This window comes from Cryptomeria japonica, chromosome 11 (assembly GCF_030272615.1).
Source record: "Cryptomeria japonica chromosome 11, Sugi_1.0, whole genome shotgun sequence".
In the NCBI taxonomy this organism is placed as follows: Eukaryota; Viridiplantae; Streptophyta; class Pinopsida; order Cupressales; family Cupressaceae; genus Cryptomeria; species Cryptomeria japonica.
Window position 1 is genome coordinate 79,818,390 of NC_081415.1, and position 72,089 is coordinate 79,890,478.

Consider the following 72,089-nt stretch of genomic DNA (forward strand, 5'->3'; position numbering starts at 1 on the left):
CCTGGTTAAGGGTTAAAACCTATTAAAGGTTACCTTGTTAGAGGATTTCAAGAACTCAATGGTTTTGAGTCACCCTGTTAAAGGATTTACAGTAAGCCGGTTAAGGCTACCTTGTTAAGGGATTTCCCAACTGTTGAAGTGGTTAGAGATCAACAAGTATTACAGTGATTTGGTAATAGCACTCAATGTCAATTTAGATACTCTTTAGCTCCTCTTCACCTTATATACTTACACTCTACAGGTATCACTTCTCTCCTCTAGTCTGGCAAGAATCACGTATCTCTTCTCTTGGATACACACACAAAACTTTTGCCAACAACCTCAGAAAGAAACACAACGTCGACCTTATACGAAATAGACAGGTCGGTAGCATAAACCCTAAACCCTAAACCTATTAGGTTAAGAAATTCAAATGGCTCAATCCTGACCATTGAGCACATTGCATTAAATGCAACATTCTTGAACCAATCTCAAGATGTTCTCCATCATTAGTTTTCCACTGCTTTCATGGTGGCTGATAACCCATCACATGTTTTCACCGTTTACAGACTTCGCACTTTCTCGAGGTAGATAGGAACAATCTCCTTCATGCAAGATCCTTCATGTGCACAAGGTTGACATGGAAACATGATTTGTTCTTTGTTACAATGCTAACTCATCACACAAAGTCACCAGTTGAGTCACATAGGCTTGACGCACTTCAATCGAAAACCCTGAAGTTGAGACTACCAACCAGTAGTCATACAAAGCTTCCATGTATTGGTTCTCATTACTGCATGTCGGTTCACCTTGAACAAACACACCACTTTGCTTTGGCACATATACCAGTTCACAATGTTATACCAGTTCTCACATATACAGGTTCTCACATATACCGGTTCTTGGTAACATACTGGTTCTCTCTTCTTCAGCATATTGACATCAATGAAAACATACAATGTCATCATGTCCTCATATCGGTTCACATAATGCCAACAAAAAGAAATTGACAATATGCTTCACATAAGTTGCCACAACAACCTTGAAAATAGCACCAATCAGCAAAATGATCTTGAATACTTTTAATATGCTAAACAACAATAACCTTGTACTTCCTAAAATGCCAAACACCAAATCATCAAACTTGCACTAGAATCAATAGCGAAGGATAGGATTATGGACTAAACAATTCTAGCCAACAAATCCATTACCTCTTCCATTGCAAATAAAAATGTGCACCTGAAATTGAGTTCTACTCAATGTACTCATACTCTGTCGAACACTGTGTTCCACCTTCCAGACTTGAAAAACTTCTGATAGAATGAATTTTCATATTATGGATCATGCTTTTGATCTGAGTTTCCATCAATGACAACCCATAAACAATCCTCAAGAACTTATCTCTTCTTGAATAGTGTCTCTTGTTAGACAGTTCAAATAATTGGAAGACAACTAAGAGGGTGGGGGGGGTGTTGAATCAATTGTCATAGATTACCGGAACCATGAGCAATTAAAACATAATACCATAATGCTTAAACCAAATACCAAAATAGAAGTCAAACCAATTAAGCATAAAGAATAATCACATAATAAATACCATCCACATGACACCAAGATTTGTACGTGGAAAACCCGATAAAGGGAAAAAACCACAATGGGAATGATGAATACTAAGAGGGGGAGGTGAATTAGTATACAAAAAATTACTGAACTCAAACACTTTATCAAACTAGCCATAAACCAGTATAATAGTTTAACTAACAAACCAGTTAACACAAATGCAAACTAAACAACAAGTAAGGCATTCACCCACAGAAGCACAATCACCATAACACAAGAGATTTTTACGTGGAAACCCAAATGGGAAAAACCATGGTGAGATGAAACTCACAAGTAACTATCTGTAGAATAGTAACCAGACCAGTTAAGGTCATATAATGTTCTTTACTAGAACAAATCCTATTAGGAATCTCAATCTATGTTAGGAGATAAGTCTGATTAAAGACTACCTTGTGAGAGGATTTTAGATCCATAGATGTGAATCACCTTGTTAGAGGATTTACAAGGGCTTTTCTGGGCCTACCTGGTTAAGGGTTTCTAACTTGTTAAAGATGTGAGTAATCAACAAGTGAATGATCTAGAAAATAACACAGTCTGCTTGGTTAGATCCATGATAGCTCATTGCTAATGCATTTCAGCATTACTTCAGTCTTCAGTAAATCCACACTCTATTACAGTGCACAGACTTGATCTTTTCTGTTAAGATCACACATAGAAGAACTCATCAACAACTACACAAACTCTAAAACCCTAGACATGATGTCCTTAAAAGGAATCTAATTTCATGCCAGTCCAATAGGATTACATTGCAAGTTCCTAGGTTCATTGTATCTAGACACATTTGGTAACACGACACAAAATCGCCATCAAAGTGTCGGTGGATCGTAACTCATCACAAAGATATATCGGTTGGTAACTCATCAAAGAGTATTACTAGTTTATACAACTTTATCGATTACCGGTTAGTGACTCAGAGTAATACCGGTTTAACAGATTACCAGTTGACAGAAATGAAGACTGGGAAAATGATAACTGTTGCTTCTAGTTCTTTTTCTCCATTCCATTTGAGATCCTCGAACCGCTTGAGGTCCTCATGCCACTTGAGATTAGTAAACACTTTCTACAAGACACTGATAGTCTAAAGACTATAACATAATATCGGTTTGAAACAACTACCGGTTGAGCATAACTCATACATACAAAAAGTGATCTCATAGCAAGTGTGTGTCCATCAATGACAAGCAGAACATAATCATCAAAAATGACAACAATCTCCCCCTTTGGCATTGATGGCAACACTTAGGAAAAATTTTGACGTCTAAGTGTTTTTACAAAAGAAATATGCCATAATAAAAAATACTCCCCCTAAGCATATACACAATCCCTTTGCAAAAAAAAATATATACTACTTCCTTACAGAGATAAACATGAGTATACATAGCGTGCATTAAAATTTTAAATACCAGAATACTTCTCCCCCTTTGCCAACAATGACAAAATATAACTGAATAACCCCTATTTCTATTAGCTGAATAAATGTTTATGCCAATAAAGAGTGAAACTTGTCAAAAATTGATTTAAAGTCCTGTATAAATTGCTTCATGGATAAGGACCACGACTCAAGTAATGAGGTAGCAACCTCACTCTCCATTTGCATCTAGGATACATGTTCCTCCATGGCATCCAAAGTACTCATCTCTTGAGTAACCATCAAGGCATCTAGATTGAGATAGCACTTCTAAAGTATTTGCAGCCTTGGTAGTAGAACCATTTTTAGTTCCTGCAAATCCTTGGTCTGGTTGTTGATCTCCAAATCAATTCTTACAACTTGAAGTTGAAATCGATGAACGGTTTGCCCATGAGCAGTAAAGGAGTTGTATGGGGTCTTGAAGGTGCTTATGAATGTCTGCAAATCAATTTGCAGTTTGTCTTTCTGGGAAAGAACATCATCATAGAATAGATGGGGTAGACATATCTTACTGAGTAGCAATTTCCCCACATCCATTGTATCTCTGATGTCCTTCTATGCCTTCTGCAGATTGGACTGACGCTCATGTAACTTTTTCACCAAGGCAGTGTTCAAAGCCTTTTGATGCTTCTTCTTGGCATGTGCTTTGGCAACCTCTTCTAGGATTTGTACCTAGTCTTCCACAACCGTGCATAAGAGTTTCAATTGGGCCAAAGAGGAATCGGTATTAGGGAGATTGGTACTAGGTATCAAACTGGTAAGAGTGTCCAGCTTGGATCACATCTTGCTCCTTCTTCCTCCTTATCACCTCTAGGCATTCTTGAGCAAGCTTAATGCTTTGTAGCAGCTCTGATTTGTTATTAGATTGGAGGTTAATGGGACTGGTAATCTCAGCCGATTTGGCTTATCTACCAATTAACTTTGGGGTCTCCACCTGTATGCTTTGTGTCGCTTCCTCCTTCTCTTTGGCCCTTAACTTATCTTCTTCTACCTTCTTTTGCTCCTCTGCTTCTTGCTTTCTTTTCTCTTCTTCCTTCTTCTTCTCTTCTTCTTTCTGCTCCTTTTCTTCTTCATCTTTCTTCCTCTTCTCCTCTTCCTACTTCTTCTTCTCTTCTACCTTTCTATTTTCTTCTTCCTTCTTCTTCTTCTCTTCCTCTTGTTTCTTCTTCTCCTCTTCTTTTCTTTTCTTTTCCTCTTCTCGTTTCCTCTTCTCCTCCTCTTTTTTCTTTTCTTCCTCTTTTCTCTTTTTCTCTTGTTCTGTCTGTTTCTTCTTTTCTACTTCCTATTGCTTCTTCTCTTTTTCCGCTTGCTCCTTCGTAGCCTTTTCTTTGTCCTGTTTTTCCTATCCTGTCGCTTCTGATGGTGTACCCAGAGTGACATTTTCACCGTTCAAGGCATCAACATCAATAGGGTCCATTTGATCAGTGACCTGTTCTCCTTCACTGTCATATACTTCATCAGGTTTATTGGTTGCCGGTTCTTACTTAGCTTTCCTATTGGCTTCAACCACTTGATGCAACCTTAAAGCGTCTTGGGCATGAGAGTGGGTATCTTTTACCACTTTAGGAACTTTTCCTTGTAGCAATAAGAGTCTTCTTATTCTGATGAAGAAGAGGGCCTTATGTCTTTCCACTACTTCATAAATTTCAATTTTAGACACATTAGGAAAGTATTGTGCAAATACTTCCTCTCTTAATTCCTGTTCCTTCTCTATGGCAATGCACCACTTGTTATCTAAAGAATTATACAAAGAATCGGGTGTCTCAGATTTAATTTATGATGGCCACCGGTCATTAATACATAAATAATTAATGACTTCCTATTCAACTTCCTTCTTTTCATCATCATTAAAATCATCAAAGCACTCTTTCAAATCACCGAGTACTTTTCTTCTAATATTCTTAATAGTTCTTTGACAATGTGTCAAAGGTTTGTAGGAGGAAATATCAACATTTACTAGTGCAAATGTTGTCGGTTCATTCTTTGTCTTTTTCCTCCTTTTCCTAGTCTTCTTAGGCTATTCTTCAGACACAGTGTCCTTTGAGTCTGGTGTGGTGTCTTTTGTCTTTTGCTTTCTCTCAAAGACTTTGGTGGGTGCAGCTTCTGGTTTCTTCTTTGCTGGTGACTGCTTGGTCACATTGGGACTTGTTGTGGTAACCAGTGCCGCTACTGAAGGCACTGCCTTTCCCCTCTTTAGTGACGGTTGTTCAACCGGTGTAACCCTTTCCAAAAAGGTGCCGGTTCTCTTTGCCTTTGGATCAAGGGGCGAGGTGAGTAGGGTAGAGGCATACCCATCTAGCATGTCATACATTACCTCATATCCCATCGGTTCCACTTCTTCCTATCTAGGCTCAACCGCCTCCATTATGCACTCATCATCTTCGATGGTGAAGCAGATGTCATCTTCATATTTCTTGACAATATCACCTGATATTCTCACTCTTTGGCTCATTTTGTGTCTGAACTCATCAAAGTATTTGTTCAAAACTTTTGGATAACTGGTTCCAACCACTTGAAGGCTTACCTTGATTTACTTTGTAACTAGTTGGTCGGCAGACCACTGAATATCTCTGACTCCTGGGAAGTAACCTTGGAAGTAGAAGAAAAACCCAACCAATACTTGTCCAAACTTAAATCTCAAGGCATTTTCCTGTTTAATCGACTTTAGGTTCACTAGAAGTTGCCTTTGCATACAGGTGCATAAGTAAAATGATGCATCTTCCATGATCATCCGGTAGGTAGCATTTATTGCTACAGCAGAGACAGAGTTGATTCTGCTAGCATAAAATGTTCAGTAACCTATTACCATGCAGGCATATTTGACTAGATCATCCTTGATGGGATTGATGGTCATTCCCCATTGGTCGCTCACAGAACTGGTGAGCATGGTCATTTCTATCTTGCTAATCTTCCTTAGGGTTGGCACTTCACCAATGTTATAGAAACTAGTGATGGCATGAATCGCTTCCGATGTGATGTCATGCATCCGCTCTAAGTACATTTTATCATCGTGCACTCTGCTCAAAATGATGCGGATGTGATCATCTGAAAACTCTTCAAGGAAATAGACTGCATTGTGAAGCTTCTTCTTTTCCAAGATGATAAATTCTGGTTTAATCTTCTTGTCCTTCCCATAGAACAAACTCAACTGGGAATGGATTACAAGAGATCCTAAGTCTTCAGTTTTACAATCAATGTAATCAGAAATGCCTTCCTCCACTATAACACCATCAGGAATTTGAGATAGGGCATTGTATTTTGCCTTCTGTTGAATGAAGTCTACTAGATCAATGGGTGCACTAGGGCTAGAGTGTGATGCGAAAGCCATGATAAACAAAGAAATTTGAGAAATACTTTCGTAATTCAAAATTTAGGGCTTGCAATTTACACTTCTTCACACACTCCTTCGGTTGCTGAAATACCGCTTTGTGCTCTACACTTGACTGATTGATATTTGCTTCTAATTCTTCTTCAAGATTTTGAGAATTCTTTAAATCGCAATCCAAATCGCTTTTCATCGCTTAGTGCACAAAAAAAAACTTCTTCACTCGAGAACTGATAAGTGAAAAATGACTTGAAAAATCCTTTTAAACAAGTTCTCCACCTACCATAATAAATGCTCCACTATTAGGGCGTAAACCCTAATTTGCCTTTTATTGTTTCCGGTCTTCTGCTAGTTGACAGGTATCACTTCCTAGTTAAGGTATTTTACCAGTGTAAACCGGGGGTTTGAGATATTTCACCATTTGCTCCCCCTAAGCTTTTCTGATGCTTAGTTTGTTGGTTTAGTGACTTCCACACTAGGTGCAGAAACCGGTTCTTCTTGAATCACTTCTTCTGGCTTCTTCTTTCAGGTTTTCTTCATATCCACTTGAATGGTTTTAACATCTACCTTTCCTTCTAGAGTTACCAGTATATCATCTGATATATTCTTTCTCATTCTGTAGAATCTTGCTGTATGACCCGGTTTGTTGCAATGATAGCAAATCATTCTAGGTGCTCTCCAAGGTCCATTGTTCATGTTTCCATTCTTCCTTCTACATGTTGCAGCAGTATGACCATTACCATGATAGATCAAATAGGTTTCTCTCCATCCAGTTGCCGCTTGATAGCCACTACTTGCTGACTGATAATTATAGGTATTAAACTGGTTTGGGTTCCGGTTCCCAGAGGGTTCAAAAAAAGCTCCTTTACTCCTTTGAGGATACCTTCCGGTGTTGTGCATGAAAGACTTGCATTCAAATGCTCTATGCCCAAACTTGTTGCATACATAAAAATTACCATTGAATCTATTGGGTCTAGGCTTATCATTTAGAAAATAAGGAAAGTTATTGTAAGCCTTACTTCTACATACATTAGTAGTGTGTCCTTCCTTGAGACAATTAAAGCAAACAGGTTTGAAATTTTGCTTACCTTTATCCTTTGGTGCCAGTTGTTTCTTTGATGCTCCATCTTTTATTCCAGAGTTCTCACCTTCCTCATATTTAGAGAAACCAAGTCCATTGGTATTCTTTACCAGTTTAGCTGATTCAAGCTTCCGCTCTAGCTTGATAGTGCTCTTATTGAATTTGGCAAGTATTTCCTTTGACTCAGTAAGTTCTTTGGTAATAGTAGCATTGGATTCCTTCAAGGTTGCATTCTCAGAAACAACCATGTGTAGTTCACCTTGCATTTCTTCCTTTTCCATTTTATTTTCATGAAGATGAGTGGTAAGTGCACTGATCTCTTGCTTCAGCTTGAAGATCTCATGATCTTTGTCTTTTACAAGATCTTCAGCTTTGCTCCAGTTCTCAAGTTCTTGACACATTCTGATAGTTAGTCCTTCAAGTTCCCTTCTTAGGTTGGCATTGGACTCATTTAGTTTTTGAACTTCTTGAGCTAGGGCTTCCATGTCCGCTTCATCAGAAGAACTATTTTCAGTTAGCTCCATCAGTTTTTTAGAATGCTCTCTTCTTTTTTCCTGAGAGGCCTTATATTTGACTTTAAGTTCATTATAGGCTTGCTCAGTCTAAGTGAGCCAATGAGTAAGTTCCCTCATATTGTATTCCCCTATATCTCATTCCAAGTGGTTAGATTTATAAAAAGGTTGGCTCTGATACCAATTGATGAATACTAAGGGGGGGGGGGGTGAATTAGTATACCAAAAATAACTGAACTCAAACACTTTATCAGTCTAGCCGTAAACCGGTATAATAGTTTAACTAACAAAATGGTTAACACAAATGCAAACCAAACAACAAGTAAGGCATTCACCTATAGAAGCACAATCACCATAACACAAGAGATTTTGATGTGGAAACCCAAATGGGAAAAACCATGGTGAGATGAAACTCACAAGTAACTATCTGCAGAATAGTAACCAGACCGGTTAAGGTCAGACCGGTCAAGGTCATACAATGTTATTTACTAGAATAGATCCTGTTTTGAATCTCAATCTTTGTTAAGAGATAAGTCTGATTAAAGACTACCTTGTGAGAGGATTTTAGATCCATAGATGTGAATCACCTTGTTAGAGGATTTATAAGGGCTTTTCTGGGCCTACCCGGTTAAGGGTTTCTAACTTGTCAAAGATGTGAGTAATCAACAAGTGAATGATCTAGCAAATAACACAGTCTACTTGGTTAGATCCATGATAGCTCATTACTAATGCATTTCACCATTACTTCAGTCTTCAGTAAATCCACACTCTATTACAGCGCACAAACTTGATCTTTTCTATTAAGATCGCACATACAAGAACTCATCAACCACTACAAACCCTAACAGCTACACACACTCTAAAACCCTAGACATGATGTCCTTAAAAGGAATCTGATTTCATGTTGGTCCAATAGGATTACATTGCAAGTTCCTAGGTTCATTGTATCTAGACACATTTGGTAACACGACACAAAATCACCATCAAAGTGTTGGTGGATGGTAACTCATCACAAAGATATACCAGTTGGCAACTCATCACATAATGTTACTGGTTTATACAACTTTATCGATTACCGGTTGTTGACTCAGAGTAATACCAGTTTAATAGATTACCAGATGACAGAAATGAAGATTGGGAAAATGATAACTTTTGCTTCTAGTTCCTTTGCTCCATTCCACTTGAGATCCTCAAGCCGCTTGAGGTCCTCATGTCGCTTGAGATCAGTAAACACTTTCTGCAAGACACTAATAGTCTAAAGACTATAACATAATACCGGTTGAGAATAACTTATACATACAAAAAGTGATCTCATAGCAAGTGTGTGTCCATCAATGACAATCACAACATAATCATAAAAAATGCCAATAGGGAAACCTACCCACAGTCAGATAATACTTTTGTAATAAGTATGTGAATTAAAATTGAGGGGCCTACACTTGTATGAAGGCCAACACCCTAGAGCACATTGCTCATCGCAAAAGGAGTCTCACTGACTACATAGAAATCCAGACTACAATCCGGAGAAGTGTTGAACTGTAAAACATAGCATCTGCTATGCCTGAGTACAGTTTCGGTTAAGCTCAATACCAGAGGACTAAATCCTCTTACATTAGCCCAATTTGATCTCTAATGATTGACCAAATTCTCTGCCTGAATGATATTACGTTATTCGCACATCACATCCCTTGACCATGACCTTTAATATAACCATGACGATCTACAATGAGATCTTACATCTATATATACAAACCCTCGACCATAAATAATCAGGTCTCCCACCAGATAATAAACTAGTTACATAATTACAAACCATGTCGGCCTTAGACCAAACAAATAATATTCAACACATAGGACATCTCAAAAACACATCGAGAGGTCCAATCCACACGATTCATTAAAGTTGGTCCATAATCTAGATCAATCAGGATCCAATATAGGTCTGCACGCTACAAGTCTCAAACATGATCACCATCAGCATCCTGAAACTCCACCAGAAGCTGCACTAACACCACTTATGCAATTCATCAAAGATCTTCATCAAAAGATCTATCAGTGAAACCCTTGCCAGAATCAGAAACCAAGCTTCTAAGCAATCAGGATAGCATCTGATCATCATACCAAAACCAACTTATTGGATATGATCATGAGTATCATGAACAAGCCAATTCCATCACCAAACTATATTGGAGCATATCGGGTCATGGCGGATCCAAATCAACCAAAAAACACTCAACCTACTAGGGCCAGAAGGGTGTCAGTAAAGCATCCAAATAGCTAGTGTTGGCATCAATGACAAAACATCAATGAAACACATAATCAATTCCACCAAATGGCCAACATCTCTTGCCAACACTATGGTGGCAGTTGTTCAATAATATCAAGATGACAAAGAGTGATATACCTAATCTGTTCTAATATGGTTCCTTGATTTTTTGTTTAGTTTTCTATTTTATGAATGCTTTAATCAGTGTTGATAATGTTGCATGGAGAGATGATATGACTATTGGATGTCAGATTAATGGTTACTTAGATGGACTAGATTATATCTCTAAAATGTGTAGAAATTTCTTTGAGAAGCTAAGAAATGTTTTGATCTTGAGGAACCAGATTCCTCCTAAGGTTTTAGATTGCTATAAGAATGACATTTTATTTTTGGTAGATAAATATAATTGCTTTTTAGAAGTTGTCATTCTAAAAGTTCCTTGGATAACTTTGTTATCCTATAGATGAGTGTATGAGATTAGTAGAAAAAATTCTGAACATGTCTAAGGATCAAATGCAAAGAGGTTTGGAACAAACAAAGAGATTCTTTGAAGGTTCAAAGTGATGAAGCCGAAGAAGAAAGTAAAGAAATTCAGAAGGCTATCTAGACAAGAACATGCCTTCTATTCTAAGGTTCAGAAAAAAGGAAAAATAATCCTAGAGAAGAAGGATATTGAACTAGTGACTATAGACAGTGATGATGAAGAACAGGAGATGATAATAGAACAAAAAAGTTTCTTGGAGTAAGGAAGCGGAAAAGGAGAATAAGGATTCTGAAGAAGTGCCTGATGGTGATGAGCTTATAGAGGAAAAAGTTCTTGAAATGATTAGGAACTCTGGTGGTATGCAGTATGTTGGTGATTCATATCATAACTTTGTTTCTTATGAGAAAGTGTTTGTGAAATATTTGGTTCAAAATAATTTGGTTTCTACTAATGTTACCGATCATCTTTTAGATGAGATTTTAGAAATACTTATAGAAAGAATGGTTGAAGGTGAAAATAGTGGTGCTAAGGAAGGTTTAATAGAAGAAAATTTGAAAGAGAAGATGATAGAGAAATGCAAGAGAGAACATTAAGTGCTAATTCTTAATTTAATGAATTTTAGGAAGTCTATGGAAGTAGCCAAAATGATATACAAATTTTGCTTGAGGTGGCCTACTACCACACATAAGTTCAAAGGTGAAATTGACCAGATTGAGTCTTAGTTGGTAGAAATGATAAATAATTATTAAATCTATGAAGATGTTTATGGCAAGGAAATAGATAAGGCTCGATAATTCCACGCTCAGTTAGGGTTGAGAAGAAGTCAAAGAGATGAGTATATGAGAATGTTTGGAGAAATGAGAGTCGACATTGAATTAAACTTTCCTCTTAAGGATGTTGGTTGATACAGAGAGTGTTGAGAAGGTTGCTAAGGAGATAAATTCTTTTGATGATGTGATAAATAAGTATATTGATTGTGATAGTCAGAGTATGATGTTGGATGTTGCTACTCGTGCTTGGAATTCTTTGATAATCAGATTGAAGGAACAATTCAAAGATATTTGGCTCGTTAATGCTAAATGATTTTGATTTTTACAATGTCTTTTATTTTGCCCTTTCTCTTTGATGACAAAGGGGGAGAAAGATACTAAAAAAAATTTTATTTATGTTTTGGATATTTTTTGTCAGGGGGAGCTATTATTGGATGGCTTATTATGAAAATATTTTTGGTTTTTTTCCATCAATGACAAAGGGGGATATTGTTACAGATGTGTGCTTTGTTGTCATTGATGTCAAACAATATAGTCCGGATGGGTTTTGGTTTGAATGTCAGTTAAGGTGGATACAATGTTGATGTATTTGTAGTTATGATTTTGGACCAAAGGTTGCTTTGACTAGTTGTACAGTTTGGATGTAAATAGGTTGTGTCAGTGGTTGATCTATTAGATATCAACTTGTTTTTTATGGTAAGGGTAGTTGGAAGCTTTATTTGTGTGGTCTAGTTGTTTCTTGTTTTGGTTCAGACTCTTTAATTTGTATAATAACATGAATTGTACATGTATATCACAATTAGATGTATCCTATATTTGTTGATCCAGTGATTGCATGTGAAGTATTCTTTTGGTTCAGTGTTGCATGTTGGATGTTGGTTTAGGTTCAGTTTATGTTCCATGTTTTATATGTTGGTCTATTGGTATTTTGTGGGTCAGAAATGTGCTTACACATTACAATATTCCTTTTGGTCGACTTGGTGAGGATTTTTTTTGGGGTGGTATATTGAAGCAATCACTAGTTAGGAGGGACCTCAAAGAGATCAATCTGAACTGGTCAGCAAGAGTAAACATAATGGAAACACAAAGATATGATGAAGGAAATGCATAATAGATTATTTTATTTCATGAAAATTGATTACAACCAACTGTTAACAATCGGGTTACAGAAACCAGCTCATAGGCCTGCTATGCTCAAAGTACAAAATAAGTCACAACCGGGACCTTAAATCTCAAGATCTATCTTCTATGCTCAATATAACTACTTGATTCTTTTATTATTATATTTTAGTACTCAATTATAATTATATATATGATCCAAGGGGATCTAGTCAGCCCAAAAAGGGATCAAAACCCAAAGAACAAGACCTAACATGTAAAACCAACAAGGTCGGCCTCCGCCAAGAGATTCCTTCAAAAAATCCAAAGGATGAAGTGTAGATCATGGGAAAAGGTTGGTCACATGCCAAGGAACATTGTAATGAATTATCGGGACTCTACAAGATTTGAAAGGGGTTCTATTAGATCACCAAAATAGGTCCAGGCAACTAGTAACAAGAAACTGTCAACTGGTAACAGGAAACTATCAAGGGAACCGATAGCGATATCTTGTCGAGAAATGATCCAAATGTGATGCGGTTTGGAAATAAGAAAGATGATCAAGTCTTCAAGTAGAATCCAAATCCATAAAATCCAGTGAGCCAAAACTGGCACACACATAAAGAAATGTTAAAACTATAAACAAAAAGCAAAACATAAAGGAAAATGCTTTTGGTTGATGCAATATTGCCATGAACTAGGGATGCTCTTGCATCAGACATCTGGGGTTATTAAAAAAGTGAGTCTCTCACTTTGTTGGGGTCAAAGGGAAACTAAGGCGGTCTACCTCTGCTTGAGAAATCCAAGATGAATCTTCAACTAGTCTATCCTTCCACTTCACAAGATACTCCTTGTACTTCTTGTTCATGTCCTCCAAATTTTTCTTAACTTGAATATGTAAGGCTGCCTAGTGATCTACAAAGTCTTTGACTTTTGAACTTTTCTGGTCTTCACTACTAATATCTCTTAATTTTGATATACCTCTAGGGTGCACTTTGGTAAGAATCTCAAAAGGTGTTCTTCTGGTACTCTTGTTTACTGAATTGTTGTAGGAAAACTTTGCTTGTGCAAGAATCAAATCCCAACTTCCGGTTTTATCTCCAACTAAACATGTCAACAAATTTCCCAAGCTCCAGTTAACTACTTTGGTCTATCCATCAGTATGTGGGTGAAAAGTAGAATTGAACTTCAAATTTATCTTCATTTTCATCCAAAGTGTTCTCCCAAAATAGCCAACAAACTTAGTGTCTCCATCTAAAACTATGCTCTTAGGTAATCCATGCAATCTCACTACTTCCTTGAAAAAGGTCTACTACATGTAATGCATTTGATGTCATCTTACAAGGTATGAAATGAGCCATTTCAAGAATCTATCCACTACCACAAATATATAATCATTCCCTCTCAGTGTTTTAGGAAATCCAAGTATGAAATCAATGTTTATATTTTCCCAAGGTCTTACTGGTACTGTCAAAGGAACTTATACCATCCCACATTCTGACTACTACCCTTTGCAACTTGACAAACTCTACAATATTGCACATATTTCTTAACATCCTTATGAATCTAGGGCCAAAAGTACTACTCACTCACCAATGCTACTATTTTGTCAATACCAAAATGTCCAACAAATCCTCTACTATGTTTCTCCTTTATCAAATTCTCCCTCATATAACTCTTAGGTATGCACAATTGAACTCCTTTGAATACATCCCATCCTGAATGAAATAATCCAACCACTTGCTTCTATCTACCATAACTGGTTCTCTACATGATCTCCAACGTTCTGCAAAATTTGGGTCATCATCATACAAGGTCTTTAATTCCTCAAATCCTAATACTGCCACTCTCATCTCTGTTAGCAAATTACTTCTCCTACTCAATGCATTAGCAACTTTGTTAGATTTACCACTTCTATGCTTCAACACAAAGGTGTAACTCTGCAAGAATTCTACCCATCTCATATGTCTCTAATTCAACTTACTCTAAATATTCAAATATAGAAAATCTTGAGGATCTATATACAACCCAAACTCCTTAGGCATCACCAACCATTCATATAGTCCTTCATTTGTCTTGAATGTTGTCTTCCACTCATCACCCTCTCTAATCCTGATCTGATGATATCCACTCTTCAAATCTATCTTTTTAAAGTATTTTTCTCTACTCAAATAATCCATTATGTCATCCATCCTAGGCAAGGGAAACCCGTATCTCATTGTGATCTTGTTTATTGCTCTTGAATCGGTACATATTCTCCATTCTCCATTCTTCTTAGGTGCTAATACTGCTAGTACTGCACAAGGACTCAAAATTTCTCTGATCAAACCTTTCTTCAACAACTCATGCACTTTTCTATTTAGTTCTTTATTCTTTGTCAATGTCATCTGGTGTGCAGTTTTGTTAGGCAAACTAGCTCCGAGAACTAGGCCCATGCAATGACTAATACTTCTCATAGGTGGCAATTCAATGAGCACATTATCTGAAATGATGTCTTCATATTCTGTTAGGAAATCTCTTAACTATTCCCGGTGTTCCTCTTCATGCTCTAGTTTCTCAGTCTTTTTAGGAATTAAGGAAAAACACACATTCTCATGTCTCAATCCATCCAGGAATCTTCTTCCATTCACCAAAAATATTCTAGCATTCATACAAACTTCATTATTCAAAGGTTCCTCTAAGGGAAACAAGGTTTTATTCATCTCATTGGCCACAATAGTGTATGTATTCTTCCTCCCATCATGTACTCCCTGCCTATCAAACTGCCAAGGTCTACCCAACAAAAGATGACAAATATCCATAGGCATAATATCACACAAGACTTCATCATGATAATTCCCAATTTTCAATTTCACCAAACATTGCTCACTTACTAGAAACTTATGTTCATCTTGAATCCATGCTATTTGATAAGTCTTAGGGTGTTTAAGCCTTTCCAAATTCAACTTATTCACCATCTCTTCTGAAACGAAGATTATCTGAACTACCACTATCAATAACAATTTTACAACACTTACTAGACACCTTACATCTAGTCTTGAACAAATTCTTTCTCTGCAAGGGCTTTTCATTTATCTCGATATGACACAAAGCTCTCCCTACCATCAACAGTTCTCCATCTTTTGGTTTATTATCCGATTCAGTGGGGTTTTCTTCCACCACTGCTTCTCCTTCGGTATTCTATGTCTTCTTACACTCGAAAGAATGATGTCCTTCTCCTCCACACTTATAGAAAGTTCCTATAAATGCTCTCTTGTCTTGTCTTCCAAAATTCTCATTCCAATAGCCATTTAGTTCTCTCCTCTAGTAGAAATTTCTATCATCTTTCCAATATGAATTACCTTCTTTTCTTACTTCCTTATCCTTGTTATAATTTGTACAAGTACCTCTACCTCTAGTATATTCTCTTCCTCCTTGAAATCTACCTATGGTAAACCTTCCACCTTTGCCTCTTTGCCTCTACTCATGTCATTTGTTTAACTTCTCTTCTTCCTTTAGGGCATACTAGTAAGACTCTTCAACAATCTCCAATTTGATCAAACTAATTTCATCTTGTATAGACATCCACAATCCATTCAAATATCTTGCAACTTGTTCAACTTTATTATCAACATGTCTGGATCTGATATTCAACTTGTAAAATGCTTCGGTGTACTCCTTCACACTAAATTCCTTCTGTCTCAAATTCTGCAACTTCTGAAATAGATCCACTTGATAATTCGTTGGCATAAATTTTGACTTCAACTTAGCAACCATCTGATCTCATGTCTATCAAATTACAAATGTTCCCACCAAAGCGATGCATGACCTTTCAACTAGGTACAAGCATATTTCACCTTCCTTTCTTTTGTAGTGTTTTCAAAATCAAAATATTTCTCCATCTCTGAGATCCAATCCATTACTTCATTTGAATTCAAAATTCCATCATATTCTGGTGGGGTAAAATGAGGTTTAGTATTCGCCCTACTCAAAACCCTCAAAAAACTTTCCTCATCCAGATCAACTACTGGTGGGTTTACTTGTTCTATCGAGGCTTCTTCTCCTTCATCTTCACTTACATCTACAATATGGCAGCCTCTTCTATGGGCTCTCCACAGCTTCCAATCAGGCTTCTATACCTCACAAAATTTCCATCACAACAAGGTTTGCATTCCCACGTGCTCCACCATTCCTAGTTCCTCTTCATGCCATCTTTTACATTGGTCCTTTGTAGTTGCAAGTCAGATCCTTAATCTACCATCCTACAACAAAATTATTAGGACATTCAAACTGCAGAACAAAGCTCACTCTGATACCACTCAAAGCAGTCACTAGTTAGGAGGGACCTCAAAGAGATAAATCTAGATCGGCCAGCAAGAGTAAACACAATAGATACACAAAGATATGATGGAGGCAATGTAGAACAGATTGTTGTATTTCATGAAAACTTATTACAACCAACCGGTAACAACCGGGTTATAGAAACTAGCTCACAGGCCTTCTAAAACATGCTCAAAGTACAAAATAGGTCACAACGAGGACCTTAAATCTCAATATCTATCTTGTACACTCAGTATAACTACTTGATTCTTTGATTGTTACATTTTAATGCTCAATTATAATTATATATACAATCCAAGGGGATCCAGTCTGCCCAAAAAAGGATCAAAACCCGAAGAACAAGACCTAACGTATAAAACTAACAAGGTCAACCTCCGCCATGATATTCCTCTGAAAAATCCAAAGGATGAAGTGTAGATTGTCGAAAAAGGTAGGCCACATTCCAAGTAACATCAGAATCAATGCTCAAGGTTCCGCAAGATTTGGAAGGGATTCTGGTAGATCAACCAAATAGGTCCAGGCAATCAGTAACAAGAAACTATCAACCGGTAATAGAAAATTGTCAAGGAAACTGATAGCGATATCTTGCCAGAAAGTGACCCAAATGCGGTGTAGTTTGGAAATAAGAAGGATGATCAAGTCTTCAAGTACAATCCAAATCCATAGGATCCAGTGAGCCAAAACCGGTACACACAAAAAGAAATGCTGAAATTGCAAATATAAAGCAAAACAAAAAGGAAATTTTTTTGGTTGATGCAAGATTGCCATAAATCGGGGATGCTCCTACATCATATATATATGTGATTATTTGTTGAAAATAATATATGAGATAGATGTGAGTAAGTTTGATGATAATAAATATGCAATATATGTACGTGGAATTTGATAGTGAGGATGTACGACTTGATGTAAGGATGACAATGTGATATGAGTTACAGTGTCAGATGGTATTGCAGTGCAAAAGTAAGAATGGATATAGATTCAATGATCTAGAAGATCTAGTGGTCCAGATATTTCAGTAAGGTCAAAGATTGTGCTATAATAGTGATTGTAATTAGCATACTAAAATGCTCTTATTCATACAGTTCTTTTCTTGAAAGATGTGAATCTATATCTTGTCCTAATGTGATTATCTTCAAGTTAGCAAGTACTCTTTTATATCTTGCCCCAAGATTAGTTAACTTTGGTCTACAAGTCTAGAGTAGTGAGCTCCCTTTTCTATAAATCATTTTATATAGTGGATTGATTTTGTGAGTTAGTGCTCACCATGGTTTTTCCCAACTTGGTTTTTCCACATATAAAATATTATTGTTCTTGTGCAAGTGTTTATGATGGATTTACTTAATGCTTCATAATGTGCATGTATAGAATAAAGTTGTTAAATTATTGAGCTTCAGAATTTAGTTTATGTTGATTCTCCCCCCTCTTAGCATCTGGTGTGTGTTCAATAGATTCACTAATTAGACCCTATACCCACAAGAAGACAAATACAATTAAACAACAGTTGGGTAAATAAACATGAGATTGGCAAGTGATTTCCCTTTGAATTTTTAATTAAGGTACAAATCCCTTCCCAAGGTTTTCTTGTATGCTCTGTAAAACTATAGAATTGTAAATTGTACACCCTTAATTGGGTGGTACAATTCCATGCTTAGGTTAGCACCCGCCTTAGTGTGTTTGCATCTTGCATTTAAAATTCCTTTTAATAATTTAATTAGAACTAAAGTCTTCTTTTGTCACTCTACACATCACAAAACTGGTCCCTTTACCATAAGTGTGCCCCTTTTTATTTTATTCTTTCAATTAATTAATTCATCAAATACCCTAATCATGTCCTATTTTGACCTTCAAGGCTTGATTTGTCATATCCAGATATCTCAAATTTACACATACTCTTGGAATTAGCTCTGAAATCACAACATCTTTCTTCCCCTAAAATTTGACAAAAAGTTGGTTAGACCATGTGTTCGAACCAGTTAGCTAGCTACCTGGTCCTAACCTTTTCTCCCCAAATTTTGAGAGTGTGTTCTAGCAGTATTTTAATGTTTAAATCCTAATACTTGTAAAAAAATATTGATTCTAGGTTGGCCCAAAGTTGAAATAAAAGTTAGGGTTTCTTATATAAAGGCTTTCCTTTCCTCATTTGAAGGATTTGATTCGCTAGCAATTGAAGTAGCCTCTTATGAAGTGAAATTTCAGGTTATGTGGAGTCTACAATCAGCAAATAGAGCATTCATAAAGCATTTATCAAGTCTACATAAATCATCTTTAACATCCATTAGGAGCTTTGAAGACATTTTAGAATAATAGGAGATCATCAACTGTTGATTGGCTTGCACCTCTCTCTTAGGGTTTGGTATGGTTTCATGTTATTTTCATGTCTTTGTATGAGCTTCATAATAATCATTTTCAGATTTACAATCATGCTTTAAAGATCCATTATTTCAGTTGTGATTTGAAGCATTTACATTTACATTTACACTCATTTAGGGTTTACTCTCCAAAGCATAGGGTAGAGCTCTAGATCTACTTTCTTGTTCATTTAGGATCTTGCATACACACAAGATTATTGCACACACATTTTCAATACATTATTGCTATTTGTGGAGGTGGAAACCACCAAAACAAGGTGTTTGACTAAGGAAAAACCCTATATAGCCACCTAGACACCATTTTCAAGTTGTAGGTGCAGGTATAAGAATTCGACGGACGCACGACTTTTGGAACTGATAGATCACACAAGTGTAGGCTTAAGGACTATGTGGGGGAAAAAGTGACACTAAGAAAACATGCCCTAATCTTACTTTCAATCACACATTTGTGGAATACGAAAGAGCCTAGAGGTATCACACAATTGGCTACTTCTTCTTGTGGAAGAGAGAGCCACGGGCTACCTATTAGGATTTCTATTCCTTTGTTGTAATTGAAAGATGAAATGATGCAAGTTCAATCCCTAACCCCAAAGTGCAAGTATGAACTAATAATGAGATTGCAGAATTGAACTTAAATAATGGAAAGCTATAAACACAAGGACAAGATAAGAATGCAAATGTGTACCCGAAGTTAAAATCTGACTGAAAATGTTCGGGATGGGGGCGCAAGTGCCACTGTCCTGATTTTGCCCTTGAAACTGCTTTGGAAACTGCTGTTTTGCAAGGCTATCAAAAATGCTAAAAACTGCTATCAGAAGGACCAGGGCACCCAGCGCCCCTGTCCCAGGGGCTAGGGCACCCAACGCCCCTATCCTGGTAGGACCAGGGTGCCCCACACCCCTGTCCTGGTCTTTTGCTCTGAGATTTGGTGTGTTGTTCAGTCTTCGTCTGCTTCTTCCAGATCTGTAACTTGCGGCATCGTCCGAATTCTAAAACCTGCACTTATATCTGAAAAGGTGTGGTGGGTGGCTATATAGGGTTTTGCCTTAGTCAAACCCCCGCTTCGGTGATTTCCACTTCCACGAATAGCCAAGTTGTATTGTAAAATGTATTGTGTGTGCAGACCTAGTGTGTGTGCAAGGTCCTTAAATGCAAGAAAGCAAACTAGAGCAACCTAGAAAGTAAACCCTAATTGCTTGTAAATGATAATGTAAATGCTCTAAATCAAGATGCAAAGTGATCTAAAGCATGAATAAAGGATATATTGAAGCTTATGCAAAGACATGAAAACAACATGAAATCATACCCAACCCCCAAGGGAGGAGTACAAGCCAATCTTCAGTCGGTAATCTCCTATTGTTCTTCAATATCTTCCAAGCCCTAAATGGATGAATGAAATTTATAAATGCTTGATAGATGGATGTTGAGTGTTGTTGAAGTCTTCAAAGATCTACTCTTTCGCTGCATATGAGGTCCTGAAAACAAAAATCGGATCCTTTCAAATGAAGAAAGAGGGCTCTTATATATGAAACCCTAGGTCTTAATTTTGACTTTTGGCCGACCTAGAGATTGAATATCCCACCAATTTCTTGGGGTTAAGCTTTATTTTATGATTGGATCGTGCTCCTAAAATTTTGGGAAAAATGTCCAAGACCATGTGCACTCCGGGCGCCATGGTCCTCTCCGGGCGCCATGGTCCCAACAACTTTTCACGAAATTTTCAGGGCCGTCAGATATGATGATTTTAGAGAGAATCCTGAAGTTACAAGTGATTTTGAGATGTTTTGACCCCCGAAATCAAGCCCCCAAGTTCAAAATAGGACCTAATTAGGGTTTTTGATTAAATGATGTATAGGAGGAATAAAATGAAAAGGGCACACTTTAATGAAAGGGCCCAACTTTATGATGTGGGAGATGATAAAATAGATCCTTAGACCTAATTAATTTAATTAATTAAGTGCTAAAGGGGAAATGCAATGCAAGATGCAAAATGCGCCAAGGCGGGTGCTAAACTAGGTATGAAATTGTACCACCCTAGCAAGTGCGTACAATTTACGACGCTACATTTAGCCCCCACTTTAGCAGTCATATGAACACTATGTGCATATGCAAGCTAAAGTACATAAAAGTAAACATTATTTGAAAAAGGATATATCCATAAGTCTATCGAACGAAGCCCCCAGCGGTATCTGCAGTACACAGTTAGGAACCGCACCCTACAAAACACACGTTAGATCACAAAATCACCTAATGCTTACTAAGGAAGGTGATGAAAATTCGAGGGTAGCTATATGCCCCCCCTGTTTCGGCTTGCTAATTTTAGTGAGTTGAAACAGGGTATCATGTTTACCACTTCGAATTGTTAAAGAATATTGATGACAAATGCTCACAAGAAGATTTGATATGAGATCAAAAACTAATGGAGAATCATTTGGTAAGAAAGAGGACTAAATCTCAATTCCAACACAATAAAGAGTGTGAGGATTTGAGAGTTCTCTAACACAAGATGAAGGATGTAAATGGAAATGAAATACAAAGAGAAGAAAAGAAAGGAAAAAAGCATGAATACACACATTGGTGATCCATGAGAAGAATAGTGAGAGAGAAAACATGGACTTCTCGCCCCTAGATCTTGTCTAGGTGATCCATGGGAAAAGGACATGGAAAACTAGCCCCTAGAGTCTGTCTAGGTGATCCATGTAAGGGAGGAGAGTGAGAAAGTCTAGCCTTATGCCGCTAGTTCCACTCAACCTCGTGCATGTGTGTGTAAGGGAGGTTAGAAGCACCTCATAGGAGTCTATGCCCGAGTATGCTACAACCTGTATATGTATAAAAAAATGTGACATCTCGCTCTAAGAGTCTGTGCTCTAGTTCCGAGAATGACCCATTGCTCAAAAAGTGTAATGTTTATGTCATAAGAAAATTAGAACAAGGATACCTACCTTCATCACAAAAGAAGATACCCCAAAAATGCAACAATGTCATAGATCCAAGAAAGAGAGTTTTGTACTCTTTAAGAAAGGATAAGATAGTTGAGAAGGGATATCCTGTAGTATGTGTAAAGGAGATCCTTAGAGGAGAAGAAATCTTTGTACAAAAGACACCTATCCCTAAGAGAAACTGTCTTAGACAAATATAACATCTTCTAGAATAAGACAAAGAAGAGAATAAGAATGCAATACTTCCTTCTTTTGCGAGGTGAAAGTAATTCTTAATGAAGGATGACGCTCTTTTTAACCCAATTAGGAGAGTGAATTCATTATGGATGTATTTTACCAAGTGCAAAAGAGGTTGTAGTCAAGGACTTACTCCTCTTGTAAGAGAGAATCCTTGAACAAACAACAACAAATGCGTACAAGGCATAACATCAAGTAATAAAGTCCACACCATCCACAAAATAGGAAAAAGTGGATCCTTAGAAAGATCATTGCCTCCCAATGATAAGGACAATGAGAAGGACTTACACAATCTTCTAGGGAGAGATTTGGACATAAGCAAAAGAAGAGATGTATGAAATCACTCTTGTCCCCATAGGAACAAGAAAATTAGGCTATTATGTTGCTTCAAAAAAAATATGATTGCACTTGAAATTGTACCATCATGAATGACAATGAGCCCTCAATAAATGAGCTACCAATGTCACATAATGATGAGCAACATAACAGCCATTAATGTTATTTAAAGACATGATAGACTGAATGAGGTATTTGAATATGACATGCTAAATGCTCAACTATAAGTGAGATCAAAAACATGTATAAAATTGAAGAAGAAAAGTCACAAGAACTCTTAGAAGAGGGATGAGTGTAATTTATTAGAGCCTTGTCCCTGGAGGAAAGGACTTTATGATGAATAGGAGATAAAGATTCATAAGTGGATTTAGAAATTTGAGGGGAGTCATAAAGAGATTTGTTCATCGCCAATATTTCCTTATGAGGGGAATGAGAGTTGATAGAAGTAGAAGGTGATTTAGTTGAAGTGAGATCATCATCACTACTAAATATAGCATTCACATTGAGAGATGGTCTTTTAGATGCTTTGGTACGTTTGCAGGGATTATAGCCAAGTCCAAAGGCATAATTGTGAAAATTAGTCTCTAGAGGAACTTTCATCCCTTGTTCATGAGCACCACAACCATTTCCATGATACCCATGCTTAGAAAAAATGTGAAAACCACGACCATAACGATCAGCCATTTCAGGAAGAGAAGGTGGTTTTTCATAAGACAAAGAATCAAACTCTTCATAATTAGAGGTGTGAGGAGAAGAAGTTTGAGAAGCCGCCACAAAATTATTGCTCATAGGTTCAGGTAAGATTGATTGATTTTTAGTTTCTTCCTTCTTTTTAACTTTAAACTCTCTAGGAGGAACCCTATACTCACCTACAAAGGTGGGATTAAAGTCAAGAGATCCCCAATCGTCTTCTGCGAGAACCTTCTCAGGATCAAAAGCCTTTTCATGTGTAGATTCAAGTCGAGAAGGATCTTCTTCAGGAGCTTCAGACTCATCCAAAGAATTTTGATTATTAGAGGGTGATGATTCATCCATAGGTATCTTGTTTAATGAGTCATCACTAGAAGAGGAAGGCTTAGAAGAACTCCCTTTGGAAGTAGATGTTTGCAAACAAGCCTGAAGATTAGTATCACCTATCAAGGTATATGTCTTATTGTTATAAATGAATTTAACTTGTCTATGCAATGTAGAGGGGACAGCTTGCATACTATGAATCCAAGGTCTCCCTAATAACAAGTTGTATGTTAAATTTCCTGACATAACATGGATAGGAGTAGGCAAAGTAACAGGTCCCACTGTGATGGGTAAGGTGATAATACCTAATGAAGACTTAGCAACATTATCAAAGCCACGAATGGGATGAGAGTCAGGCTCAATAAGGGATGTATCCACATTCATCTTATGCAATAGATTGATGCTACAGACATTAAGGCCAGAGCCATTATCTACTAGTGTTTGTCTTATAGCAGTGTCATTTATGATAACCACAATCATCAAGGGATCATATTGATGTTGAATTTCACTAGTAGGCAACTCATCTTGGGTAAACACAATTTGAACTTTAGGATTCATCACAGAGTTAGCTAAAGATGCTATATTACTAGATGTATTCGGTGGAGGAACATTCAAATCTTTCAAGGCATCTTGTAACATTCCATGATGAACAGAAGAAGTTTGGATCAAATCCCAAAGGGATATCTTAGCAGGGGTAGTTTTAAGTTGTTCTATGAGATCATAGTCCTTACTAAGCATTTGTGAAATATGAGGAGCTTGAGGAAGAATAGGTTGGGAAGGAGGAAGCGAAGTGGGGATAACTGGAGGAGGATTAGGTTGCGTATTGTTTCTTGTATTATAGGTATGGGCAACCGCATGATAACTCTCTCTAGTTAGTTGCTTAGCATACTCATAAGGGCTCTTAGAAGAATAACCTCCTTGCACAGTAATAATAGGTTTCTTAGGAGTGCAAAAAGAATCATTAGCATAACCACCTTGAACCACTAAGATAGGCTTATTTAAAGGTTGAGAATTTTGAGAAGGACAGGCACCTTGGACAGTGAAGAGAGGTTTGTTAGGTGTTTCATTTACATGTATCAAATTGATTGAGGATGGTTTAAGGGAATGAACAAAAGTGTTGGAAGAATTATTGATAGTCTTCTCTTGCACTAAAATCTTATCATGGATCAAATCAATTTTAGGAGAGAGACAAGGGATAGGCATTGATGTTCTAGTAGGAAGAGTAATAATAGGAAAGGTCATATCATCCTTTATCATCACAGGATCTACATGGGGAATAAAATCTCTAGGAGAAGGATCGACACTACTCTCTAAAGTCTCACTCTTGAGAGGGAGATCTTTGAAAGAAATGTTAACCATCTTGCTTTGAACTAGGGTTTCCTTATGAGTAGAACCAAGTTGAGGATAGGGAGATGCTTTATTTTTAGAGGGAGAATAATTGAGATTTAAGGAAGGGGAGAAACTATCAAGGGAGTTTCCAATCTTGATTTCATCCCCTTTGGCTAGGGGTAGAGAATAATCTATACCTTCTTCTAATGGTTCATCCCAAATAGTGAGGTTGTTGAAAGGAATGTTTGAAGTATTGTCAATTTCCGGAGAGGAGATAACATTGTTTATTAATTCTGCATCCTTAGGAGGGAGAGCATCAATAGATGTGTTAAACTCATCCTCTTTCCTCAAAATATGTTCAACATGATCTTTAGGGGAGAGAGAATTAAGGAAATTGCTTATTATTTCATCTTCTTTCTCTAAGGGATGCTTATGGGTAAGACCAACTTTAGGAGAAGGGTAAGCATTTATCAGTAATTCATCATCTCTAGTGGGAATTTTGTTGGAAAAGGAAAGGCCATCACTAGGAAATGTAGGGATAATGTCATCTTCTTGCACAAAAGGATCCTTATAAAGGGAGTGTTTTTTAGGAGACACAAAGGCATCAAGGGCATCATTCAACAAAGCATGATCATATCTATTAAAAGGTTTATCTTTTGATTCAAAAGGAGATATCTCTTCATAGAGGGGATCATTGAAAACAACCATGTTACTAGATTTAGTGGAAGAGCTGATAGGAATGTACCCTTGAGAGGAATCATTCGACTTATCTTTCTCATCACAACGAAATGGCATAGTAACAATGTTTATGAGTTTTTGGTAAAATGAAGGTTTGGTATATTTAGGTTTCAAAAATTCATCTAAAGCTTCATCTAACTCATAATCATCACAAATATGAACATATTGCAAATAAAAATCTGACATTTTGAAATTGCATAAAATTTAAACACACAATGCAAAGAAACACACTTTTTTTTTTTTCTTTTTCTTTTTAATGAAAATGAAATGAAAACACACTAAATCTAGATCTAGATCTAACAAATGCAATGCAAGAGGAAGCAATGATATATTCACGTCGGGTTCACCAAAATGTGTGGGGGAAAAAGTGACACTAAGCAAACATGCCCTAATCTCACTTTCAATCACACATTTGTGGAATACGAAAGAGCCTAGAGGTATCACACAATTGGCTACTTCTTCTTGTGGAAGAGAGAGCCATGGGCTACCTATTAGGATTTCTATTCCTTTGTTGTAATTGAAAGATGAAATGATGCAAGTTCAATCCCTAACCCCAAAGTGCAAGTATGAACTAATAACGAGATTGCAGAATTGAACTTAAACAATGGAAAGCTGTAAACACAAGGACAAGATAAGAATGCAAATGCGTACCCGAAGTTAAAATCTGACTGAAAATGTTCAGGACGGGGGTGCGAGCGCCACTGTCTTGATTCTGCCCCCGAAACTGCTCCGGAAACTGCTATTTTGCAAGGCTGTCAAAAATGCTGAAAACTGCTGTCAGAAGGACCAGGGCACCCCACGCCCCTATCCTAGTCTTTTTCTCTGAGATTTGGTGTGTTGTTCGGTCTCCATCTGCTTCTTCCGGATCTGTAACTTGCGGCGTCGTCCGAATTCTAAAACCTGCACTTATATCTGAAAAGGTGTGGTGGGCGGCTATATAGGATTTTGCCTTAGTCAAACCCCCACTTCGGTGATTTCCACCTCCATGAATAGCCAAGTTGTATTGTAAAATGTATTGTGTGTGCAGACCTAGTGTGTGTGCAAGGTCCTTAAATGCAAGAAAGCAAACTAGAGCAACCTAGAAAGTAAACCCTAATTGCTTGTAAATGATAATGTAAATGCTCTAAATCAAGATGCAAAGTGATCTAAAGCATGAATAAAGGATATATTGAAGCTTATGCAAAGACATGAAAACAACATGAAATCATACCCAACCCCCAAGGGAGGAGTACAAGCCAATCTTCAGTCGGTAATCTCCTATTGTTCTTCAATATCTTCCAAGCCCTAAATGGATGAATGAAATTGATAAATGCTTGATAGATGGATGTTGAGTGTTGTTGAAGTCTTCAAAGATCTGCTCTTTCGCTACATATGAGGTCCTGAAAACAAAAATCGGATCCTTTCAAATGAAGAAAGAGGGCTCTTATATATGAAACCCTAGGTCTTAATTTCAACTTTTGGCCGACCTAGAGATTGAATATCCCACCAATTTCTTGGGGTTAAGCTTTATTTTATGATTGGATCATGCTCCTAAAATTTTGGGAAAAATGTCCGGGACCATGTGCACTCTGGGCGCCATGGTCCCAACAACTTTTCACCAAATTTTCAGGGCCGTCAGATATGATGATTTTAGAGAGAATCTCGAAGTTACAGGTGATTTCAAGATGTTTTGACCCCCGAAATCAAGCCCCCAAGTTCAAAATAGGACCTAATTAGGGTTTTTGATTAAATGATGTATAGGAGGAATAAAATGTAAAGGGCACACTTTAATGAAAGGGCCCAACTTTATGATGTGGGAGATGATAAAATAGAACCTTAGACCTAATTAATTTAATTAATTAAGTGCTAAAGGGAAAATACAATGCAAGATGCAAAATGCACCATGGCGGGTGCTAAACTAGGTGTGAAATTGTACCACCCTAGCAAGTGCGTACAATTTACGACGCTACAAGGACAAATCTAGGTCTTAGTTTTTTGAGACTAGGGCGTGGCGCTCTGGTCCTCCACATTTTTCAATTTTTGTTGGCAGTCCAACATATCAAACTTTCAGGACCTAATCCCCGAAAACTACAACAAGCCATAGTATCAGGGACCAAGGGACCCAACGCCTTGGTCCTACACAAACAACTCCAAATTTTGGTCACAAGTGCACATTTGTAATTCCCTCCTTGCTCTATACTCAGTCTCTCAGTTTTTGTTCAGTTGGATTCTACATTTTCAATTTATGTTTGATTCATTGTTCATCTCCTAGCTTAATTGGTTATTGCATCATATTTTGCACATCTCTTAATTTGTGAAAAAAAGAATAGAAACCCTAAAGCTATTCCTTGACCCTCTCTCTCTCTCTTAAGAATTGTTCAAAGTGATTCATCTCCTTAGGAGCTTTCATATCCCAATGTGTGGAGGAAAGTGGGGTTAGGTCCTAAACTACCCGATCCCATTTTTTGACATCACATTTTGGTGAGCCTGACATGAATCCAACCTTCTTAGATTTGCATTTTCAGATTAGATATTGTTATTGCATGTTTCATTTCTATCAAAAACTTTAAAAACCCCAAAATATTTTTGTATGCTCATTTTTTAAACTCCAGTTCATGTACTTTAATGCTTGAATTTAGTGTATCACGTAATTGCTTCATTTATTAGACATTTAGTTTTCTTTCTTTTCTTGTATTGTTTCTCTTATTACATTTTGTAAAAAAAAGGGGACATTTTAAAATATTTTCATGCCAAAAAAAATTTGGCCGACTTGTCCTTGCATCGTGATAGTTTCTTAGATCTTCTTTTAACACTTCACCCCCTTCCTAATGAGCCTATTGAGGACATTTTGAGGCAAGAGGATGATTTCAATAACACCTTTATTAATATTCTCCCTCTTAATTATGAAGCATTAATAAATAGTGCTATTCCCTCTACCCATAAGGACATCATTATGAAAGAAGATTTTTTTAACACTCCCAATGATCTCACTACTTGGGATGAACCATTAGATGATGATGTTGATTATTCTCTTAATTGTTTTCTCCCTGGTGAGAGTACCTTGGTTAAAGAGGATGAAATTATGATAAAGGAGGGTGATATTATTGAGAATTTTCTTAATAATGCCTTACCTTCTATATATTTCAATCATTTTTCCTCTAAAGATGAAGCATCTCCCTCTCCCCAACTTGGCTCTTCTCATGAGGATATCCTAGTTCAAGAAGAGATTGTTAATATTCTTTCAAAGATCTTTCTCTCAAGGATGAACCTTTGAAAAGTAATGTTGATCCTTCTCCTAGAGTGTACATCCCCCATGTATATCCTTTGGAAGAGGAGGAAATTATAGATACCTTTCTTAGTCACATTACACCTTTTGATGAAGCATTAATAGCTAATGGTATTCCCTCTTCCAAAATTTTTCCTACCCATGAAAAAAGTTTGGTCCAATAAGAGACTCAACACTTCTTTCAATAATTCCCACCATATAAATGATGTTGACCCTTCTCCCATAATGTACATCCCTTGTAAGGATAATTTGGATCAAGAGAATTATCTTAGGTCACAAAGGCTGGATATCTTTAATAGTCCCTTCTATGAGGATCTCCCTTTCATCTAGTCCAAAGAAAAACCTATTCATGAAGAAATGTTTAAGGATGATAAGTCTCTTTATGAACCACCTCATGATTTTATCTCTACTAGATCCTCTTTACATACTCCCAAACCTTCTTTATTCAATATGGTGCATGTGAATGCTTATGAAACACCTAATAAGCCCCTCTTCATAGTTCAAGGTGCTAGTCCTTCTCCAAATCTAAACAAGCCTTTATTTATGGTTCAATGTGGTTATAATAATTATGCCTTTTGCACCTCTAACAAACTCGTTATTACTATGCAAGGAGGATATCCCACTAAGAGTCCTTATGAGTATGATAAACAAATAACCTGAGAGAGTTACAATTCAGTTAGTCACACATATAATACATGGATCAATAGGCAACCTAGTCATCCCCCAATTATTCCTTCTTCACTTTCTCCCTCTCAACCTGTTATTCCACAAGAACCTCATATATCACAAACTCTTGGTAAAGAGTATGACCTTATTGATAAACTTAAAGCTATTCCTGACAAGATATCTCTTTGGGATTTGATTCAAACTTCATCCACTCATCATCGAATGTTACAAGATGCTTTAAAGAAATTAGATGTCCTACCCACAATGACACCTAATAATATGGCTTCTTTTATTGACTCCACAACAACACCCAAAGCTCAAATTGTATTCACACAAGATGAGTTACCATCTCATGATATCCAACACCAATATGATCCCCTTATGATTGTTGTCCTTATCAATGGTAATGCTATAGGATGAAACCTTGTTGATAATGGTTCTGGCCTTAATGTTTTTAGCATTAATTTATTACATAGAATTACTTAGGTGGACACATCTATTATTAAACAAGACTCCCTTACTATTCATGGCTTTGATAATGTTGCTAGGTCTTCATTAGGTATTATAACTGTAGACACCCAAAATTGTCATGTCTAATTAAATAAATATTTTATTTATTTAATTATCTAAGCCTAATTCTTCTATTAATTAAATAAATTTTTATTTATTTAATTAATTCATTTATCCTCTTCTAGCCTTATTTCTCATTTAAATAAATACATTTATTTATTTAAATTATCCCTTTCCTATATTAAATAAATATTTTATTTATTTAATTGCCCTACTTCTTCTATTAATTAAATAAATCTTTATTTATTTAATTAATTCATTAACCTTTTCTACGCATGACACATGTCATTCATCTCTTATTTCCTACACTACCTACCTCTTTCATTATTTTGGTATTTCTTATACCTACCCTCTAATCCTAGCCGACCTCTCTTTTTACACCTCTCAATCTTAACCCTCCATTTTCTATTGTGTCTTCTATTTAAGGAGATGCTTTCTTCATTACCAAACCCTAATGACTAATTTTGGAGGACTTAGCTACATTACAATTCTACTTGCAACCACATTCCGTTCTTTATTGAGCTCTTGTGCACATAAAAATCTGAGAGCAAACATATCAAACAAGATCAATGGAGATAGGAAGAATGGAGATCAAAACCCTAGTGGACATGTGATGGTATAATCTTTGTGATTTTTGAGTTATATTTGCATTGTCTTAGGTTATCTTCATATGTTATGGTGGATCTTTGTTCATTGTTAGGCTAGGGTTTGGTGGTTGAATCCATTTTAGTCTTTCAATATTGTTGTTTATTGCTATCCATTTTCACCATATACATTTTGGCACGCCCGGTGGGACTCTTGTCCCTTTGCATTTAACATTTTTGTTGCAGATTTTGCATTTTTGAAGTTGCAGATCGGACGATTTCGACGACATTTTAGGTTTTTTTCCGCGTCTGCGAGTGTTCGGATCGCGTTTTTGTATTTCAGAGGCGTCTGTGATATCTTTTATCGCGTCTGTGTTTCTGTCATTTTCTATTTTTGGAGGTTTCCGAAAGTCGCGTCTGTGATCCCGAATCGCGTCTGTGATCCCGAATCGCGTCTGTGAACCATCTGATCGCGTCTGCAGAATAAAAAGGCGTCTGTGTTCTGAAATCACGTCTGCGAATCACAGAACCGCGTCTGTGTCGGACAGACGCGTCTGTGTCTGGTATAACAGCGTCTGTGCATTCTGTTTTGCAAAATTTTTTTCAATTTTTTCGATTCGGCTTTTCGGATTTTGTACTTAGGGTTTCAGATCTGGTTTATTTTTGGCTAACCTTTGCAGATCTAGCTAACCTGGTTTGTGCAGCTTGCTTTGGAGGCAAATACGTTTTTGTTGAAGGCCCCTTTTCACAAAGTCTTTTTTGGGTTTTCTAAAATTTACCTAACTTGTGTGCTTGCAGGAAGGGGTTATCATTTGAAACAACCCAAACTACTAACAATTTTGTTGCAGGGCCTTAGCTAGGGTTTTGTAATTTTATTTGTGTGCTTTGTCTTCATAGCTTAGCAAACACTTCAATTGGTGCACTAAAATTGAACCATTGTCTTTTGTGTCTTGAGCAATAGGCTCTTTTTGTTTATTCGTTAGAGGGCCTGTCTTCCCGTGTGGTCATTAGGACTACTAGTGAGAAGAGAACGACCCAAGTGGTAGCAAAAGAAAAGCCATCTTCTTCCAAGCCACTATAATCAAATGTATTCATGGTGAAAACTATGAATAACGTGTGCTGATTAGTTCATACCGACACTATGTCTCCCCATAAACCCGTTTGATCAAATTTATTTGATCATTTGTAGGGCGTAACCCCTACCGGCTAGGAGCCTTCTGTATTTACAGAGCTGAAAGTGCCGCATGTATGGCCACACGAGCGGATGCCCTTACTAGTACCTCATTGTTTTAGATGCCCAAATCCTTCTAGTTGTTGAGGCAGGAGGTCGGACCTCTGGTAGCGGCCCACACACATACGGTTCTTAGTAGAGATACAAAGTTCGCCATGGGGAGTTTTCATGGGGACTGATGCTTGGCTGACCCGAGAAGTGAGTGCCGAGGGTGGAGCCAGTGAGGTCAAGCATCTAAGTATCCGCTCTGAATAGCGTAGCCTCGGGGGTAAAACCCCATGTGGGATCAACAATTATTGTCCTGGCCAGCCATAAGAATTGTGCTTGACTTATGATAAACATTCAAACAATCAAGACAAAACAGCAAAACATTGTGTCTTTTGTGTCTTCAAGTGTATGCAAAAACTTTTTACATCAAACAACACACTTTTTGGAGTCTAAACAGTCTGCAAACATTGGGTCATCAACACTGTGTCCTCTTGTCACGAAAAACAGTCGAAAAATCAGATTTGGTCATAGCAAAACAAATTCACAGATAGGAAAGATTGCACTAAGGTTACAGAAACGCGTCTGTGTCTGTTAAAACCGCGTCTGTGTCTGATAAACGCGTCTGTGAAGTACAGAATAGCGTCTGTGTTTTTACCAGCGTCTGTGTCGAACAGAGACACGTCTGTGTCTGGAAATCGCGTCTGTGAAGTATACAGGCGCGTCTGTGTCCACAATTGCAAAAACTGTTACAGTCTTAGCAAACATCAACAGGAAATCTCAGAATCACGTTTGTGTCAAACAGAATAGCGTCTGTGTCTTCAAACCGCGTCTGTGAAGTATACAGAGGCGTCTGTGTCAGGATTTGAAAAAAGTTTAACAGTCAAGCAAACAAAGAAATCAGTTTCGGCACACTTGAGCTTCCTAGGTTATCTCTTCAGGTTTCATCTAGTATTCAGCCTGTTCTAAGGTCTTACACAGTCCATCATTGCTTCATACCTCATTTTACATTCATACTTGTCTAAACTTGAGTCAAAAGGTCACTTGCTTGTCCTCACTATACTTTGTCAACACACTACATACTACAACACTTTGCTAAGTGGTCCCTCATCAAGGTTTCTTACCTTTGGGTCTCATTTGGTCTTACTTAGAGTCAAGGTCAGCTTACCTCATCAAGAGAAACTATCCTCTCTTTGGAAGTCACACCTACTCTACAACATACATACTTGGTCTTACACTTTAGACATTGCAAGTAAACTTCAGATTCATTTACACTCCATACAACTCTTGGTCTTACATACTCTTGTCATTTTCGTCTAAGTCTCTCACATATTGGTCTAACACCTAGTTCATGGTTGAAACCCGTCTTCAAAAATCTAGGAGAAAAGCTAAAGAAGCTCAAGGGCTCGTAAACATGAGTTCTTATGAGTATGACAATGATGTCTTCTACAATCCTGAGCACACTACATTACCAGACATGAATGTTTATAGACACAATCCAAATATGGAAAGCGCAAACGCTATACACAATGCTACACACAATGATAATGTGGACAATTCTTCAATACTATCAGCAGACATACAAGAATCTATAATGGATCCTCAATTCAATAGATTGGTTGAAGAGATAATGAGGAGAGATCGTCAATACTTTCTAAACATGATGGCACAAAGTGGAGCTAAGATACCACATGATTTTGACTTATCTCAACTTATGGAAAGTAGACCTTCACAACAAACTCAACCAAATAGTGGAGGACCCAATAATATGATGCCGGAGTCACCATCAGTTTTGCTTCAGAAACCAGCAATCCCACATACACAAGCTCAAATGCACGATACTTACACTCAAAGACCATCATGGAGGCCTTATGTTCAAACACATACTCAAGATATGGGTCAACCAAGACAAATGGATACTCAAGGACTTCCTCAAAATTTTGACACAAGAAGACCTCATGCCAAAATTGGGGGCAACACAATGGAAAATGAAAGGCCCATTGAATATGGTTTATATACACAAAACAGATATGGGGTCCCTCAACAAGAAATTATGCCAAGTGCTCCATACATGTCGCAGCAATATCGACCTCCATATGGACATGTCTACGATCAGTATCATCCATACATGCAACAAGCTCCTCCTCAAATGGGTGTTTCAAACATGGGATATGCTACAAGAAATCCATCTCCTCCCAAAAATAATTTGGAGCAACAAATTAGAGATCTACAAAAGAAAGTGGAAGACATGGGCACATCAAAACCCACATATACTATGAGAGATATATGCCCTTATCCCTTTGATAAGAGCATTCCAATGCCTCCGTTTCCTCCGCACTTTGCAACACCGAAATTTGACCAATATAGAGGGAGAGGAGACCCCAAGGCACACATAAGACAATTCTTCACAGCTTGCATTGAGGTAGCAGCAGAAGAAACATACTTAATGAGGTTGTTCCCACAGAGCTTAGGAGATCAAGCGATGGAATGGTTTTCTCAATTACCTCCTGGTATTAAGTCATGGGGTGACTTAGCAGAGGCATTCATTCAACATTTCTCTTACAACATTGAAACAGATGTCTCAGTTACTACCTTGTGCAATACGAAACAAAAAGAAGGAGAATCTTTTGCGTCATTTTTACAAAGATGGAGAAACTTAGCTAGCAGATGCTCTTGTGAAATCCCGCAAAAACAAATGGTGGAAATGTTCACACAAAATGTTAACAAGGCTATTGGTTATGATCTCAGAAAAGCTTGTTTGTCTACATTTAAGGATGTCATTGAAAAGGGCCTAGCAACAGAAAAGGTCTTGATTGAACAAGGAGTTATCAAACTATTCAAAGAAAACAAAGAGGACTTTAAGGGAAAGGACAAACCAAAGTTTTGGAACAAGAACAAGAACACCGTTAATGATGGTGTTGTTGATGCCAACACAGTGAGACCAAAGTTCATCTTTTCTGGATCAAATTCTACCAACAATCAAGTGAACAATCAAACGGCTGCTAAACCACGAAGGAAGTACACTCCATTGGGAGAACCACTTGAATCAGTATTCAAAAAGCTTGTAGCAAACAAAGTGATCACGGTCCCAGATTTTCCTCCATATGAACCAAAGGTAAAACCGAATTGGTGGAATGATGATGAATATTGTGAATTTCATAAAAGCAAGGGTCACAAGACAAGTAATTGCCATCGATTGAAAAACATTGTACAAGATCTCATTGACAGAGGAGATATTGAGATTGAGGGACATTCATCTAACCAAGAGCATGAGGTGTTTAAGGAACCATTCCCAAAACATGACAAGGGAAAAGGCAAAGTCACAGATGATCAAGCCAATTACACCAGAACATCTTACAATTATGATTCCACTATTAATCACATCTCAATGGACAATCATATTTCTACCATTACTATCAAAAATAAAAATCCTGAGAATCCTCCTCAGCGACCTAAAATTGTCCTAAAAGGTGTGGGATCTTCATCCGAAGCTACCTCTGAATGTCATGTTACAACCCGTCGAGGTAAGATCACATTGCCAGGAACCTCTTCTAAGAATACCAATCTTCCGTCAACTAAGCCTGAGTACGATCTTGTAGAGAAATTAGGGAAAACACCCGCACTCATCTCTATTCTTGAGCTCTTACGTATATCTCCTGCACATAAAGCTATCCTTGACAAAACCTTGAGAGATACTGCTGTCCCTACGGATCTAAACGTGGATCAGTTTCAAGCCATGGTGGGATACCTATCCGTTCCACACTCCCTCACATTCACAGAAGCCGATGACGCCTCCATAAGTCAGCCTCACAATGCACCTCTACATATTGAAGCCTTCATACATAAACACCGAATAAAACGAGTCCTGATAGATGGAGGAGCAGGTCTTAATATTTGTACATTGAGCACCATCAGACAATTGGGATATTCTGACAAAGCTGTGAATGCTACAAACCAAATCACTATTAAGGCTTATGATGATGAAGAGCGTTCGTCCAAGGGCACAGTCATCTTACCACTAAGAATAGGGCCAGTCACAAAGGACGTGATTTGTCAAGTCCTGGATCTAGACCTCACGTATAACATATTGCTAGGACGTCCATGGATTCATGAAATGAGAGCGGTCCCATCAACATACCATCAGTGCATAAAATTTCCTCATAATGGAGTCGAGGTAACGGTCAATGGTGATCCAAATCCATTCATATATTGCAATAACTTGAGATCACATACTGAGATTATCATTCCCAGCAATCGTGAGGCTACTCCTTCTTCAGCATATATTGATCCTGAGTCATTAAAGCCCTCGACATCCAAACAAGGTGAACTTAGAGCCAAGTTTCAAGACAAAGGCATGGGAGAATACACTCTGAATCAAACCATGTTCTTACGACAAGTCATGAACTCCCCCAAGGAATATGGGAGACCACATCCTAATAAGCAAATCTCCATCATGCTCCTCAAATGGGATCCTACCGTCTTTCAAAAATGGGGCGAACTAGAGGAAGAAAGTTTATATAAAATGCTATATAAGGACGCTGAAGATGATACACATGATCAAATTATAATACCCTGTGAAAACTATGGTAAAGGTTTCAAAATTCTGCAGAGATTCGGGTATGATGGAAAAAGTCCTCTCGGACTACGCAAAGAAGGTGTCATGGAGCCTCTACAACCTGAGCTAACTACAAGAAGGGAACGCTCTAAGGGGCTTGGTTTTCTAAATCCCAAGATTCAACACAAGAGAACAAAACAGATATGGCGAGTCAAAGTGGCTGAAGTTCAACAAGAGGATAATTATTCCACAGACTCCAATGAGTGGGAATGGGGTTCAGACAAATCCTCCAGCGATTATGAACTTAATGAGACATTTAGAGAGCCAGATGAACCTACAGAGGAGGAGGAGTTTTACAAGAAATTCAGAGTTGGTCAAGAACCGACCCATAAGGATCCCGCACAAGCTTCGTTTCAGGGCCCTAGGTCAGGATCACATAGGATGAGGACACCTGTCCCTGAGGGTGCTACTAGTGATGATAATTTGGACTCACTCACGATCGAAACTGATGAGGAGAGTGCCATTGACGACCTCGATGACTACCTTGACATACCTGAATATAACCACATCTTCACTATTAGCCTTGTGGACTCTAAAAACACTAAAGACCTTCCCCTCGTTCACCCCCAACTCATTGACTGGGATCAGGATGGACCACCACAGATTGATACATTTCAAAATGACGAAGCTATTGTTGATTATCTTGGCATTCGCGATGATCTTCCTCTTGGAGACCATAAAGCAGGATACGCCATAGAGCTAAATAACATGGCATACTTTGGTGAGGGTGTCGGGCCTTCTAGTCGCAAAAATGTGAAAATAAAGACAAAACAAGGGTCTTATGGCGAAAACCACACTGTGGCGCTCTCTGACTCTAAAAAAGTAAAAAGAAAGGATGTATCTGAGGGTGAAAACCTCTCTGAGGCACCCGAAGATGGAAGGCTTGACATTCTCCCAGCATCATACGAGGAAAAATCATCCATGTTGGTAGAGGAGACTATAAAGACAAACATTGGTACAGCAGAGGTTCCACACAACATATTTTTAGCTCAATCATTGACAGAGGCCGAGAGAGCAAAATTCATAAGCTTCTTTAAGGAACGACAAGTCAACTTCGCATGGTCTTATGCTGATATGCCTGGACTAGACCCCGACTTAGTAATGCATCATTTAACAGTCAAACCGGGGGCAAAACCAGTAAAACAGAAATTGAGAAAAATGCATCCACAGGTGGCATTGCTAGTCAAGGCAGAGCTGGAGAAATTACTAGATGTCGGATTCATACGCCCAATTGATTATCCTGAATGGATTTCCAACTTAGTACCTGTTAGCAAACCAGATCGCAGCATCCGAATATGTACAGACTTCAGGGATATCAACAAGGCTTGCCCGAAGGATGATTTCCCATTACCAAACATTGATTTAATTGTTGATCTCACAGCAGGCCATGAGATGTTATCTTTAATGGACGGATTCTCTGGATATAATCAGATCAGGATTGCACCTGAAGATCAACATAAAACATCATTCACTTGTCCATGGGGAACCTTCTGCTGGAATGTCATGCCCTTTGGGCTGAAAAATGCAGGTGCCACGTATCAACGAGCCATGACTACTATCTTCCATGATCTCATGCATGTAAAGGTGGAAGATTATGTCGACGACCTTTTGGTTAAATCAATAGACAGAAATACACACTTGGACATACTTTCAGTTGCTTTTGATAGGCTGGAAAAATACAAGGTAAGATTAAACCCAAAGAAATGTGTCTTTGGAGTAACCTCCGGGAAGCTCCTAGGATTCATTGTGTCTAAAAGAGGAATAGAAGCGGATCCAGCAAAAGTCAAGGCTATCTTGGACATGCCGCCACCCAAGAATATCAGTCAACTTCGGTCTTTACAAGGGAGACTCCAGTCCGTACGAAGATTCATAGCACAACTTGCAGATAAGTGTAATCCTTTCCAGCACCTGCTACACAAAAACATTAAGTTCAAATGGGACGAGAACTGTCAACAGGCTTTTCAGGCACTTAAAGACTATCTTTTGAACCCGCCAGTTTTGATGCCACCAATTCCGAATCAACCATTGCTACTTTACATATCAGCTACTCCAACAGCACTGGGGGCACTACTAGCACAGCAAATACCTGACGGCAAGGAAAAAGCAGTCTACTATATCAGTCGCACATTGGTGGGATATGAGCTGAACTACACACCAATTGAGCGTGCATGTCTCGCTGTGGTCTTCGCTTCACAAAAATTATGACATTATATGCTTACTCACAAAACCAAGTTGATTGCCAGAATTGATCCACTAAGATATCTACTCAACAAAGCTACACTTACTGGGCGACTGGCCAAGTGGGTAATGATTTTGAGTGAATTCGACATTGAATACGTGGACAGAAAAGCCATAAAAGGACAAGCCATTGCAGATCAACTGGCAGATGCTCCCATGATAGATGATGTTCCTCTACAGTCAGAATTTCCAGATGAGTCCATTCTAACAATATCACCTGCAAAGCCATGGCAACTATACTTTGATGGCTCATACACACAGCACGGGGCAGGAGCGGGTATACTCTTTATAACTCCCCAAGGCGATTCTATACCAAAGTCATACCGCTTATCATTTCCTTGCACCAACAATATAGCGGAATACGAGGCATTAACAACTGGGTTAAGAATTGCAGTTCAGTGGAAGATCCAGGAACTTCGTGTTTTTGGCGATTCTCAACTTGTCATCCGTCAAGCAACTGATGATTATCAAACAAAAGATGAAAAGATAATGCCTTACAAACAACTGGTAGATGATCTGAAACAACACTTTGCAAAGATAGAGTTTGAGCAGATACCAAGAGAACAGAATCGCGCTGCTGATGCCATGGCTACAATTGCTTCACTCATTGACCTACCGCAAAATGAGACCTGTTATGAGTTCCTGGTTGACAACCTGCTGATTCCGTCATATGAGATCACTCTCACGGAAATGATATGTGTTGTTGGTCCTGAATCCCAGTTATATGGTTCCATATTCACATACCTTCGCGACAACATCTTACCTCCCGATTTATCGAACAACCAACGCCGCACTTTCATCCGCCAATCCTCCCGATACGTTATCCTAGCTGATATCCTATACCGGCGAGGTCTAGATGGCACCCTCCTTAGATGTTTAGAGAGTGACGAAGCTCAGATTGCATTACAAGAAGTGCACGAAGGGATATGTGGTCCGCATACTAGTGGTCCTACCTTGGCCAAGAAACTCATCAGGACTGGATACTACTGGCCTACTATGGAAAAAGATGCATATCAGTTTGTCAAGAAGTGTAAGCAGTGTCAAATTCATGGAGACCTCATACACGCACCAGCACAAGAACTACAGCCACTTGCATCTCCTTGGCCCTTTTGTCAGTGGGGACTCGATCTCATAGGCAAGATTCACCCTCCTTCTTCCAACGGACATAAATTCATTATCACAGCCACAGAGTATTTCACAAAGTGGATTGAAGCCGTGCCTCTCACGCAAGTTACTGGGAAACAAATCGCTACTTTCATCCTGAACTACATCATTTGCCGATACGGGATTCCTACTTCCATTATCACTGACAACAGGCGTCCTTTCAAGAACCAGGATGTTCGTGAACTCTGTGAGCGATTCCATATCTCTCATCGTTTCTCCACACCATATTACCCCCAAGGTAATGGCCAAGCTGAGGCGTCTAACAAAACAATTCTCAAAATACTTAAAAAGACAGTCGACGACGCTGGCCGTAACTGGCATGTCCAACTCAATCCTGCACTTTGGGCCTATCGTACCAGTGTCCGCACACCTACAGGAGCTACACCTTACTCACTTGTCTACGGTGCTGAAGCCATCTTGCCTATTGAGGTCGAGTTACCTTCTTTACGGGTCTCCTTGAGAAACATAATCAACGATGAAGACTACAGGGTCTCTCGCCTACAAGAACTAGAACTGCTGGAGGAACGACGACACACTGCTTTTAATCATCTCAAGGCTTACCAACAACGAATGAGTCACAGTTACAATCACAAGGTCAAGCCTCGCACATTTGAGGTAGGTGACTTAGTCCTCAGAGAGAACCCCAAGAATCAGCAAGATAGAGAAAAGAAGGGCAAATTTGAACCCAACTGGCTTGGTCCTTACATCATCACAGCAGTATATGGATCTGGGGCATATCAGCTCTCTACTACAGAAGGTGAATCCTTGGAGGATCCTATCAATAGCATGCACCTTCGCAGGTTCTACACATAAGCTCTTTTTGAGTATCCTAATGCAAAAACACAAAAAAAAATCAAAAAAATTCAAAAATACAAAAAAAAATTATAAAACAAAAAAATTGTTACTTGGTGAAAACCTGGCAAACAGGCGCCTTGTGACAACAAAAAAATTGCAAAATCCAAAAAAGTAAAGAGAAATAATTTCGTCCAACGGTGAAAACCACTTCGGTGGCGCCCTGGGCAAGTACCATGGTGAAAACTGGGTCACCAGCGCCATGCGTAGGGACTTTGCTCCTCCCTCCTTCAGGATTCCCTTTCATTCTTTCACTTCACACACACTCACGACCAATTCACTCACAATAAACTTACCCATTCCCATCATGGCTTGTTATTGATCTACCCAAGATTGGTTAGCCATTCATAATAAACCCTCCCTTTTCACTCTCTTTCCATCCATAATAAATCAGATACTATCTGTGACTACGGCCAATTCCTACGTCTAGTAATGGGTGTGGAACTGAGAACATCACATGTTTCGAGGAGTACAGTTTCTTTCAGCTCTCTTCAGTCTATCCACGCACAATTCGCAATAAAGCAACATTTTGCATCACAGATCCGCAATAAAGTTCCATCTTCTCCACAATAAGGTATCAGTTTCATGGATTCAGTCAGTTTCCAAGGAGACACAGCAGCAATAATGGGCTTCAACAAAATCAAATCTTTCAACAGACTCAGACAACATATGGTTCAGTGCTATCTATCCTTTTTGTGAAAGTGAACATTGTGACCACAATCAAAATTTGACTTAAACAAGTGACAAGATACACAAACTTGAGGACTACAGTGGATGTTGGTGTCGAGTCTTGGTTTTCTTTTGGTTTTATCTTTTTGGTGGCATGTCTTTTAGCTTTTCCGGGATGTCTTTGACTAGAGATTCTATCTCCAGGATGTCTTTGACTAGAAAGGCGAGGATGGGGTATCGTCACTTATTTGCATTTGCTGTCTGTGGATTGTCTTTTAGTAATGCTATGACTTGTCCAAGGATATGAGGACACTGTGAGTCTAGTGTGAACTGGGGCATTCCTTGTTTGTGACTGTCTTATCTCCATGCAAACAGGTACAATGACTTTCTGGGCCGAACATATGCCTCGATTGTCATAACCTATTCTGCCATAATAAAGCTCAATGATGATAACGCACAAGAAGCTCTTTCACGTTCATATCTTCTGTCTTCCATCCCCCTTTCTTGATTGACTTTCATTGTCCTTCTCGAGTCCGCGTAGCCCGCTATCACATGACTGAGTATAATGACACACCAAAAATATTTGCATTTCATATAGTTGCACCTGCATCACCACATATAAGCATTTCATACATATAGATATTATAATTGCATCACATCCTGCATACAACACATGTTAGCACATCTCACATTTTCATTATGTAAATAATCATTTGCATTATCATATTCATTTGCATCACATACATTTTCATTTGCATCAGGCATCACATATACAACATAAAAGAACAAAAATATATGGCATTGCATCATATAAGCATCCATATCATAAAACATGCATCACATAAGAACATCTCATCACATAAGGTACACATGCATATAGCTGCCACAAAAGATGAATCATCTCATATATATAATCAATCAAATGTGTCATAATACAATGATGTCAAAAGAATCATATGGCTACAAAAGAATCACCCGCAGGTGTCTACAATACAACAATGATACATCTACTGATACAATGGGAGCCCACTATAGCTATGAGGAACTCCCTCCCTCGGAGCCGCCGCGCCTCGACGGAGTCTGAGCTATAGATGGACCCGCCCCAGGATCCCCCTGTCCCTCTGGTGGTGGTGGAGGCCCCATAACCCCACCGCTGGATGCCTGTCTCCTGCGGCTCCCTCCCGTAGCCGTCGCTGTGCGCGACGACCTCTGGAAGCTCCTAGCCCGCTGCTCTGCTGGCACGGCTGCATAATATAGATCCCTCCAGTAGGCGATATCCTCTCCGGCTCGCAAAACATATGCGTAGCCTGCCCCTGCATCCTCTGCCGCCTGCCTACCTGCCCTCAGAGCTGTCTCGGCCTCGGTATATCTCTGGATGGCCTGATCCCTCTCCCGCTCTGTATCTCGGACCCTGATCCTGAGGTGGTTCCTCTCTCGAACCAAATCCTCAATCTCATCTGCCTGGCCCTGGCAGATCTCCCGTAGCCTAAGCACCTCATCCTCCTCGGAGTCTCCACTCTCCGTCCCTGCCTGTGGCTCCTCCTCTACAGGTGCCTGTCCCTGTGCCTCTGCCTGCACCTGTCCCTATGCCTGTATAGGTACCTGTGGCTGTACCTGTCTCTGTCCCTCTGGCTGCACCTGTCTCTGTCCCTCTCTGGGACCCTGTGCTGCTGGCACCTGTAGGGGCAGTCCACCCCGTCCTCTCACCACTGGAGCTGCTCTCTCCTGACCTCCCTCCCTCCGAGGTGCTACCCGTCTCTCTCCCACCACTCCCCTCCGCCTCCGCCGGCCCCTACTTGCATCCCCTCCTCCATCATCATCATCTCCTCCACCCTCTCCATCCACTGGCTCTGCCGGATCTGTCAACCTAGGAAATGGATGCTCTGCCCAGTACGCAGAGTACTCTGCGTCCATCCCTGCATCATCTACCTCTGGCCACATGTCCCATGGCATCGGCATCATCTCCGCTAGCTGCATCATTGCCTGATCATATGATAGCAGTGGGCCAAACTGCACCTGATCTCTGACTGTACGGGCATACATGCCCGAGCCTCGCGGCATCCTCTGAATCCTGCCATACTGCCTGCATACCCTGTCCACCAGCTGTCTCTCTAATATATAGGGCGTCTGCCCAATCAGGTACCTGCTCCGGAAGGTGTAGGGCAGCTCCAGTGCATCGTCCCCCCACTCCTCGCACCCCAGGTACGGCCTCCAGATCACCATGTCAATATCGTCAATGACTCTCCTCCAGTGCTCCAATCTCCCAATCCGAGGCTGGGATGTAATCATCGCATATAGGTGCACAAAACTCTGTCCCTGTCCTCTGCCTCTGAAATGAATAGGCCGTGTGATGGGAAGGTGCTCATAGGCCCACACCTGCAAGAGAGTCACACCGCAGCCCAAACCCACTGATCCATGGTATACAAACTGATGCAGCTCATAGTACAAATGTGCTAGGACACATGGCCCCCATGCATACCTAGTATGCTCTGCCATCAGTGTCTCCAAGGCCCCTCCCCAGCCCACTGCCAATCCTCGTGTGGCCCTGTCTGGACACAAGTATCCACTGATAACTCCCCCAACAACTGCCGGCAATGCCAATCCTGTGGCAGTCATGGTGTCCCAAGCTACATGGCCTGCTCGCATCTCCAACTCAGGATCCTGAAAGACCCGTCTCAAGGCCTCCCTGTCACCGTCACGGTCGTAGGGGATCAACTCTCCATCAATGGGAACATGTAATATCCTGTATACATCCTCCAGTGTCACTGTCATCTCACCCATCGGCAGGTGAAACGTGCATGTCTCTGAGTGCCATCTCTCGGCCAATGCAGTCAGCAACCCCATGTTTGCCCGAAACTCGGGCACATAGAGCATATATGTGAGACCCATCTCCTCAATGGAAATCATGTCCTGGATCGACAACTCTGGTCGCAGTCTCTGTGTCGACGGGAATCTCTCCCGTGACTCCAACATCGGCAAATACTCCTGCAGTCAAGCAAATCAATCTTGTCAGTTATCGTGGCATTCACTGTTTATCACAAAATGCTACTTGCTACCTAAATGCATATGGCTATCTACCCTAGTGACACTCACTGTTCATCACAAAGTGTTGCTATTTATCCTAGTAGTGCTCACTGTTCATCACAAAGTACTACGTGTGTGACATTCCCTGTTCATCACAAAGTGTCACTCACATTCGCACTCCCTGTTCATCACAAAGTGCTGCATATCCTGGTGCTCCCTGTTCATCACAAAGTGCCTTGATTTATCCTAATCTTCCTAGAGGACCTGCTTGAGTGTATCCTCTCAGCAGCTTATCCAATCGACAGCGTATGTTCATCACAGAACTGCCGATTTGACCTAAAGGACTAAAACCATGCATTTAAACACACAAACGCACTTTTTCAACACACACGCGCTTTTAACTCATAAACGCGCTTATAGACTGCATAAACGCGCCTCTGCAACACAGACGCGCTTTCTAAACACAAACGTGCCTATGCCAGACACAAACGCGACCGGGGAACACAGACGTCCCTGCATGACATAAACGCTATTCCAAAGCACAGACGCTACTACATTTCACAAACGCGTCCGCATTCAACACAAATGCGGTTCCAGGCACAGACGCGCCTGGACCCGACACAGACGCGCCTGTTGGACACAGACGCGCCTGGCGCTGACACAGACGCGGTTGCGCGTTTTTGCACTTTTAAACTATCCTATTCCTAGCGCATTTATTGCTCCTAAAACATGCATTTATGACAAAACTCGAAATGCGTGAAAGTACGAGGAGGTTTTCGGGTACTTACCGGCTCTCCTGCATCGGCTGGTCGCTGGAATCGGCAGACACGGTCGAATCTGTGAACGAATGCCATCGCTGCTGACTACTGCTGCTCTTTTCTCGCTCTGCACTGTGATCTTCTAAGGGTGTGGATGACAATGAGGATGTCTTTTGCCCGTGGTCTATCTTATAGCCTACCCTAGCCCTCGCCCTCATTTCCCGAGTCAGTCTTCCTCATCCCGTGACTTTGTCACTTTATCCAATCAGTCCATTCTATCCCATCTTTCTTATCGAGAGATTGTCTGCAATCTTTCTAGACTTTTTCATCCAATCTCTCGAGGGGGCATATCATTCCCATCCTGGGGCAACTCCGTATCAGTTCATCTTATCTTCTGTTATTCCACAAGAACCTCATATATCACAAACTCTTGGTAAAGAGTATGACCTTATTGATAAACTTAAAGCTATTCCTGACAAGATATCTCTTTGGGATTTGATTCAAACTTCATCCACTCATCATCGAATGTTACAAGATGCTTTAAAGAAATTAGATGTCCTACCCACAATGACACCTAATAATATGGCTTCTTTTATTGACTCCACAACAACACCCAAAGCTCAAATTGTATTCACACAAGATGAGTTACCATCTCATGATATCCAACACCAATATGATCCCCTTATGATTGTTGTCCTTATCAATGGTAATGCTATAGGATGAAACCTTGTTGATAATGGTTCTGGCCTTAATGTTTTTAGCATTAATTTATTACATAGAATTACTTAGGTGGACACATCTATTATTAAACAAGACTCCCTTACTATTCATGGCTTTGATAATGTTGCTAGGTCTTCATTAGGTATTATAACTGTAGACACCCAAAATTGTCATGTCTAATTAAATAAATATTTTATTTATTTAATTATCTAAGCCTAATTCTTCTATTAATTAAATAAATTTTTATTTATTTAATTAATTCATTTATCCTCTTCTAGCCTTATTTCTCATTTAAATAAATACATTTATTTATTTAAATTATCCCTTTCCTATATTAAATAAATATTTTATTTATTTAATTGCCCTACTTCTTCTATTAATTAAATAAATCTTTATTTATTTAATTAATTCATTAACCTTTTCTACGCATGACACATGTCATTCATCTCTTATTTCCTACACTACCTACCTCTTTCATTATTTTGGTATTTCTTATACCTACCCTCTAATCCTAGCCGACCTCTCTTTTTACACCTCTCAATCTTAACCCTCCATTTTCTATTGTGTCTTCTATTTAAGGAGATGCTTTCTTCATTACCAAACCCTAATGACTAATTTTGGAGGACTTAGCTACATTACAATTCTACTTGCAACCACATTCCGTTCTTTATTGAGCTCTTGTGCACATAAAAATCTGAGAGCAAACATATCAAACAAGATCAATGGAGATAGGAAGAATGGAGATCAAAACCCTAGTGGACATGTGATGGTATAATCTTTGTGATTTTTGAGTTATATTTGCATTGTCTTAGGTTATCTTCATATGTTATGGTGGATCTTTGTTCATTGTTAGGCTAGGGTTTGGTGGTTGAATCCATTTTAGTCTTTCAATATTGTTGTTTATTGCTATCCATTTTCACCATATACAATAACCTTACCTGTCAAGGTAGGACCTATTATTTTACCCACACCTATTCATGTCATGCTTGCTAATTTTACCTACAACCTTCTATTAGGAGGACCTTGGCATCATTGTATTCAAGTCATCCCTACTAGTTTGCATAGGCATCTTAAGTTCATCTACAACAATAAGATGTATACTTTGTTTGTTGATACAAATTTACAAGATCCATTGCAAATCTCATCTTCTTGTTCATCTACTTCTAATCCTTCTTCAAAATCTCCTACATCTTCAAATATGTCTACTTATTTGAGTAATCTTGATTCTTCTTCCACTCACACTAGATCACCATCCCCTCCTAAAGATACTTCTTCATCAGAAAAAGTGCTCTTGGAGGATGATTGGGGGTCTCTAGACTTTAACCCTACTTTTGTGGGAGAATATAGGGTTTCTTTGAAAGGATCTAAGTTTGAGAAGGAGAAAGATAAGGATGAACTTAAAAAGCAACCCACTTTGTCTAAACAGTTAAGTAACAATTTTGTGGCTACTTCTAATTCAAGCAATTATTCACAATCTTCTTCTTATTCATCTAATTATGTTATTGATATTTATGAGGCCCCACCATCTCTTTCCAATTTGGCTTCCCTTTATGGTCCTAGTTTTCACATTCTAGAAAAGAGTGGATATAAAGGCAATGGTTATGGTGCAAATTATCAAGGGATTAAAGTTCCTTTAGAAAATAACATGCATGAAGCTTCATTTGGCCTTGGATATAATCCTTCAAAACACACCAAAGCATCTAAAATACCATCCCTCAATGTGAGTGCTATATTTAGTAGTGATGATAAATTCACTTCAATTAGATCATCCTCTATATATCCCAGCACTCATCCCCCTCATAAGGAATTTATGGTTATTGACAAGCCTCTTTATGAATCTCCCCAAGAGATTTCCAATCCCACTTATGAGGCTTTATCCTCTATTAATTCTACTATCCTCTCTTCTAGAAATAAGACCCTAATGAATTATACTTATCCCTCTCCTAAGGCTTCCTGTGTGCAAGAGGAACATGACTTAGTGGCCTATTCTTCTCCTACAAACTACTCTCTTGATCAAGACTTTTCAATATTTATCATCTTATACATGTTTTTAATCTCATAGATGGTAGAGAATTTAACATGTCATATTCAAATTCTTTATCCAAACTATCATATCTTCAAATAACATTAGTGGCTATTATGTTTCTTATCATTATGTGACATTGGTAGCTCACTTATTGGGGGCTCATTGTCATTAATGATATTATAATTTCACATGCAATCATACTTTGGAAGCAACATAATAGCCCATTTTTGTCACATCTCTTGTCTTTATGTGTGCGGGGCAGAAGTGATTTCAAACATCTCTCCTTCTTAAGGTTAAAACTTTACCCTTTGTGAAGTAGTGTCTTCTATAAGGATCTTATCAATTGTAGATGTGTATATTCCTATTGGGAACTCCCTCTTTCATATTAGAACAAGTATCCATAATGAGGATCTTTAGTACATATCCTTAATTGGACTGCTTCCTTAGTGTAGGAAGTCTTTAATCATGCATCAAATTCTTTTCTTAATTGAGTGGTATCTTTTATAAGGAACCCTTCTATGTTGTGAACATGCATATCCCTGATGAGGATCTCTTTCCTTCTTTTAGAAGAATGTTTATTTTATAAATGATCTCTCTTTGATGTCCTTGCCTCTTTGCTTGGGGGGAAAGGGTGATATTTCAATCTTCTCTCTTTTTCTAAAGCTTCACCTTTCCTTTATTGAGTGGTATTTTTCATTTGATGTCATTTCTTACATAGAATATGTGTCTTCCTTATCTAAGACATATTCTCTATTTGAAATGATACATCTTTCATCAACAATCTCTCCTTAGTGAAAGTGTGTAATCCTTTGCTAAGAATTCTCTTTTCCTAAATGTTGGAGAAGGTGTGTATGTTGGAATTTGCATGAAGATTGCATTAATGCTATGTTATGTTGTCATTGATGTCAATTAAACTGGTAATAATATTGTTAATATTGTTGTAATATTGTTACCATAAGAGGTAGGAAGAATTTTTGGAGTGAACCGATGTAAACCTTATCTATTTTTGTAACCAGTAAACCCTACCTGTTGTTTTTGATAAACCCTAACTGATTAAGTTTGGTGAATTGGTTATATTGGTCTATGATGTGATGATGAGCGGTAATGATTATGACATGCATGATTATTGTATGAAGACAATTCCAAGAGATTTTGGCGAGTTGTTGTAACTATTTTTGTCTAAGGAATGAGAAAATGTATTGCATCTAATGCAAAGTCCATGATGAGTTACTAAGTTCGATGAAGAGGTGATCAAGGAGCAATCAAGTTTTTCTTGATTGATGTGCAGAGATTGCTATATAATCCAATGGTCATACTTGAACCAATTTTTTTGTAATCTCTATGAGAATTAGGTTTTTGTTGTGTTACTGATCTGATTGATTTGTATTTAAGGTCAAAGAAATTGTTTAGTTTAATGAGTTGGCAAAGAGATAGACACAGTTCAGTTGAGTGTGTGTTTGTTGAACCAGATGATGTATCTGCAGTTTGAGTAAACATAGATAGGAGCATGAAATGGATCTGATCAAGCAAGTGTAGTGCTATTCAAACAAACCAACAAACTCTTGTTGTTTTCTAATAATTACAGCAGAATTGAAATTCCCTAACTGGGTAAGCTCTAACAAGCTTTGTGTTCTTTAAATCCTCTAACAAGGTGGTCCATTAGTTTGGATTTTCAAATCCTCTACCAAGGTTACTCCTTGCAAGGTATTTCTTCTAACAAGGCATTTGTAGTCAATCCCTTAATCAGGTGATTCTTAACAGGATCAATTCTTAACATGACTTTTTGTAAAGATTTAACAGGGTAGGCTCCTAAGTGGGTGAACTTCAGAAGAGTTTAGATAGTTATCTGGTGAGTCTCATGTCACCATGGTTTTTACCTATTTTGGTTTCCACATTAAAAATATTTGTGTCAAGTGGTGAATGTTTTTGTGGTTTTATTTTCATGGTTGATTTACTTAACTAAGCTATTTTGATAAGTCATGATAAGCGAGAGTATTGAGATATGAAGAGGTTGTTTACTATTAATTTGTTGTAACAGTCAACCGATTTAGTCTATGACTTTTTATCTTTCTAGAGGTATTAGATTGTTTATTCTAAGTTTACATTGAGAGATTGATTTTGGAGATTGGTGAAGTTTGTATCAGTTTTTCTATCTACTGATTCACCCCCCCCCTCTCAGTAGTTGACCGAATACTTAATCTTTCATCATACCATCAATTGTTATTAAAGCATTTCAGGTCCTCTAAGGTCTAAGCCTAACAACTTGAGGTAAATATCTGTAGATCATGATGAATAAGGAAGGTCCAAAGTTTAATAGAGAGAACTATAGGATATGCAGTGACAATTTATTTTTTTAATATCAAGAGTTTGGGAAGTCAGTATTGGGAACATGTTGATACTAAGTATGTTGCACCTACTGGGATGTTGACTGACAATCAAAAGAAAGAGCAACAAGAAAATCATCAAGCATTGCAGGCTATTATCAATTCTTTGTTTGATGCAGAGTATGTAGATGTTCATGGTGTTGAAACTGCATACGAGGTATGGAAAAACTTGAAGAGATTTATAGCAGTGATGAAAATGTTAAGATTTCTAAAGAAGAGAGTCTAAGAGGAAAGTTTGATGACATGCGGATGGTTGAAGGTGAGAATATCCAACAGTATGGTCAAAGGATAAAAGAGATAGTCGGTGAAATTAAGAGTGCATGAGGTAAAGTGGAAGATTCCATAGTGATCAGTAAGTTACTGAGAACCTTGCTACTGGTCTACACTATCCGAGTTGCAGCTATTTAGGATATGAAGTCCATTGGCAAAACTAAGGTAACTCTTGACTCCATCATTGGAAAGCTTACTTCTTTTGAATTAAATGGTTATGATAGTAGTGTACAGAAATCTAAGTTTGCATTTAGAGCTTCTATTTCTAACCCATCTATGAGGAAAAGTAGAGATGCCAGTCATAGTTATGAATCCAGATCCAACAGAGAAGTTGATGATAAAGATAGTTTAGTTGAGCTTGAAGTATTGTTGGCCAAGCAACAAGATTAGGCACATTGCTGCTAACTATCCTAATGGTAATAATGAGCACAAACGAGAGAAATTAAAGAAGTACAAGGGTAAAGGAAATTTTTTTTGTCTTATTGTTGTTGATGGTGGTATCACTGATGAGAAATCTGATGGTGATGCTAATGAAGACATTGTATTTGTAGCCATTAATGAAGAGATGTCAAACCAGAAAGCATTAGTATCCAGGATGGATAACTCTAATGATTGGATCATTGATAGTGGTTGTTCACATCACATGATCGATGATCGGAGCAAATTTCTTTCTCTTAAGGAATTTGATGGTGAATTTGTAAGATTTGGTAATGACTCACCCTGCATGGTTAAAGGTAAGAGAACTATTTCTCTTAATGGAAAGAGTAGTGCAGATGATGTCTACTGGGTTGAAGGTTTAAATCATAATCTTTTGAGTGTGGTACAACTCAATGATAGAGGATACCCATTGGAATTTAAAAATGATATGTGTAAAATCTATGGCAATAAAGGTGAACTGATTGCAAAGATAGATGATAGTTGGATTTGGAATAGGAGATTTTGTCATATAAACTTTGATAACATTGTTAAAGTGAGTAAGTCCACGATAGTGAGAGGTCTGCCTTAGTTAGACAAACCAGTTAATGCTCTGTGCAAAGAATGTCAGTTGGGAAAGATGACATCCTCAACTTTCAAGAGAAAATCCTTTTTAGCGGAACATTTGTTAGATTTGGTTCATACAGATCTCTATGGACCAATAAGAACAAAAAGTAGTCAAGATGACATACATTTTATGATCTTCACTAATGATTGCTCAAGGATGATTTGGGTCACATTCTTGAAGGATAAGACTGAAGCATTTGGTAAGTTCAAGGCATTCAAGGCCTTAGCTGAGAAAGAGAGCTGTAAGAAGATAAAGTGTCTGAGGATAGATCAAGGCAGTGAATTTACTTCTGAGGAATTCACTAGGTATTGTGAAGAAAATGGTATCAAATGACAACTTTCTACACCAAGGACACCACAATAGAATGGTATCACAAATAGAAACAACCAGTCAGTTGTTGAAGCTGCTAGGATGATGTTGATACAAGGAGGTGTAGCGAAAAATTTCTGGAGAGAAGCTATTAGCACATTTGTCTACACTATGAACCAGATTCTATTAAAGAGAGGTAAGGACAAGACTCCTTATGAATGTTGGTATGGTAGATCACCTGATGTTAGTTATTTCAGAATATTTGGAAGTAAATGTTTTATTAAGAGAGGTGATTATATTAGCAAATTTGAGGCTAAAAGTGATGAAGGTATATTTCTTGGCTATTCCACCAAGAGTAAGGCCTACAAGTATTTTAACAACCAGACATAGAGAACTATTGAGAGTGTTGTTCTTAAAGTGGAAGAAAATCCTGAAGTCTCAGAGGAAACCAGTTCAGAGAAAAAAGATGAAGATCCTTCCATTTTGTTTTTGGAACCAAAAACTGTGAAATCTAAAACTGGAAAAGCAAATGTTGATGTACTAGTTCAATCGGAACAAATAAATTCAGAAGAAGATGATGATAATGAAGAAGTTGAACCTAGAGATAATGATCATGTTATTCCAAGATATATGAGATTGAATCACAATCCTGAATAGATTATTGGGGATAAGGATGCTAGAGTAGTAACCAGAAGAAGAATCAGAGAGAATTCTTGCATGATCTCCACTATTGAACCAAGAACTGCTAAGGAAGAATTTGGTGATGATCATTGGGTTAAAGCTATGGAGGAGGAATTGGATCAAATTGAGAAGAACAATACATGGACCCTAGTACCCAGACCTGTAAATGAAAATGTGATAGGTACTAAGTGGGTTTTTTGGAACAAGCTGAATGAAGATAGTGTTGTAGTTTGCAACAAAGCTAGGTTGGTTTGCAAAGGTTATGAACAAGAGGAAGGAGAAGACTATGGTGAGAATTTTGCACCAGTGGCAAGACTGGAAGGTGTCAAAACTTTACTTGCATTTGCAGCACACAAGAAATTCAAGGTATACCAGATGGATGTTAAGTCTGCATTTTTTAATGGGATACTAGAAGAAGAAGTATACATTGAGCAACCAGATGGTTATGCTCTGACTGATAATAAAGACATGGTATGTAGATTGCATAAATATTTATATGGATTAACGAAGGCATTGAGATCATGGTATGAAAGGCTTCATACACATCTGATGAAGATAGGCTTTCTAAGAACCAATGATGATAGTAACATATATCTCAAATCTGAAGGAGATAAAATACTGGTCAACGAAGTATTTGTTGATGATATCATATTTGGAGGTAATGATGACATGAGAAATAGTTTTACAGATGAAATGAAAAATGAGTTTGAAATGTCTTTAGTGAGAGAAATACAAAATTTCATAGGCTTGCAAATACAACAAATGAAGAAGTGTATTTTTGTCACACAATCTAAGTATGTGAAAGAGGTCTTGAAGACATTTGGCATGAGTCACTGTAAACCAGTTGGGACACCTATGGTTATAGGTTGTAAGTTGTCTATGGAAGATGAGTCTGAATCTATTGATGAGAAGGAATATAGTTCAATGATTGGAAAATTGTGCTATGTTGTTCACAACAGACCGGACATAGCTCATTTAGTTGGCATAGTTGCTAGATTCTAGAAGAATCCTAAGGAAACACATCTGATAGCAACCAAAACAATTTTTAGATATTTGAAAGGTACTGTTGAGGTATCCATATGGAGGAAATTTTGACTTGAGGGTGTACACATATGTAGATTGGGCATGAAATGTTGATGACCAAAAAAGTACAATTGATGGAGCATTTTTTCTTGGAGGAAGACTTATTTCATGGAGTAGTAAGAAGTAGAGTTGCACTTCACAGTCGACTGCTAAAGCTGAGTATGTTGCGGGTCACATGAATTGTACATAGGCTATATGGATGAGGCACATTTTGGAAGGTTTTAAGATGAAGATTTCAGAACCTATAAAGATTTTATGTGATAATACAAGTGCCATAAATATTTCCAAGAACCCTATTTTGCACGCACAAACCAAGTATATTGAATTGAAGTATCATTTCTTGAGGGAAAAAGTACAGTGTAAAGATGTTATCTTGGAGCATGTTTCTACCAAGGAACAACTTGTAGACATTTTTACTAAACCTCTGCCTAATACTACTTTTGAGTATCTTAGAAGTTAGTTAGGGGTTGTCCCTCTTCATGAAGTCAATTATGTATGATGTAGATTATATTAGTCCTGGAGCTACTTGCAGAATTTTACAGAAGGATTGGTGTAGAAGTGGATTTATTCCATAGGGGGAGCATCAAGTTGCAGAATGTTGATGATGCATAGTGACATTTGACATTACATGTTTTACTTTCGATTTGGAATTGTTGTTAAAGGGGGGGAAGAATTATGTGATTATGGGAAGGAGAACCAGCAACAAGCTGAATACATGGAGAGCATGTTGAATACTTGGTAATGTAAACCAGGTTTCCTATTCACAATAACGTAGCAATCAATGGTATTAATATTTGTATTTCCATCAATGCCAAAGGGGCATATTATTGGCATTTGCATGAAGATTTCATTAATGATATTTTATGTTGTCACTGATGTCAATTAAACCAGTAATGATATTGTTGTAATATTGTTACTATAACTGGTAGGAAGAATTTGTGAAGTGAACCGGTAACCGATGTAAACCTTGTCTATTGTTGTAATCGGTAAACCCTACCTGTTATTTTGTATAAACCCTAACTGATTAAGTTTGGTGAATTGGTTATATTGGTTTATGATATGATGATGAGCGGTAATGATTATGACACGTATGATTATTGTATGAAGACAATTCCAAGAGATTTTGGCAAGTTGTTGTAATGGCTTTTGTCTAGGGAATGAGAAAATGTATTGCATCTAATGCAAAGTGCATGATGAGTTACTATGTTCGATGAAGCGGTGATCAAGGAGTGATCAAGGTTTTCTTGATTAATATGCATAGATTGCTATGTAATCCAATCATCATACTTGAACCGATTTGTTTGTAATCTCTATGAGAATTAGGTTTTTGTTGTGTTACCGACCTGATTGATTTGTAGTTAAGGTCGATGAAATTGTTTAGTTTAATGAGTTGGCAAAGAGATAGACACTTTTCAGTTGAGTGTGTGGTTGCCAAACCGGTTGATGTATCTATAGTTTGAGTAAAGGAAAATAGGAGCATGAAATGGATCTGATCAAGCAATTGTAGTGCTATTCAAGTAGATCAACAAACTCTTATTTTTTTCTAACAATTACAGCAGAATTGAAATCCCCTAACTAGGTAAGCTCTAACAAGCTTGGTGTTATTCAAATCCTCTAACAAGGTGATCCATTAGATTGGATTTTCAAATCCTCTACCGAGGTTACTTCTTATAGGGTATTGCTTCTAACAAGGCATTTGTAGTCAATCCCTTAACTGGATGATTCCTAACAGGATCAGTTCTTACAGGACTTTTTGTAAAGCTTTAACAGGCTAGGCTCCTAACAGGGTGAACTTTAGAAGAGTTTAGATAGTTATCTTGTGAGTCTTATCTCACCATGTTTTTTACCTATTTTTGATTCCACCTCAAAAATATTTTTTTCAAGTGGTGAAATTTTTTGTGGTTATGTTTTCATGGTTGATTTACTTAACTACTAAACTTTTTTGATAAGTCAAGATAACTGGAAGTATTGAGATATGAAGAAGTTATTTACTGTTAATTTGTTGTAACAGTCAACCGATTTATTCTATGAGTTTTTATCTTGACATAGGTATTACATTGTTTATCTTAAGTTTACATTAAGAGATTGATTTTTGAGATTGGTGAAGTTTGTATCAGTTTTTCTATCTACTGATTCATCGCCCCTCAGTTGTTGACCGAATACTTATTCTTTCATCATACCATCAGTGTATTCTTATCTTCCTTCTCCTCTCCTTCAAGATGTTATCTTTATCAAAGATCGCTTCTATTCCCAAAGGTCGATGTATTTGAATAATGATCTCTTCCTCCTTTATCATAATTTAAAAGGTATTTCTTTTCTAAACCCTAATTCTGCATTTTTTCACTTAATATTTCATCTAATGTTAGAGAGCTCCAATCCTCATATTCTTGGTTGTGTTAGAATTGGGTTCAGTTCTCTTTCTTACCAAATGTTCCATGAAGTGCTTCAATCTTGTATCAAGCTTAGTTGTGAGCATTTTTCATCACCTCTTTTCACAATTTGTTGTGGTAAACATGATACCCTATTTCACCTCACTAATTAGCAAGCCAAAATAGGGGGGGCATATAGTTACCCACAAATTTCATCACTTTCCTAGTAAGCATTTAGGTTATTTTATCTAACAATGTGGTTTTGTAGTGTGTGGTTCTTAACAATGTACTATAGATACCGCTGGGGGCTTCATTCGAGACATTATGGATATATTATTATTCATTAAATGTTTACTTTTCTATACTTTATCTTTCATATGCACGTAGTTTCATATGACCACTAAATTGGGGGCTAAATGTACCATCATAATTTGTACACCCTTAATTGGGTGGTATAGTTCCACGCTTAGGTTAGCACCCACCTTAGTGTGTTTGCATCTTGCATTTAAAATTATCTTTAAGCATTTAATTAATTAATTTAATTAAATCTAAAGTCTTATTTTGTCACTCTACACATCATTAAATTGGGCCCTTTACAATAAGTGTGCCCCATTTTATTTTATTCTTTCAATTAATTAATTCATCAAATACCCTAATCGTGTCCTATTTCGACCTTAAAGGCTCGATTTCTCATATCTAGACATATCAAATTTCCACGTACTCTTGCAATTAGCTCTAGAATCATAATATATTGCTTCCTCGAAAATTTTATGAAAAAATGGTCAAACCATGTGTTCAGACTAGGTAGCTAGGTATCTAGTCCCAACTTTTTCTCCTCAAATTTCAAGAGCATGTTTTGGTAGTAATTTAATGTTTAAATCCCAATATTTATTTAAAAAAAATTGATTCTAGGTCGGCCTAAAGTTGAAATCAAAGTTAGGGTTTCTTATATAAAGCCTTTCCCTTCCTCATTTGAAGGATCTGATTCACTAGCAACTGAAGGATCCTCTTATGAAGTGAAAGTGCAAGGAGTCTACAATCAACAAATCAAGCATTCATTAAGAATTTATAAAATCTACATCAATCATAGTCAACATCAATTAGGAACTTTGAAGACATTAAAGAATAATAGGAGATCATTGACTGTTGATTGGCTTGTACCTCTCTGTTAGGGTTTGGTATGGTTTCATGTTATTTTCATGTCTTTGTATGAGCTTCATAATAATAATTTTCAGATTTATAATCATGCTTTAGATCCATTATTGTATTTGTGATTTTAAGAATTTACATTTACATTTACACTCATTTAGGGTTTACTCTCCAAAGCGTAGGGTAGAACTCTAAATATACTTTCTTGTTCATTTAGAATCTTTCATACACACAAGATTATTGCACACACATTTTCAATACATTATTGGCTATTGGTGGAGGCGCAAAACACCAAAATAAGGGGTTTGACTAAGGTAAAACCCTATATAGCCACCTACACACGATTTTTAAAATTTCAAGTGCATGTACAGGAATCTGACGGATGCATGACTTTCAGAACCGACAGATCACACAAGTGCTGCAAGCTTAAGGATAAAGCTAGGTCTCAGTTTTCTGAGACCAAGGTGTGGTGCCTTGGTCCAGGACTAGGGTGTGGCACCCTGGTCCTCCACATTTTCAATTTCTGTTGGTAGTCCAACAGATTAGACTTTTAGGACTTGATGTTGAAAACCACAACAAGCTGCAATATCAGGGACCAAGGTGCCCAGTGCCCTAGTCCTACCCAGATAGCTCCAAATTTTAGTCACAAATGCACATTTGGATTTCTCCCCCTTCTCTATACTCAGTCTCTTAGTTTTAGTTCAGTCAGACTCTACATTTTTGGTTTATGTTTGATTCATTGTTCATATCCTAGCTTAATTGGTTATTGCATCATATTTTGCACATCTCCTCTTCATTTGTAGAAAAGGAATAGAAACCCTAAAGATATTCCTTGACCCTCTCTCTCTCACATGAGAAGTGGTCAAAGTGAATCATATCCTTAGGATATTTTGTATTCCAATGTGTGGATTAAAGTGGGGCTAGGTCCTAAACTACCTGATCCCATTTTTTGACATCACAAAAATAAACTAAAATAGGGGGTATACTTTTGACATAAAAGCATAAAAGGAACTAACATATTCTCTTCACCAAGACACATACGCAAATACAAATTTTCTTAATAAAAAGAGGCAAAGTATAAATTATTTAATCATATTTAACATGAATGCTCAGACAATGGTTCCTAGATACAACGTTAACTCAAAGATTAACCATTATATCGAGATAAAGGATTAACAACTTGAAACCAACACCAACTTCTAATAATATAAAATAACTCATGAGAAAGAAATTCCACCATAAAGAGCATAACTTTCTTCCATTCAAAAATCAAAGTTTTAAAAATACATGATTTGATAAGCCCAAATGTGCAAAGAAACTCTAGGGTCAGTGCAAGAAGATTTGTGCACTTTTTGGCCAAAAAGTGGAAGTGTTTTCCCTGATTTTTCAGGGTTTGTCTCATTTGAGCTTAAATTTTGAAACACTTGGAGATTGAAACTTGGAAAAAGTCAGTAATATAAAAGATATCCCTCAGAGTCTATTTTCCAAATATGTAATTTATTTTAATACCCACATAATAAAAAATAACTTTTGGAATTGAGTTCTAAAAACTATGTTTTAAAAATGTCTGTTTTAGGACCATACCATGCATGTGTACGACCCACACTTTTTGACACAATTAAAGTTATTTTCTCAAACCGTTTGGGGAAATGGTTTTTAACACACTAAAGATTGATGAGCATATTTTTTGTATTTTTTTTTTCGATTATTTTTTTAATTAATTTTTAATGACCGCAATTATCTTTTTAAAAATTTGACGTGTACGGCCCACATAATTTGACGTAAACTTAAATTTTTTTATTTTTATTTTTTTTAAATAGAAAATAATTTTGTGTAGATTGATGACATATAATTTTTTTGTTCAAAATTCATTAAAATAAAAAAAGTTATTAAATTAACAAAATTAGTTAATATTTCAAGTTTATGTACCCATTTTAGTATAATTAAATGAGAAATAGTTAAAGTAATCAATTTTTTTTAAAATTACATATTTAGAATCTAGACGGTATAATCTAAAATGGGTTTTAATTTCGTGTAAAAATTCTCTAATTAGAGGCATGTAAACTATTTCAGAAGTTCATATTTGTGTTTTCGTTCATGGAGATTTGAATTTGCAAGGCCATGTCTCAGGTGTGGCCATCCGAGGCCTATCCCAAACCTAATCCTAAGGCAAGTGGCGGGTTGTGAATTAAACTTCCACAGTATGGGCCCCCATCCCTAAAATTACCATTTTTGTCCAAAATGACAAAATGTGCCAAAAAAAAATGGGTAAAATCGGATTTAAAAACGGGGGCCCATTTTCTAAAAAAGGGACCCCGTTTCCTTTTTAAGCGCAAACGGGGGCCTATTTAGTTTCACCTCGGGCCATCGTTACTTTTTTACTCAAGGGCCCGAAGACAAAATGGGCTCCTGTTTCTAAGAGCGTGTTTTCTAATGCGTGGACTTCCGCCAATTTGTGACCCATTACCTTGCACTTACCCTCTAACCCAAAAAATAACTTCAATAGAATTACAGAATGATTAATCAAATCTCAATCGTGTCTCACTCATGCCTCATAGGGAAAGGGGAACCAAAATTCACGATCCCTTTCTATAGAATAGTCCATCTCCTTATATATAAATTGATTACATAGTCTGGTAGAAATTCAAGAAAATGTCTTTGCCTAACAGAGATGATATAGTTAGAGAGTAACAGTACGGAGCATTTCTAGGAGTAACACTAGAGTGTCTAGTTTTAGCAGCTAGGGGCAACTATATGCCTTGTTGTTGTTGCATGGTCACATGTTGTCACGATTGCTGCTATTGAGTGATTGGTGATAATGCTTGTTGTTGAGTGGAGGTCTTCTATATGATTTTTCCTTCCACTTCTATAATGCCTTCAAGACATCTAGCATCTCATTTTCCTTTGGGATAATCATATTTTGTGTTCTAAATGTACAAAATGACTTATTTCTATTGATCTCCCCTTCCTTAGACACAAATACTTTATGGTTATTGACACACCATATTAATGATGCATCAATTCTATACAATTCATCATGTTTGTCCTCCCCAAACAAGCTAGGATTTGTAAGGGCATTAACATTCTTCTAAAATTCTAGCTTCAACTCATTCATTGATGCTATGCCTAAGTCATTTAAGTTTTAGATCACAATCAATATCCTTGAACTTGGTGATTACCTGTGCAATCATCTTGTTGGCTTCTTTCAAAAGCTTACTTTGTTCTACAATGTTTCTTTGTAGGAATTCACATTTCCAATCTAAACTCTAGATCCACATGTTGAAATGCGAGTATCTAGACACCTTGATTCCTCTATTAGTTGTCACTTCCAATCCATATCAATGATCTCCTGCAACATTTTCCTCTCTTCTTTGTATATGATCTCCTCCATCTTGGAAACTACAATCTCTGAAGAAACATATTTTCTTTCTAAGACAAGTTCATTGAATAAATGGCTCAAGTTATCTATGAACAATAGCCTTGTCATCTTTAACTTCTTTATCCATTCTTGAGCCACTTTGTCAAAATGACTATCAATTTGTAGTTTATTTATCAACTCTTTATTTGTGTCAACAAAAACATTTAGAATAGTTCAATAGCTCGCATCTTGAGGTGAAGATAGATTGAGTAGTGACCTCAAGAAATTAAATAATATGCACCAACTAAAGCCTTTAAACTTTCTTTATCCATTTTCTCCTTTTCTACTCTTTCCATTACCTCTTTTGCAGACACTTGAAAATTATGAATTTATCCATCCCAAGTTGAAGGCCCCATGTCAATCCTAGTGAGATTGAAATCCACAACCATTGCTTTACTGAGTTTAACTTACATTATTGGTTGCAGTATTTGCATGAATAAGTGGTCTGAACTCTCATCTTCTACAATCTTGGAAGCAACCTTAAGCTTCTTTAATTTTGGAGGAGGAGGTGACTACAAGATCTGGGACACCATATCTTCGGTAGGCTATCTTATTGCTTTCATTTTCCTCTGATTTGACAAAGAGGTCTCTAGCCATGAGGGTGAAAACAATGTCTTCATTGTAATTTATAAAACATCAAGATTAAGTAACAAAGTCCTCATAATAGGAGAATTCCTATCAATATTATGGGTTGAGAAAGGGAATGGATACTTAGGTGTGCTACTAACATGTTTACTTTTCTCTGAATCACCCACAAGCTTGTTCCCTCTATCATTTGGTGCTTGCACTTGATCATTCCCATCATTACCCTATTCTTTCACCTCCTTATCTCTATAAGCTTCCTTATCTCCTATGTTAGGTGTTGAGCCTTCTCCACATGTCTTCTTGGGCTCTTTACTCTTCTCCAAATCATCACCTTCACTTCCTCCTTGGTTACCTGATGATAAGGCTAAAGTGGTCTGAACTATATCAGCAATAGTAGGGTTTGGGTTTGTTGAACTAGTCTATACAACAAACTTCTTAGAAGTAGTAGGAAACTTAGCATTAGTCCCTTTATTCTTGTCCATTTGTTTCATATTTCTCCGTATCACTCCTGCTATTCTTTTCTCACCATCAAACTTCTCAGTTTGGTTCCAGTCAATCTCTTCTAGGGACCATGATTGAATTTGAGCATACATATGATCAACAAGGTTTGATCCATCCTCAACAATACATGTAATCTCCAATTGAACCTCATATTCTTTCACCTATTGGATTATCATCCTAGACCAATCCCTCTTTCTAATCTCAAATTTATCAGAGCATTTTGCCCAACATTCCTCTAATTGAGGCACATGATCATAGGATGGGCCAAAATATAGATTGTTCTTCACAAAGCTCTTAGAATCAAAGTGCATCCTTATAACATCATAAGTTTGTTAAAAGAACTTTTCAAAAGCTTTAATGATGTTAAAAGCATTAAACTAAGATTTACAACTATAAAATCCTAATTTGATTGGAAACTAAATGTCAATTTTCCTCCTTTCACTACATATTTTGTTAACTTCACTAATTTGTGTACAAAGTTCTATCATAAATAATTTGTCACTTGCATACCTCTACAATTTCAATTGGAAGCCATCAAATCCTCCAAATTTTATGTAGGTGAATATAGGAAATTGGATGAAGTAGCTTCCATATACCTTTATCAACTTAGCTACTTCTGAATAAATTCTCAACTGAGGATGCCCTTGCATCTCCCTAACCGACCTCATGGTAAATACATCATTGACTCTCTGATAGTTGGCATAGATATTTTGCAATTGAATGCTTCGATAGAAATCATATATCTAAATATTCTCATCAAATTCCTCTATTGACTCCAATCTAAGCCAATCTCTAGTAGAAGCAAGGGCATAAACTAAATAAGAGGTCATACAAAAAAACCTATTCAGCTTGAAGAAGGTGATTTTGATGTGCAAGCAGTCACTGATAATGCTGGAAGAATAAAAATATAAAGTGCCTAACATATCACTTGAATGAATAAAAACATCCACTCATCTAGATTAGTAGCCTCCTCATCTACTCTCAACATATGTAATGAGATGATGATGTCCGCAATCTCACCCTTGAGGAATAATTTATGTATGTTCTTGGGTAATTTTGTCTATCCCCACTTAGGATTGTCAAACCATTTCTTTGCAATTTGTTCTTGTATACCTTTTTCCTAGTATTAAATTCACATTGGAAGAGGGTGAAATCCCAACTCACATATTCCACTCTATTCAGGGGTTAGAAGAAATTCTAAATCATTGCCCTACTAAGAGTCACTTGCACCAAATTATTTTCTATCTTCATCTCTCTAGTGTTGGGATTGTAACATCGTAAATTATCATCAGGCCAATTTACACTTCATGTTTGTGCCCCTACTTTAGCGTGTCTCCTCCTCGTCTCTTATCCAGGTTTGTTTAGTGCCTTCATTTCTAATGCCATGTACACCTACCAACTAATTTCCTAGAGGGATGTCCTTCTCCCTGGCGCTAAATTATAGTCCCTGATTGAGGAGGCCTAGAGCACCCAGTGCCTCGGTCCCCCTTGGTCAGGCCCTATTTTGAAATATTAAATGGGCTCCATCTCTTTGGTGGGAAATTAAATTGGTGGATCAACATGACCATTGCAGGTCGACCTAATCAGTAAATTGACCTAGAATCCCCTATATAAAGACATCAATCAATTCATTTCAATCCTAAGACTCCAAGCAAACAAGCATTCTTGCATCCATGAAAAAATCACCATCAAGCATTTTCAGAGATCTTGAAAGCTACATATTCTTCATTCAACCATTATGGAGAAAAATTGCATCATTTATATGCAAGCACATGTGTGTGATTAGGGTTTTGTCATGTTTATGCCATTTCATACAACATATATGATTAAATTCAAGAAGAAAAGCATCATTATCAACAATTGTAGATTTGAGGAATACCTTTTCATTATTTATTTCAGTATTTACAATATTTCATTCAAGGTTAATTCCTAAATCAAGGTTTAACTTAGGAAAACCCCTATTCCCAACAATTTCCCCCTTCTTTCTATGTGTAGGAAAAAGATGCGAAGACGGGATTCTCAGAGTTGACCTTATTCATAGAGACAAACATGTTCCCTTTAGACAGTGAAAAGTGTGGAGGACTAGAGCAACAAGAATTCTAGTCCCAACAAATTAGGAGCTCCCCTTGGGAACAAATCCGAACACTCACATATTGCTTAGATTTAGGTTTGTGGCTCAATCTGATGACTATAGCTCATTGTTTATGTGTTTTTACTTGAATTTGAACATATCTGCCCTAATTTTAGCAATTTTCACAATTCAACTCAAAAGAGGGTATCAATCTTTAATCTAGTGAATCCAATAGAAATTCTCAACCCTATCCTTGCTGATTTGTGGCTAGATCTATTGGGTTCACCCCTCTTTAATGTAGTGGTTCCTAAGAAAAAATTGAAAGGTTTTACTTAATCATTATAGGGATCATACCTATTTTTGCATTCCATCGCTAAATCCAGGCACTATACAAAAATAGGGAAAGCGACGGCTTGCAATAATCCACTTTCTATGAGCTTTTGGATAATAGGATGATGATTTGGTTTTTCAATCCTTCTTGGGAAATTGTCTAAATTTATATGCCCCAATTTGATATCCCCAACCTCTAGCCAAGCACAATCCAACCCATTCAAATAATCATAACCAGCATATTTAAACTTCATTTTCCAAACACCCTTAGCTCATATAGTTCTCTTCAAATCAACACAATTACACAACTATAAAACCCCAAAACAAATCCTATAGACCTTTGAGAAATATAAATTCATCTAGAATAGAAGTAATTGAAGATTTGAACTCACCCTGATGATAATAGTGCCACACTAGTGAAGAAAACTCATGACCTAGCTTTGTCCTCCTCTTTTCGCCTTTGAATTCACACAATTACAAGTAATGACACTTTAATGAAAAAGGTCTTGAAATCCACCCTCAACAATCAATACTGCAACTACCTCGACCCTAATGATTAATGCTTTTTACTCTCGCCAATATTACCATTGAATACTTCTTTGAAATAATTCAAATCTCCTTGTCAAGCTTCATTGTTGCTTCCAGAATAAGCTCTTTCTAGCGATTCCTTTATTTAAACTTTAAAGTAAAGTTCAATTACTTCTATCAGCCTCCTTCGTTAATTCTGGAACTAACTTTTCTTTCCACCCTTTACTTTTTCTCTCTTTACTTGGCCTTGAGCTTTATCAGTGGAAGTTCAGCTTGCACTGTCGAAGTCTGACAATGCTTCTAGAACTCCTCCTTGCGAATGCCTTCTTCCTTTAGTCTTCTTTTCACTTGACGCTTTAGTTCAATGCATCATAGCCCACCTTCTCTTTTTAAACTAACTTTCACTTGACACTTCTCTTCCTTCATCACTTTTCCTTCATAAGGAAAAGTTCCAATTCTGTTGTCGAACTATGACACTCAGACTGGAACAAAGAAAATAAAACAAAAGATAGTTCCATTTGTTCCATCGGACATCGACGCTGGTTCAGAAACTACTTGACAAGGCCAACAAAGGATAAAATGATGAATACAAATACTTGATTTAGATCCAAATGGGATGTTGGGGTGCGACATGTGAAGTTGAAATTGGCCCTAGACTGACCAAACAATGAATTTTCAAAGAAACTAAGGAACAGACTAGTTCCACTCAGCTTGTCGGAGCCTGACAACACTTCTAGAATTGAGTCCAACTCCCACAAGCCTGAAAAGGAATTTAGAACAATTTCACTCAACTTGAAAAATACAAGGCAAGGCTAAAATTGAAACATGAATGAAATTTAGGCAACAATGACCATATAACTATTTTTAGAGATGTTTAAAATATGGTTTAACTAAATTAATTGAGTATTCATAGAGATAATATTAAGGAAAACAGATATTGTTATTGATGCTAATAAATTTAAAGGACAGTTATTATAATTATCTATTAGGGGTTTAAAAAGTCTTATATTTGATATCTTTTATGAACATGCATGTCTAAGACATCATATTTCATGTTTTTTTGCTTAAAATATTTTGATTAATGAATTTATCAAATAAACTACTTTAATTTTTTTGTGTCATTAAAAATTTGTCACAAGTAATTAAAACAATTAAAAATTAAAGCGCAAAACTAATAAACCATCTCCTATAAATAATTTGACATAATCTATCTTGTAATTATTAGTTCATAAAAAATTCAAAATAGTAAGTGTAAAATTCAATTTTTCAAAAAAAAGTACACGTTTTTTTTATATTTAATTCATTGAATGAAATGTCAACAATATTTTTTTATTTTTTTAAGTATATTTTAGACTTCTACGAAGCATTGCAAGATGATTAGAAAATGCTAAGTGGATTTAAATAAGAAAGGACATACTGTAGTTTATAAATATGCAATCTTCCCAGTCATGACTCTTTCCCTTGAATTCTTTCTCGTCGCCTCAAAACTCATTTCATTGTTTTTCGTAATGTTCACTTCTATCCACATCATGCATGACAATATCCACAAAGGCAAATAAATAAATTCCAACAAATATGTTTTTTACTTAATTTTGAAATGTTGTTGTCATAAAAAGGTATGGGCATAGGAATTTAATTTTTATTTTTAAATTATCACTTACAATTATAATTTTCTAATAAATATAATGTATGATTTGATTTCTTATTATTTTATTATATAATTTATTAAATGATTTCTTATTATCCTATTATATTATTTTATTATATCATTTATTAAATGATTTCTTATTTACTGACCTTAGCTTTATTTCTTTGTCTAGATTTCTTTCTTGTAAATAATCCAAGTTAATTTTATATAGTCAAAATTAGGAAATAATAATAAAACAATTTTACTTTATTATTTTTAATATATATTTGTTCGTCTTCAACTCATTTTATGCAAATATCTACAATGTCACAATATATTTCAAATTATTTTATCACTATTAATAATTTCTAGATTTTTATATGTATGTAAATGAGTTTGCTACCAAAAAACATCATAACAAATTATTTTATGTTTTCTAGTATAAACTAAGCACACTATGGGTAGGAACTTGACGCATTGTGTCTCTTGTTTTAAACCTAAATCTTTTAGAAAAATTCTCAAAGTTGCTACACTAATAAAGCATTTGGTATTTTAATTGCCATCATCACAATGTGAAGGTGATGCAAGTGTAAATAAAATGAATCTCGTAACTAGCTTCATCATATCAAATAGTTTAATAATAATAGTTGTACTTCAATGTGATAACTATTCATAATTCAATGATATACAAAGGAATCAAATAACTTTAATAGACAAGACCATGGGAGAGGAGAGGCAAGGGGAGCGACAAGTAGGAAATTCAAATTTCAAATCTAGGAATGGCGGATTTCTTGGGGATGGCAATCTTTCTGTGGGTGGAACTGCTAATCAGGCTAGTTTCTAGGCATCTTAGGGTACTGAAGGGGACAAGGAGACAGTCAAATCGGTGGAAGAGAAATATTCCAAAAATGGGGACCCACATGATAGAGGTAAGGAAAAGAAATGGTCTTCACTTTTTGGAGTGAGGCCGCTGGTGAATCTGGGCTTTCAGAAGTTAAAAATATATCCAATCCTACGACAGGGGTTGTTGTTATTTCTGTTCTGGATAAGCTGGTGGATCTCACTGTGTGTGGATTAGCTATGACCTTAGTCGGAAGGTTTGCTGGTTTTAGGCCTAACATTGATGTTTTTAGGAATTTTATAAGGAGGAAATGGGTTCTCAAAGGTCAAGTGGATGTGGTGGCTTTACCTAGGGGTTTTTTTACCTTTGCTTTTAATTCTGAAGAAGACATGAATAAAGCTCTATGTGAAGGACCATGGATGTTTGATAAGTCAACCTTGGCTTTACAGAAAGGGGTTCCAAACCTCTCTCTTGATGAGTCCTTTTTTGTGTCGGCGCCTGTGTAGACGGGTATCCTGGGCCTCCCACTAGATTTCTAGAATGAGGAAGTCTTCAAGGGGATAGCTAGTTCATTTGGAGAACTTCTCTCGATCGATCCGATGATTGCTACAAAATCAAGGTTGGTTTTTTCCCATATTTATATTAATGTTAATCAAATGATGGATATACCTCAATCTATTGAGATTATATCTAAATTGGGGAAATGGACCCAAGCAATTGAATATGAATCTCTCCCGTTTGCTTGTTTTAATTATAAAAAGTCGGGTCATTGGGTAAAATATTGCCTGCTTAAGAAGAGGAAGAGTGATAAGAGTGATAGTAGTTTGAAGAAGAAATGGAAAATGAAAGGTAAGAGAGAAGACCCACCAATAGAGGGTGTTCCTGATAAGGAAGTGATTGAGTTGGAAAATGAGGATAAGAAGGATACGAATAGTAATAATGAAAAATCTGTTTGTGCCTGCTCTAATAATCAAATAGAAAGTATCAAAGAGGAAGAGAAAAGGATAGAGGCAAATGCTCAAAAATATTATTTAGAGGACCAGAAGGGAGGGCCTGTCAGTTAGGATAAAGTTGAGGAAAGTTCCAATGATGATGCATCTGCTTCATCTAATACAAAATCAAATGGAGGAGACTTCAATGAAGCATGCGATTATAACATTTCAGATTTTGAGCCTCTTTTGTTATTAACCAATGGAAGCCCTAAGCCATCTAAATGCAAAACCCCATCTAGTAGTTTAGAAATGGTGGATCTGGAGGGAAATCTTAGGATTCTCAGTACTAAAGAAGCGAAATCGAATAAGGGAGGACCCAATGGAGGTATCTCAACTAGAAGAAAGAATAAGAAAATAACAAATGTTGGAAGCCACAACAAAAAGCAGGGGAGACCTCTAAAAAATCAAATGGAACAAGAAAGTTGGAAGAACCGTGCTGATGGAACACAGAGCTCCATCAAGTTAGCCTTATCCTCGATTAAAGTATGAAGATAATTTCTTGGAATATAAGAGGGTTGAATGCCCCTCATAAGTAGGATGTGTTATGTAGTATTATAAGAGATCATAAACTAGATGTTGTTCTTGTTCAGGAAACTAAGATGTGTAAGGATAAAGTGGAAAGGATTAGAATATTAAAAAATAATGGAGTTATAGGAACCAGTTCGGAGGGTGCCTCTGGAGGAACGACAATTTTTTGGAGTCAAAATACTATTATAGGTAAGGAAATCATTTCAGAAATCAATAGGACCTCAGTTCTGCTCGAGCATAGTAAGGATAAATTTGTTTGGGTTATCACTAATGTCTATGCGCCTAACACTAAAGCTGGGAGATCTAAATATTGGAGGAGCCTTGCTGAAGACAGATTAAATTTTGTTGATAAAAGACGGATAATAATGGGAGATTTCAATACATTGCTTAAAGAGGATGAGAAGATGAGAGGCCTTCCCTTGCAGCTAGATGGGAAACAAGATCTGATGGACTTTATTAATGATCAAGCTCTTAGGGATGTAGATCTCCAAGGGATTAATTATACTTGGACCAATCATAGAACTGGAGTTGATCTTATTGAAGTAAGATTAGATAGATCCTTGATTTCTCTTGAGTGGTTATCTAAGTATAGTTGTTCTTTGGCATCTATAATTAAGATTAGATCTGATCATTTCCCTATTTCTTTCACCACTAATTCTTTTTCTGCTAAGAGAAATTTCCCTTTTAGATTAAAAAAAGCGTAGTTATCCCACCCATCTTTGGAAGCTTGTGTTGCTGATTGGTGGAGTTCTGAGGTTGAGGGAATGACTTTATTTAGAATAGCCAAAAAGCTCAACATTATAAAGGCCAAAGTCAAAATTTGGAACAAATATATTTGGTGATATCTTCAAAAGTAAAGCCCAAATTAAGACTGAAATTAAAGAAGTCCAAGATAAAATCTAATAGGAAGGGCTTTTAGAGGATTTGAGATCTATTGAAAATGGTTTGTTGTCTAAATACCACACAATTATTTCTAATGAAGAGACATTTTGGAGACAAAGATCAAGAGCCTTGTATCTGAAGGAAGGTGATAAAAATACCTAGTTTTTTCACTTAACTGCTCTAAAGCACAGGGTGGTTAACAATATTTCTAGGTTATCCTGTAATAGGGAGATTTTATTGGATGAAAATGACATAAGAAAGGAAGATCTAGAATTTTTTAGCAATCTCCTAGGAGAAGTGGATGATCTTGACTTCAGTAATCAAAACCTTTTTTTGCAGGCTATCCCTTCCACCTTGAATGAGGATGACAATAAAAATATCTCTCGGATACCTTCTATTCAGGAAATAAAAAAGGTGGTGTTTTCTTTTTAGGGAGACAAGTCTCCTGGTCTAGATGGATTTCCAATGTTCCTCTTCCAATCCTTTTGGCACATTGTGGAGATTGATATTTGTAATGGAGTTAAAGAATTCTTTGGTTCTAGAAGGCTTTTAAAAGAACTGAATGCGACCTTCATTGTTCTAATTCTGAAGATTTCAGGAGCTGACTCTCTTAATAAGTTTAGACCTATTAGTCTTTGTAATTTTGTTTACAAGATTTTGTCTAAGGTTCTTACTACTAGAATGCTAGATATTCTTCCCAAAATTATTTCAGCTCAACAAAATGGTTTCGTCCCTAGTAGACAGATTCTGGATTCTATTATTTCAGTTCATGAAAATATTCACTCTGTATCGGCTGCTAAAAATCAAGGTTTTTTTCTTAAGCTAGATATGTCTAAAGCCTATGATAGAGTGAATTGGCAATTTCTTTTTAGAATTATGAAAGCTTTTGGGTTTGGGGAAAAATTTATTCCAATCTGCTCTTAATTGATGGAAACTTCCTCCTTTGCTGTTATTATTAATGGGTCTCCTTCCAATTTCTTCAAAAACACTAGAGGTCTAAGACACGGGGATCCCATTTCCCCTATCTTGTTTACTATTTTAGCTGAAAGTTTGGGTAGATTTGTAATTAAAAATGTGGAAGAAGGTAATCTCAAAGGCCTGAAACCTTCATCTTCCAATGTAATTTGTACTCATGAATAGTTTGTTGATGATTCAATTACTATGGGGGAAGCAACTATTAGGGAAGCAAGAAATATGAAGAATGTTATGGATATTTATGAATCTGCTTCTGGCCAAAAAATTAATTGGGAAAATAGCTCTTTGTTCTTCATCAATACCCCTGTTCAAAGACAATTAAGGATTGAAAGAATTCTTGGATGTAAAATTGCTGAGTTTCCCTCTACTTACTTGGGGCTTCCACTTTGTATTAAGCCTTCAGAGAATTTCTAGATGAATCTGGTTGACAGATTAAACTCTAAATTGGCTGGTTGGAAAGCAGCTATCCTTAGTCAAGCGAGCAAGGCTATGTTGCTTAAAGCTACTCTCCAAAATTTGCCTATTTATGCTCTTAGTTTGTTTAAAATCCCTAGAAAGTTTGTGGAGGCAATCGAAAGAATCCAAATAAAGTTTCTTTGGTCAGGAGTGGAAGACAAGAATTGAATTCCCCTTATAGCTTGGAACAAAATTTGTTCTCCTAAGGCTTCTGGGGGGTTGGGTTTAAGGAATATTAGTTCTATGAATAATGACTTATTAGCAAAAAAAATCTGGAGAATGAAAGGAGAGGAAAGAGAATGGAATTTAATATGGAAAAAGAAATATCTTTATATGCAACCTTCTGAGGAAGAATTTCTGGATAACTCTTTTACTGTTGAAGGTTCTGCAATTTGGAATGTAGTTCAATCGGCTAAAAGTTGGGCTTCTGCTGGAAGAATGTGGAAATTGGGGAATGGAAGAAGTATCATATTTTGGGAAGACAAATGGCTTCTGGATAAACCTCTAGAGGATATTCCAATCCTTAAATATTGGAAAGATTGGTTCAAAAACAAGAATGGGGGTTTGGTTAGAGACTATTAGAGAAATGGGAAATGGATTGAGTTCAGCCAACAATGTCCAAGATTAAAGTTTCTTGAGATTTTTCTTTCTTCTAAATTTTTTAAGGACAATAAAGAGGATAGTTTGATTTGGAGGGAGACCTCAGATGGGAATTACTCTGTGTCTTCGGTTGTGGCTATCCACAACAAAGTTCTAGAAGAGATTCCTATTTGGGCTAAAGTGTGGAATAAGAAGTTAATTCCTAAAGTTAATACCTTTTTTTGGATTTTTATCCAAAATAAGGTGCTGACTCTTGACAATCTCCAAAAGCAT